Source organism: Narcine bancroftii, unplaced genomic scaffold (genome assembly GCF_036971445.1).
Source record: "Narcine bancroftii isolate sNarBan1 unplaced genomic scaffold, sNarBan1.hap1 Scaffold_117, whole genome shotgun sequence".
In the NCBI taxonomy this organism is placed as follows: Eukaryota; Metazoa; Chordata; class Chondrichthyes; order Torpediniformes; family Narcinidae; genus Narcine; species Narcine bancroftii.
In genome coordinates, this window is record NW_027211852.1 from 651908 (window position 1) to 723996 (window position 72089).

At 44.1% G+C, this 72089-nt stretch overlaps 1 protein-coding gene and 2 long non-coding RNA genes across 4 annotated transcripts in view; 1 reads left to right on the forward strand and 2 right to left on the reverse strand.

Annotated features, from left to right (window-relative positions):
- Window positions 1-8311, forward strand: part of LOC138750333 (uncharacterized) — a 22547-nt gene extending 14236 nt beyond the window's left edge. For both annotated transcript variants that reach the window (XR_011349266.1, XR_011349265.1), the window contains exon 4: window positions 6722-8311. This is a non-coding gene — a long non-coding RNA (uncharacterized lncRNA). The remainder of the gene's footprint in view (window positions 1-6721) is intronic.
- Window positions 8312-27587: 19276 nt separating this feature from the next.
- LOC138750332 (glycogen synthase kinase-3 beta-like) lies at window positions 27588-32356 on the reverse strand (the record flags this gene model as incomplete). The annotated part of the gene is made up of 3 exons (XM_069912410.1): window positions 27588-28053; window positions 31429-31509; window positions 32180-32356. Coding segments are annotated over 3 exons (276 nt in total), but the record flags the coding sequence as incomplete, so codon positions are not given.
- A 5192-nt stretch (window positions 32357-37548) lies between these two features.
- LOC138750334 (uncharacterized) lies at window positions 37549-49674 on the reverse strand. The gene is made up of 4 exons (XR_011349267.1): window positions 49594-49674; window positions 49351-49491; window positions 41170-41250; window positions 37549-37636 (listed from the first exon to the last, which is right to left on the reverse strand). It is a non-coding gene; the product is annotated as an uncharacterized lncRNA (long non-coding RNA).
- Between the last annotated feature and the right edge of the window lie 22415 nt (window positions 49675-72089).

A 72089-nucleotide genomic window follows, 5' to 3' on the forward strand; every position in this document is an offset into this window, starting at 1 on the left:
ATATTGTACCAGTTGAAGTAAAGAAAAATAGTGGAGAGGTCATGAATCATATAAGGATAACCGAGGAGGTAGTGATGGCAGTGTTAAAAAAGATAAAGGTGGACAAATCTCTGGGTCTGGACAAAGTATTCCCAAGGACACTCAGGGAGGCTAGTGTACAGATAGTGGGGCCATTAACAGAGATATTTAGGATGTCACTGGTCATGGTGGTAATGCCAGAGGATTGGAGGGTGGCTCATGTTGTTCCGCTGTTTAAGAAAGAGTCCAAATGTTAGCCTGGAAATTATAGACCTGTGAGTCTGACGTCTGTGGTGGGTAAGTTAATGGTAAGTGTTCTGAGGGATGGCATTTACAAATATTTGGAAGAACAGGGATTGATCGGTAGTAGTCAGCATGGTTTTGTCAGGGGTAGATCATGCTTAACAAACATTATAGAGTTTTTCTTGGGGGTTACAAAAAAGATTGATGAATCGAAGACTGTGGATGTTGTCTGTTTAGTCTTTAGTCAAGCTTTTGACAAAGTTCGCCATAGGAGGTTAGGCAAAAAGGTAGAGGCATTAGATATAAATAAGGAGGTAGTGAAATGGATTCAGCAATGGTTGGATGGGAGGTATCAGAGAGTAGTGGTAGAAAATTGTTTGTCAAATTGGAGGCCAGTGACTAGTGGAGTTCCTCAGGGATGAGTCCTGGGTCCACTATTGTTTGTTATATATATTAACGATCTGGAAGAAGGGGTAGTGATGTGGATAAGTAAGTTTGCAGATGATACAAAGATTGGTGGTATTATGGACAGTGAAGAAGATTACCATAGCTTAAAAAGAGATATAGGAAAGCTAGAGGAGTGGGCTGAGAAATGGCTGATGGAATTTAATACGGATAAGTGTGAAGTGTTGCATTTTGGAAAGGCAAATCTAATTAGGTCATTTACATTGAATGGTAGACAATTGAGGAGAGCAGAGCAACAAAGGGATTTAGGAGTTATGGTAAATAGTACCCTCAAAGTTGATACTCGGGTAGATAGAGTGGTGAAGAAGGCATTTGGAATGTTGGCCTTCATAAATCGGAGTATTGAATTCAAGAGTTGGGATGTTATGATGAAATTGTACAAGGCATCGGTGAGGCCAAATTTGGAGTACTTTGTGCAGTTTTGGTCACCGAATTATAGGAAAGATATAAAGAAAATAGAGAGAGTGCAGAGAAGGTTCACGAGAATGTTGACAGGATTTCAGGGTTTGAGTTACAGAGAAAAGTTGAGCAGCCTGGGGATTTTTTCTCTGGAGCGTAGAAAATTAAGGGGGGATTTGATGGAGGTGTTCAAGATGTTAAAAGGGACAGACAGAGTAAACGTTGATAGGCTTTTTCAATTAAGAGTGGGGGATATTCAAAGCAGAGGCCATGGTTTGAGTTGAAGGGGGAAAATTATAAAGGGAACATGAGGGGGAATTTCTTGACGCAAAGGGTGTTTGGGATGTGGAATAAGCTTCAAACAGAGGTGATTGAAGCAGGGACGTTATTTACATTAAATATAAGACTGGATAATTACATGGAGGGGAGAGGATTGGAGGGGTATGGACCAGGTGCTGGTCAGTGGAACTTGGAGGGTGGGGATTTGTTCAGGCATGAACCAGTGGGGCCACACTGGCCTGTTCTGTGCTGTATATGGTTATATAGCAATGAGAGGTTTAACAGTGTTGTATGATAAAATGTGTCAGATAATGTTTCACTAGGTTCAGAGTGGGGGGAAGCTTTAATGGTGATGTATAGTGCATGGAGACAGATAATATGACACCCGGTTCAAAGTGGGGAGGTTTACCAGTGATGTATAATAAACTCTGGCATATACTGTTATACCCAATTCACAGAGGGGATGGGAGACTGAGAGGGATACTGTGAAACCGGGTTCACATTAGTGAGAAGGTTTAACAGTCAGGTTCAGTTAACTGTGGCAGGTAGTGTGACACCAGGTTCACAGTGCGGAAGAGGTTTAAAGGTGACACGCTATACAATGTTGCAGATACAGAGACACAGAGTTAACAGTGGGGAGAAATTTTAATGTTGATTTTCAAAAGACTGAGGCAGATATTATTTCACTGGGTTCACAGTGGGGAGAAGGTCTATGGGCTATATAACTTATATTGAGGTGGATACTGTCACATCAGGTTCACAGTGGGGAGAAGGTTTAACGGTGATGTACGGTAAATTGAGATAGATACTGTGACACCAGGTGCACAGTGGGGAATAAGGTTTAACAGTGATGTATGGTAGCCTGAGACAGATACTGTGACACTGTATTCACAGTGGGGAGAAGATTTAATGATGATATACAGTGAATTGAGGTAGATACCATGACTCTAGGTGCACAGTGCGGAGAAGGTTTAATGGTGATGTACGATAAACTGTGGTAGGTACAGTAAAACCGGCCTCACAGTGGGGAAAAGATTTCCTGGTGATTCACGAGAAACTGAGATGCTGGGACATGGACAGGGTTGACGGTGGGGAGAATGTTTAACAGTTCTGTTTGATAAACTGTGACAGAGAAAGTGACACTGTTTTCACTGCTGGGAGAATGTTTAACGGTGATGTACGATAGATGTATGCAGATACTCTGACACCAGCTTCACAGGGGGGAGAATGTTTATCGGTGATGTACGGTGAACTGAGATAGATACTGAGATAATGGGTTCACGGGAGTGAAAATGTTTAACATTAATGTACGATAAACTGTGTCAGATACTGTGACACCAGGTTCGCAGTGGGGAGAATGTTTAACAAGATGTACAATAAACTGTGGCAGATACTGTGACACTAGATTCACAGTGGGTAGGTTTTAACGGTGATGAACAGTAGACTTAGGTAGGTATTGTAACACCAGGTTCACAGGGGGGAGAAGGTTTAACATTGATGTACATTTGAATGAGGCAGAATCTGTGAGACAGGATTCACAGTCATGAGAAAGTTTAACAGTGATGTTCTATAAACTGTGTCAGATACTGTGACAACAAGTTCACAGTGCGAAGAACGTTTAATGGTGATGTACAGTAGACTGGGACAGAAACTGTGACACCGGGCTCAGAGTAGGAAGCATGCTGAAGGTGATGTACAGTTAACTTTGACAGATACTGCTGACACCGGATTCACTGTAGTGAGAAGGTTTAACAGTGATGTACAATAAATTCTGGCCTATACTGTGACATCAGGTTCATATTGGGGAGAAGGTTTAATGGCGATGTATGGTAGAGGGAGGCAGATACTGTGACACCAGGCTCATTGTATTGTTCATTTACCTTAATTACAACATCTAATTTATATGCTCCATTTTTTTGTGGTAACTTCCAAACATTCCATAAACTTCAATTCTAATCAGATTTTGTTAATTTAAATAGGTCACCACTAAAAGCCTAAATCGTTTGGTCTCTTAAGTACACAGCACAAAATTAAATTCTTTACCTGGGTTTGGTTCAACGGCACTTCAGTCTGCTTCATTATTTTTTCAGTCCCTTGTTTTGTACTTTCTGCTTTGCCCAGTCGATTCGCCTAATGGGCATCCAACTCTATCTTCTCAGCTTGACCCAACGTCTCCTCTGTAAACTTAAGCAAACCAAGGAGACCAAAGTTAAAATTTTCACATTTGCATTTTCAAAAACAAAAATCACGCTGTGACTTGCAGTTTCACATCATAATCCCACTTGCTAAACTTGCAAGCAACTGCACCGCATCCTACAGCTCGAAAATTGCAAGAGAACTGCTTGGTTAAAGCAAAGATTCCACCCAGACACCCCATTAAAGGCCTCCAAGTTAACAACAGAGAGCAACCTGAAAGTTAAATACAAAGATCTGCATCAGGAAGATTACGGGCTTTTTAAAAAAATTATTTCCACAATTGAAAGCAAACTCCTCAGGGAACACCAGGCTCTTGTTGAACAACTCCTGTTCTATTCCTCAAAATGGATTGAATCTTGATTTCAAGAGGTGTCATTTGGTGAGATTTTTGTCCAGAACAAAGCCTGCCCACACATTCCCTTAAATACCTGCGCAATGCTGGCTCAACTCTGCTCCATGCTAAAGCTATCTGAACTTTTCTGAAGAGATAACGGACTTCAGATGCTGGTATGTTGAGTAAAAAACACCCTAATACTTCACTGAACAACACAGCTCTCTCTGAAAATCAACAAGAACATTTCTGAACAGTAATTATTTACCTTTCAAGCACCAAACCTGGTGAACTTTATATAAGTTAAATTCTGTGCACAGTATAAGAATGGCCTGCAACCAGTGAACTTGGAGGAATGAGAAGTGAGATTGGACTGTGAACCAAAGAACTTTTCTGAACTTACACACAGGTGCACTTAGAATTAGAAGGGGGGTAAGTTAGGTAAAGTAAGTAAGTTAAAGTGTAATTCCATTTTTATGTTAAAAGATAATTAAAATCAACTTTTGTTTAAGTAACCATTTGTCTTGGTGAATATCTATTGCTGTGGGTTTTGGGATCTTCTGCTCTCATAACACAGCAGAACAACCCGAATTCTTTCGGTTATGATAATGGTCCATAAATGAGCCCCGGCATCTTTTGAAATTTTTATTTGACTCTTTAATAATTTTTTGTAATTTTCAACAAGACATAATATCATTTAACTGTTGTGTTTGTGTTATTAGAGAATTCCCTTTCCATTCAAACTGAATTAGAGTTTTGGGTGCCGTATTTGAGAAAAGATGTGCTGGTGTTGGAGAAGGCCAGAGATGATTTACTGGAATGATATCAGGAATGAAAGGGTTAGTGTATGAGGAACAATTGTCGACTCTTCGACTGTACTAGTTGGAGTACAGAAGGATAAGGGGGACCTCAGAGCCATTTCAAATGCTGGAAGGCCTGTTCAGAGTCCATTTGGCAAAGGTGTTTCCCATGGTGGAGGATGCTTGGACAAGAGAGCATAATTCAGGATAAAAGGGTGTCAATTTAAAACTGATGTGGTAGAATTGATTTTGTCAGTGGGTCATGAATCTGTGGAAATGAGGTAATTGGGTGTATTTAAGACAGAGATTGACAGGTATTTGATTCATCAAAGAATCAAGGGTTAAGGGGAGAAAGTTGGGCCGTGGGCCGACTTCTGCTCCTATATCTTGTAATCTATATCCTGCTGGAGACCTAGTCAACCTTCCTCTTGTATTCCATTCTTAGAAAACAGTCTGCATCATGAGTTTATGTCATGTGAACACATTTCCGAATGAATCCCACGTTATAAGTGACCCACACTCCTCCGGGACATTTGCTCTCATGTTCTGCCATTTTAGCCAATTCAATGAGGTAGCTAAAGACAGCTGCGTTTCTCTCAATGCAAATTCTACATTGACACGACTACAGCTTCCTCATTTTAAAAATTAGTGTCCAGCTGCTCAAATGAAATTTCTTGCTTCTTTGTTTGAAAGGGAATAATTGCCATGGGTTAAAATTATATCAAATAAAATAAAAGAGAGGAAAAGCAGAAGAATTTATATCTAGGTGGGAATCGAAATTAATGGTTGGTGATAAAGATACACCATTGTTGAAACATTTGATTAATATATGGAATAAAATAAATGATGAAATTGGTTTAAGTGGATGTACATCACCCAGAATGGCTTTGATTCAAAATCTTCGCCTCTTTTTCAAAGGATCATCAATTTCTGGATAGCTGGTTTCGTAAGGGGATTATAAATGTTGAAGATTGTTATGAAAGGGGTCAATTAATGTTATTTGAGCAACTGAGAAATAAATATCATATAACTCAAAGCAATTTTTTTTGCTATTTCCACCCAAGAGCATATTTGAAGGATAAGTTAGGACCAACCATGTTGTACTGAAATAGAAATTCCTTATAAAGAGGAATTGTTAAAAAATTTACTTCGATGTGTTCATAAGTCCAGACAAAGGTGGGAAATGGATCTGAATATTGTAATTGATTGGCAGATATGGGTAAATCCATATAAGGATCTCAATGTAAGATATAAATTAGTTTAGTATAATTGTTTTTACAACAGTCATGTAGCAAATGTCAGCAAGGAATTTATCTGAAAGCTGCACCTAGAGTCAAGTAACTCGCACTTGGATTTGAAAAGCTCTACAGGAAGCTGATTTGGAAACAGAGATCATGTGATCCAGTGGAGTTGTATTAATTCACTTCAACTCAGCAGTCTGGAACTAGTGTCCAGCGTTCCACACTGCAGCAGTGAGGACGGAATTCACAACTAGTTTTTCTTCTACAGTTACTTCTTACACCAGAGAAAATGAATAGACTAAAATCAGAATTATCAGATCAATGTTTGAGGTGTGGTGAAGATGTCGCAACTTTCTTGCATTCAACTTAGCTTTGTCCTAATGCAAGATCTTTTTGGGGAAAATTACAAATTTTGTGGAACAAGTTACAGGCGTTGTTTTTCCGCAAAATTCAACTTTATTTTTATTAGGAAATATTGAAGGAATAAGGCCCAAATTAAAACTATTAATATATCAATTGAAATTTGTTAAATTAGCATTTGCGGTGATGAGGAAATGTATTGCACTTACTTGGAAATCAGATATATTTTTAGAGATGCCAAGATGACATGCAAACATTCAAAATTGTATTCCTTTAGTAAAAATTACATTTAGGTTGAGAAATATATACTCGATGCTTTTGCAAATTTAGCACCTGAATATTCAAATATTAAGCTTCAATTTGTAATAATGCCCTTTCCATCCCTCTAGATATGTAAGAATCTCCGACTAACACAGGGCACCTGAAAACAGGAAGACCACACCCCATCAACATCTGAGAAGCAGAGGATTCATTCCACGAGTCAGTGACCATGGAAGCAGACCAGTGAGGGGTTTTGCAGCTGAAGGACCCATATAGGTGGCAGGCTGTTGGTGACTTGAGGAGAGGAACCCATGCAGGCTATGGGCTTCCGGACAAAGTAGTCAAGGAACTCACACTAGGCTATGGATTGCTAGAGACTGGTTCAAAACTGGCTAAAAGTGTATCAGGTATCAGACTTGGGATACGAGTGGGTGCGAAATGGTTCCTAATCGTGTCAGAGATTCAAAAGTGGAGCTCACATTGCCATTGACTTGGATGGTCTGTGAGCATTGAAAGAGAATCCACAGACCCTCAGTGACTTGGCTCAGGGTTTGGGATGGTTGGGTGGGGGGGTGGGGGGGGAGGGAGAGCATGACTCTCTTTTGCTTCTTTCTCAGACTACAAGAGTCATTTCAGCAATTTCTGCCAATGGTGAATCTGTCTACCTGACAGCAGGAAAAAAGCAATTTTATGTGATATGACACTTTAATTACTTGACAGTAAATTGTCTCCTGAATGAGAGAGAGAGTTTCACGTTTCAACTATTACAAACTCCACTCACCAGAACTCACTGTATACCTCTTCCCACTTTTAGTTTGCAAGGACACCATTGGTTTTATCACAACTCCTCCAATGATTATACATTTTACATTGTATATAAATATGTTTTTGAAAGAGATGGATTGTAGGAGTCGTGGAGGTCACAAACAAACACAAACACTTCACAAAACAGCTCTTATTTAAATTGCAAAGGCTTTGCTGAGAGTGAGTCATGCAGGCACCGAGAACATTTGCAAAGACAAAACAAGGAGACAGTTTTGCTAAAGAATTTCAAAAGCATGTTCCAGTTTGCTGTTCTAAGAAGTTCATGTGGTTTTGCAAGCAGAGAGATGACACCAAATAGACTTTTTCTAAGAGAGAGAGAGAGAGGGAGAGAGAGAGAGAGCGAGAGAGTGAGATGGCAAGCTGGCATCTTGTTGAAACCCATTTTGAACACGGGTTGTGAGTTCTCAGTTCAGCCTGTTGAAAAACTTTGTCATCCATACAAGAGGAAATAGCTGGCTTGAGTGTTTCACCTGAAATAAGGGAAACAAAAGGAACTCTATGGTGACCTGCAGAAGAGGTTATCATTTGGAAAACCATGATGGGTTTCATTGGCAAGACCCCAAAGTGGCTGATCAGAGGGAATCAGTCTTTGTGTGTCCAATGACCAAGTAAGTCCTCTCTGAAACCAACAAGAGCCTTCCTGGAGGGTAAACATTTACTTTTAAGCACCAGAGCTTGGTGAAAATTCATAAAAGTTGAATTCTGTGCACAGTTTAAGAATTGATAGACACCGGTGAACTTGGAGTTGTGTCAAAGAACTTTATACATATTAAAAACACCAGCGCTTAGAATTAGAAGGGGTTAATATAAGGCTATTAAGTTAATAGTTTTAAATTAAAGTTTGATCCTGTTTTTTTGTTTAAAGAAAATTAAAAATGATGTTTGTTTAAGTATCCATTTGTCTTGGTGATTTTCTATTGCTGCCAGCTTTTGGGGTCCTCTGGGCCTGTAAAAATCCCAAGTTTAGGTCCTCATACCAGGATACCCAAAATGTCTTATTTCTTCAATAATTGCCGAATCCCCCATACTGTCATTGAAAAAGCCTGCACCCATATCTCCAATTCGCTTTCTGCCTTTACCCCACCTCCTCTCCAGCAGAACAATGACAGAATCCCTCAGGTTTCTCACTTACCACCATCAGCTGCCACATTGGACATGTTATCCTCGGACACTTCGAACTTCAGCACCATCCTATAACCTGCTACATCTAACCTGCTTCACTCATATCCTCTTTTAACAGGGTTATGTCTTTCTGTGACTCCCTCGACGGCACTACCCTCTCCTCCCACCACCACCTGATGCACTCTCCATTGGAACTGCAGAAATTGCCAAACATGCCCTACATCTCCTCTCACCTCCATCCAAGGCCACAATCAGACCTTCGAGGTGAGGCAGTGTTTCACATGCATCCCATCCAACCTAATCTACTATATTTGGTAGATTCAGTTGACCTCGATATCAGCAAGAACAATACAGACTGGGTGGCCATTTTGCTAAACACCTGTGCTCTGTGGTTCGAAACTTGAGCTTCCTGTGGCCTAGCATATCAATTCTCGAACCCTTCCAGCAACATGTCTGTTGGCCCCATCCTTCGCCAGGGTGAAGGCACACAAACTTATAGAAAACACATTATATTCCTCCAGGGCAGCCTTAAACTCTATAGCATGAACACGAATGTTTCTAATTTTAAGCAGCCACTCACCTCTGTCTGATTTCACTGTTTCCATCTCTTGATCTACTGCCCATTTGAATATATTTACTCCTTTAAGGTAGAAGAGTTGACAGTGGTGTTTTCCCCATATAGTTTACCTTTGAACAACTGGGAAAATTAAGTGGCAGTTGTTGCAGAATGAATGGTGTTATTGTTAAAAATCTGCCTGTGATCGAAAGTATTCTTGGACTGAATAGACATCTGGGCTAAATGGCTATTTTACGACAATCTGTACATGATTGTACATCCTAAAGTACAAAGACTACTTCTATCCACTAAAGATTGTTAAAGAGAAAGAATAGACAATACAATCACGTAAAATTCCCATCCATACAGCACACGTATTAATACACAAAACAATCACACCTCCTTATTGGTCAGAAGTACCTACACTTCCCAAGGAGGTTGAGGAGGTTAAGGCCAACGGCTCTCATCTTGAGATTTTACAGGAGTGCAGTTGAGTCTCCTGTCTGGCTGCACCATTGGATGGTCTAGTTGCTGTAAAGCATCAGACAGGAATTTTGCAAAGAGTTGTGAGGATCACTTGGGTCCCTTTCTTCTTCAGATGGCATTTACTGGGAGTGTTGTTCAAATAGGGCTCAAGGAATTATAAAATGACCATTTCAATCCAGTGAACAGCATCTTTAACCATGTCCATCATCAAAATCAGGACTGACAGGCTAGGGAATAGCTTCTTCCCACAGGCTGTGAGATGGATGAAAAGAATCCTAGAAGTGCGATAATCACCCAAAATATTTATATATGTAGCAGCTACTTTGATAGAGCTACTAAAGCAACACACATACACACACCAGGTTAGTCAACACAAGACTGCTTTATTCAGACTTTACAGGCTTTGTTTTATTTACAGCATGTCCCGGGCTCCATGGGACAAGCTGGGACATCATTATGAGTTTGCTGCCAATCCACGGGACCACAGGTTTAAATTAAGCCCTGTGAACGTTCCGCGCCTTCTGGCAGGAGAATTTACACAGAACGTGCCATTCATCAGCACGCAGCACCATGCACGGGCGGTCAATTAAATGGATGAGTTTCCAGCTGTCTGTCTCATGATTTTTCACGCCCGCCAAAGAACTTTGCCTGCCCGGCCACTCGACAGTTGCTACACCCCCACCCCAGAACAGTCACCAGAAACAGCTGTGAATGTCCCCCAATGTCCAATGTATACACAACCTCATCCTTCTTCAACACGCGGAAAAGGCCCTCATACGTTCATTGTAATGGCGATCTTGGGATCTGTCTGCACACAAAAACAAAATCAGCGTCCAGGAGTGGTGGGGGCACATTCTGTTTAGGGGATCCATGCCAGTGGAGAGGAAAAGGTTTGCTGATCACGACACCATGTCGAAGCTGATGAAGAACATTCAGATCAGAGTTTGTTGTGAAATGAATGTCCCATGAAAATGTAAGGAGCATACCATAAACCATCTCTGCGGACAATGCAGACATATCTTCCTTTGGAGCCATGTGCACACCCAATGGAATCCATGGCAATTCGTTGACCTAATTCGGACCGGTGAGTCAGGCCTTATGTTTGACTTCAGTTGCCGGTAGAAATGTTCTATAAGGCCATTGGACTGTGGGTGAATTGTGCTCCATGGTCTGAAGTAATGTGGGTCAGAAAACCAAATCTAGCCATCCAATTGATAATGAATGCTCTGGCAGTTGTCTCAATGTCACTGGATGGCAACGGGACGGCCTCTGGTCAGTGCGTGAAATGTTCTACAACTGTTCAAATATATCTCATGTTTTGAGATACTGGCAATGGTCTGAGCCGGTCCACACGAATGTGTTCCAACTGCCTGCATACCGCCGGGAAAGGTTGAAGAGGTGTCTTAGTGTGCCACTGAATTTTGGCTGTCTGGCAGGAGGTACATGTGCAGACCCATGGCGCGACACATTTTTTCAGACCATGACCTACATATTTATTTGACATAAGCTTGACAGATGTTCTGATTGATGGATGAGACAAGCTGTGTATCTGGTCAATAAGGTGTTGCCTCCAAGATGGTGGAATCACTGGTCGAGTGTAGCCCAAAGACATGTCACAAAGTAAGGTTGGCCCCCCAGTTGTGCTGCCCCATGCTGTATGTCCAGGTCAGTAATGGCCGTACTGTATGCCTGAACATCGGGGTCCATTGCCTGGACACTGGCTAATTCAGGAATATCATTGTCACCCTGAATATGATATACAGTCAGTCTGGACAGAATATTCGTGATGCCATTGTTTTTACCAGAAATATAGCGCACGTCCGTGGTAAATTCTGAAATGTATGAGAATGGCCCTGCTGTCTTGCTGACCATGGATCTGTTATTTTGCTGAAGGTAAAAACAAGTGGCTGGTGGTCTGTGAACACAGTGAAATGCCGACCCTCCAAAATAAATCGGAGTGCCGTGTGGCTCGACATAATGCACGATATTTCATCTCTGATGGCCATAGATGTTTGCTAAAGAATGCGAGGGGTTGGCAATGGCCATATTGACGTACTGCTCTAGAAACACACCCACGGCCATACTCGAGGCATCAGGACTAAATGTCAAGGATGTGTTGGGGTTAGGATAGGGGAGAATTTCTGCGTTGACTAAAGCGTCTTTGGCATCACAAACCTAACCTCTGCTCCCTTTGCTTTGTGGTGAGGATTGGAAACCGTGGTCAAAGAATGTCAGCAGCTGCTGGAATGAACCGGTGATAGAAGTTTTTCCTGCTCAAGAATTTCTGCAGGCCCTGAACCATGATAGGTGTTGGAAAAGCACGGACTGCCTCTACCTTGCTGGCTAAGGGAAAGACACCATGACCCATGATCTTGTGTCCCAGGAATCGATGGTGGACTTGCTAAATTGACATCTGCTAGGGTTAATGGGAAGACCAAATTCCTCCAGCCATTGGAACAGGCAGCTCTTGCAGTGCGAGATATCCTGTTCAGTTTGACTGGCTATGAGGATGTCATCCAAGTGTATGGAAGCGATTCTGCCCAATGCCTCTATAAGATGCTGGAAAGTTTGAACGTCGTTCTTCAATCCAAATGGTATCCTTAAAAAATTCAAAAAGCCTTAAAGGAATAATAATGTCTTCCTTATACACCGGGATCTGATGGTATCCCTTGACAAGGTCAACTTTGGAGAAAACTTGGAAAATGTGCAGATGGGCAGCGAAACCTTGCATATGAGGGAAAGGGTATCTGTCAGGTGTAGTTAATGAGCCGACGGTAATCACCGCAGGGTCTACATCCACCTGTTATTTTGGGTACCACATGTCACCGTGATGCCCAAGGACTGTTGGAGCACTGAATGATGCCTTATTTCTCCCTTGCAATAAACTCTGCCCTTGCCTGCCGCAGTGAATCAGTTGGAAGATGACGAGAACTGGCGTAAATCAGCGGGTCTGAAGTGTCTATGTAATGGGACACACCCTGGGCTGTTTTGGAGGTATTGAAATTAGGAGATAATAGCAGGAAATTCATTGAGCAGGACAGCATAGACATCTTTGTGCAGGATATGGACCCCGAGATTGGAAACTCCCCCTTTGCTGCAGACCAGTGGGTATGTTTTCAAAGTGGTGGCATGAACCCATTTCCTCCGCTTCACGTCTACTGGCAAGTCATGCGACCTTCAAAAATCTGCACACAAAATGACCTGTGCAATGGAAGACAATATGCAATTCCAAAGGAATGTCGCACCTCCTTTCCCAATTGCGACCTGTCCTATGCCAAAGCAGGGAATTGTAGTTCCATTTGCTGCTTGAAGAGCTCGGTGTGGTTATTTAAGTGTTTTTTTCAAAATAGGTTGGCAGGATATTTGTACTTACCAGCGTCGTCTTGAAGATACAATAGGCCAGTCGGTACTTGTGCCAGCTGCCGAGGCCCCAACTGACAGCCGTTTTTTTAATTTCCTGCCTTTTTTCTCTAATAGATAAATGGTGGGACACATTTATGGGCTTTTTTCCCCATTGGTGATGGTAAAAACACAATTCTCACCGCCTGTCAGTGCATTCATCCTTCTTTAACTGAACTGCAGATAGAAGAGGCTTGTAGGAAACAGGAGATGGATCTACTGATCAAAGAGGCTGTTTGTGAGCAGACACTTGCGTTGGAGTTTGATCGAGCCTGTCAGCCTCCCACGCTACATCATAGGGATGGCAGAAATCCATGTTAACGATTGGTATTGCGACACGACCTGGGAGTTTGGACAGGAATAGAGTCTCAAAAAGTAAACAATGAGAATGGCCATCTGCTAATACGAGCATCTCATTCATTAGATCAGATGGATCCCTGTCACTCAGGCCCTCCATATTTAAAAGCTCATGTCTAGTCAATTCCAGGAGAAATAGGCAGAACCTGGTTTAACTGCAGCCGTGGTGGCAGCAGCTGCAGTCGTGTCCATGATCACTGGAGATTCAAGCTTCGGCTGAATCTTGCATTCGGGGCTCACCATTTCTGGCGGCAACTTCAGTACAGCTACTAAAGTCATATACATACCCACGTTAGTCAACACAAGACTGCTTTATTCAAACTTTACAGACTTCTTTTATATACCGCATTACTTGTCAGGGAAGATATTACAGCGGTGCTCAAGCAAGAGACTGGAGGTCTCATTGAGGGAGGCAGTGTGGGTAAAACTAAAAAATAAGAAGGGTGAGGTCACTATTATAGGGGTACATTATAGTCTGGCAAATGGGAAGGGAGAACTAGAAGAGCAAATGTGCAAGGAATTAGCTGACATCTGCAGTAGGAATAGGGTGGTGTTGGTTGGGGATTTCAATTTTCCTAACATCGATTGGGAAACACAGTCAGTGAGAGGGCAGGATGGCTTAGAGTTTATACAATGTGTTCAGGACTGCTTTTTGCAGCAGTATGTGGAGATGCCCACTACAGGGGGGGGCAATGTTCGATCTGTGGTTGGGGAATGAAATGGGATGGTTAACTGGGTAAGCAAATATGCAGATGATATGAAAATAGGGGGAGTGGTGGATGTTGAGGAAGGTTTTCTTAGATTACAGGATTTGGTTTGTTTGGAAAAGTGGACTGAAAGATGGCAGAAGGAATTTAATGTTGACAAGTGTGAGGTGCTGCATTCCAGAAAAAATAACCAAAATAAGACATATGCAGTTAAGGGAAGGGCATCGAGGAATGCAGAGGAAGAGAGGGATCTTGGAGTTACGGTACAGAGTTCCTTGAAGGTGGATTGCCACGTAGACAGGGTGGTTATGGCAAACTGGCCTTCATATATCATAGCATAAAGTACAGCTGGAAAATGATGCTGCAATTGTTGAAGGTATTGGTGAGGCCAGGTTTGGAGTATTGTGTTCAGTTCTGGTCTCATTTGTCAAAGGAAGGATAGAGATAGGTGGAGAGAATGCACAGAAGATTTACAAAAATGTTTCTTGGCTTACAACATCTAGAATCCAGAGAAAGATAAAGGAGACTGGAGGGCTCATCGAGGAAGGCAGTGTGGGTAAAATGAAAAAATAAGAAGGATGAGGGTACTATTATTGGGGTATATTATAGGCTGCCAAATGAGACATGGTGAGACATTATTAAGAGTTTGCTATCGATCCATGGAACCAGCAGGTTTAAATTAAGCCCTGTGAATGTCCTGCACCTACCCGCAGAAGACACCACTAATCAACGTGCCGTTCCTCGGCATGCAGCACCGTCCACGTGTGGTCCATTAAATGGGTGAGTGCCCAGTGGTCTGTTTTATGGTATTGCGCGACATTGGAGAACCGCGTCACCGACGGTTCACAACGTGGGCTGTGTGCCCGCTTGGCCCTCTACATATATTTATTTCGATTATTCATTTGGTCATTACGTGCTGCATATTGTGTGCTTTTGTGCAGGAACCATGGTAGTTTTGTCGGGTTGTAGATGTACGACCCAGTGCATCACTCCATGGATTCACAGAACATTACAGCACCGATACAGGTCCTTCAGCTTTTCTAGTCTGTGCCAAACTCTTATTCTGCCTTGTCCCACTGACCAGCATCCAGTCCATCACCCTCCATCTCCCTCGTATCCCTGAACTTGTCCAAACTCTTCATTGCTAACACTGAGCTCACATTAACTCAAGCAGCTGGCAGCTTGTTCCACTTTCCCACCACCTTGTGTGGAGAAGCTCCCCCTCATGTTTCCACTAAACTTTTCCCCTTTCATCCTTCGCGCATGTATTAAGCATTTCTCCAAGAGGCAGACTCTCAAGAAAACAACCTCTATCCTCAAGGATCCTCACCACCCAGACCAGGCCTTCTTCACACTGTGATCACCAGGGAAACAGGTCCAGGAGCATGAAGACGAACACCCAATGGTACAAACATAGCTTCTCCCCCTCTGCCATCAGATTTTTGAATGGACAAGGAACCACAGTCACTCCCTCACTTACTCTTCATTTTGGACAAATGGATTTCTTTTTTTAAAATGTAATTTAGTACAATATTTGCACCTGTATTGTTGCCACAAAACGACAAATTTTCTGACATGTTCATCACAATAAATTTTTAATTCTGAACACTGCGCATACATCAAAAAACAATCATAGCTCAAAAAACAATTTCAAAAGATGAATTAACTATTTCCATGCACCCTCCCCTTTTATGTCTATTTTTCTAAATCCACTCCATGATCGAGACTTCTCCACTTAAACCCAACCCACATTTCTTCTCCCATTCAAAGTACTCAGTAATACACCAAGAAACTAAAATAAAATCTCAATGCTGGAAATACTCAGCAGGTCATCTACTGGAAAAATAATCGGAGTTAAAACCTTCAGGTCGATAACCTTTCACTGGGATTCAGAAAGATGATCAAACAAACCTGATTCTCTTTGCTGAGAAAAAGAAGAGGGGAAATAACAAACTGAATACGTGGTATGAAAAGCCCAAGCAGCAGAAATGGCAGTGGTGCTGGATGAGTGGAGTCGACTCATTGATCAGCACATCTGTCTGGATGGAGGGGTAAAGGATAAATAAGACAAACATGATGTCGTCACTGTGAGGTTCAATACGACAGCTGCAGAGAATCTGAAATGAAGGAATGGTGAAAATACTTGTTTTTGGATCAATGTGACAAAATTTGACCTGACAAAAGAAAACAAAATTGTTTTGCTCTGCCAGAACTCTCTAGATCAAGGGCACAACAAAATAGTCCAGAAGCCAACATTATGAAATTGAACAAAGAAGTTATACAAATCGGCAGCAAGAGATAAAACACAGTTACATAATTCCATGAAAGTGGTGTCACAGGAAGACAGGGTTCAAAAGACAGCTTTTGTCATCTTGGCCTTCATTAATTAACATATTTTAATTAGGAGTTGGGAAGTTATGGTGAGGTTGGATAAGATGTTGGTGAGGCCACATTTGGAGTATTGTGTGCAGTTCTGGTCAACTCGCTATAGGAAGGGTATTAGTAAGATTGAAAGAGTGCAGAGAACATTTACGAAGACGCTGCCAGGTCTTCAGGAGTTGAGCTACGAGAAAGGTTGAACAGGTTGGGACTTTATTCCTTGGAGTGTCGAAAAATGAGTAAGAGATTGCTTAAAGTGGAATATGAATGGGAAAAAAGGCTGAGAAAGACTGCAGTGGACCCAATTGTGAAGGAGAAAATTTCCTTGAGAAAAGTTGTCATTGGCCTATTTTCTCTGGAGTTATGAAACATGCACAGAACAAATCAATGAGGTACGATTAAAACAGTGGTTTTCAAACTTTTCAAACTTTCTTTCCACTCACCTCCCACTTTAAGTAATCCCTTACTAACAGAGCATAAGGATTAAGTAGAATATGATCCTGGGGGTGGGGGTGGGGTGGTGGAGGAGTTTGAAAATCACTGCTCTAGATGAAAAGGTTTCTCCATCTCCGTTTTAAGCAGACATCCTTTTATTCTGAGGTTGTTCCCACTGATCCTAAACTCTTGCACAACTGGCAAAATACTCTCTATCCAGCCCTTTCACTATTCAGCAGATTTCAATGAGGTCCTGCCTCATTCTTCTAAACTCGGGCGAGTACAGGCCCAGAACCATCAAATGCTCCTCAAACATTATTCCTCTCATCCCCAGGATCATTCTTGTAAACCACCTCTGGGCCATCACATCCTCTCTTAGAAATGGGGCCTACAATTGCTCACAACACTTACGAGATCAGGACAACCGGAAGGTGGTCACGGGAGGGGAAGCCAGCTGCAGGACTGCCTAGAGTCCCTGGATTGGATCGTGTTCAAGAACTCAGCTGAGGAACTGAATCACTGTACCGGGACCATAGCGAACTTTATCAAAACAGCTGTGGACGAGGGTGTCCCCACCAAATTGTTCAGGGAGTTTTCTCAACCAGAAATCCTGGAATGACAATATCCAGAAATTGCTGAGAGCCAAATCACAGTTTGGAGATACAGATACACAAGGAGCCAATACGAACCATGGAAACCCATCTCGCAGATGGTGGAGATTCACACGAGAATGGAAACAACAAAGGATACCCATCAGCTGTGACAGGGGCCTAAATGACATAAAGTGCTGCAAAAACAAATCTGGTGCAGTGGGAGGCGGCAAAGCCTCACTCCACATGAACTCAATGCCTTCTACACCTGATTTGACCACTAGTACAGGGAAGAACCATCGCAAATCCCCCCTCCCCCACGACATCTCTTGATGATCCGCTGCTATCAGTAACCAAAGATGACAATATGGGCTGCCCTCAGGATAGTGAATCAAAGGAAAGGATCAAGCCTGGATGGAGAACCCAGCAGAGGATTGATAACCTGTGTTGACCAACTGGCCATGGATATCTTCAACATCTCACTCCGACAGGGAGTGGCACCCACCTGTTTCAAATAGGCATCAAATATATCAGTTCCAAAGAGTGGGGTAACCTGCCTAAATGATGATTAATGAGTGACACTCACATCCAGTGATGAGGTGGATTGAGGGGATGGTGTTGAAGTACATCAACTCCTGTCCAAGGGGCGACATGGATCGATTCCAATTTACCAGACCTATGGCAGATGTCATCTTCACTGGCTCTGCCAAAACCCTGAAACACCCAGAAGACAAACGTGCATCCATCAGAATGCTCTTTATTGACTAGAGTCTGGCATTCCATACCATTCTCCCATCAAAGTTGATGAGCAAACTCCAAAGTCCTGGGACTCCATAACATACTGTGCAATTGGATCCAGAATTTCTTCATCTCCAGGCCCCAATTAGTGTGGATTGGCAAGAACAACTCTTCCAAAATCTCCATTAGCTCCCAAACACCAGAGGGTTGCATATTTCACCCCTGCTCGACTCGCTTTACATCTACAGCTGCATAGTTTGGTATGACAACACCATCTACAAATTCACTGCCGATAGCACAGTCATGAGCTGCATGAGGAATGGCAACGAGTCAGCATTCAGGAGGGAGATTGAAAGCAGGGTTCAATCGCGGACCAACAACAACCTCGCACTCAATGCCACCAAAACCAAGGAGCTGATTGTCGACTGTAGGAAGAAAAAAAGATGGGCATTGCCTTAATTGGAATGGTTTTGGTTTTTATATACACACACACACACACACACACACACACACACACACACACACACACACACACACACACACACACACACATATATTTGTGCAGAGTGGAGTTAGAGTGAAGTAAAAAGTGTTGTTATTAATCTTTACCAATGAAAATTATTGTTTGAAGATGCCATTGTCCTGTGAATTATCATGGACCATTTTATGCGAATATTAATCTTTAAAGTTACAATAGTTGATATATATTATCAAGTTATTTTGTGGGTTGGATTCAGGGTCACACACACAATCCTTTGAGATGCCAGAAGGCAAGCCATGAACGGAGATGAAACGTCTGCTCATTCTGCATCTGAAACCGAAAGAGGAAAACCTTCATGATGGTCCTTGAGATACTGGAGTGTTTGCTTTATTAAAAACGGAAGAATTTGTGTTGTCAGGAAAGACTGCTGATCAAATCGAGAGACCATCTGTTGATTATCTGTGTTCTTAAAATTGAAACTAAGTCAATAGAGTGCTGAGAGATGGCAGCTGTTCGAATAAGCGAGTTCTTGATTCAAGGCTGGAGTCCATTGGCTCATGATTCATACTTTTGAAGAGGCTGAATGGACTTCAAAGGCAGAAATGACGGCACGTGTCATGGGATGAGCCATTCTGGAGAAACATTACAAATGAGAGGCAGAAGTTGTTGTCCATGCTGTGGGGAAGAGAGGATTGAAGATACAGTCGTCAGAGAAGGTACAGTTACATCGTCTTCTCCTTTCACCAGGAGTAACAAGTGGATTTTGAAGGAGGAAGACCATTTCTAACCGTCTCTTTGAGATCAAGAGAGCAGCCTCGTTGAGACCGTGGAAATGGCCACTTTTGATGAATAAAGCCAAAGTCATCTTGCATTTGCAACATAACCATTTTTAAATGCAGACTTAGTTCAGCCCTTGACTGAGTTGATGAAATCTTGGTCGAAGAAAATAGCCACTCCACTGTCTCTTTGAAAAGTCAACAGATTCATCATGTGGAACAGATTCTGAAACCTCCCTGCAAGAGAGGAAAATAAACTCACGCAGGGTAAGTTTCAGAGCAATGTTTTTTCATCCAAGGAATTCAGACGAGTTTGAAAGAGGACCGATGACGAGGTTTTGAAATCCTTCAGTTGCTTTTGCCACAATTTAAAGAAATCAACATGGTGTGAAACGACTCAAATCCAGATACAACCCTTCACAAATTGAGCTCTTACAGCTCCATTGTGTTCAACCAGCGAAAGATGAGGGGGTAAAGCCACAGGGTTAGAGAGAGTCAGCAGGTCAAACAGACATAGAGCAAAGAGAAAGAGACATCAAACATGTTGTGGGTTTGTCCCTTCATCGAGGAAAGATGAGGAAGAGAAGGTCAGAAATGGGACCATTAAATTGTGGGGGTGGAGGGCAGGAGGAAGCCAACACACACAGAGAGGGGACTTGGGTACCTGGGGCAAACAGGTAGTTCCCTCCCCCTGCCCTTCTCCCCCTGCCCTTCTCCCCCTGCCCTTCTCCCCCTGCCCTCCTCCCCCTGCCCTTCTTCCCCTCCCCTCACCCTCCTTGCCCAGCCTCCCCCTCGCCCTCCAACTCCCCCTTACCCCTGCCTGGCCCCGCCCCCTCCCCTCCTTGACCTGCCCCGCCCCCTCTGGGCTCCCATCCCCTGGACCACGCGGCTGTGGATCCCGGCGCTGCCGCCAACTTCTTCCTCCCTTTCGGCCCGCAGCGATGGACCCTGAGCAGACGACGCCGCCGCCAATGTCCCGCCTCCTCACAGCAAGAGCCAATCAGCTCGCGAAACAGCCCATCAATCCAACCAGACTTCAGCGTCCAATCCAATAGCGGCCTCACCGATTCAACCCATTGGCTCGCGCAACTGAAGCAACCAATCAGCGAGCTAGCGTGCGAACACACAGGTGAACCCAATCAGCATCGCAAGACAGAAAACAAAGGCAGTGGAAGGAGCAGGAGACCTATCGGCCCTTCCACTTACAACTACCCCAACAACTCAATCAAATCCTTGAGAAAAACAGGATCACTTTGTTTTGGCTCCAGGATTCCTCTGATCTCAAGAAATACATTGTACCCCAACTGCAAGGGAGACTATTTATTAACAAACTTTCCTTTATATTTATTACCGCTTCCAATTAAATGGAGGACACAAGTGGTTGTGTCAGCCAGCTGGACCGCCTCGGGGAACCTCATGGAGCAGGCAATCATGGTGAGAAGGTAACTCGTCCCACGGGAGGCCGGTAGTGACCCCACAATCTCATTGTAGATGTGGCTGAACCTATGTGGTGCTGGCTCGAATGTCTGGCATGGTGCCTTCACGTATGTCTGCATTTTGGTCATCTGGCAGAGTGTGCAGGCCTTGGCCCACTGACAACCTGTTTCTGGAGGCTCAGCAAGACCAACCTATTGACCACCATTTTGACAGTACTGATGGCCGGGTGCGTCAGGTTGTGCACATCATCATAAAACTGCCATCTCCATGCTGTCGGCACGATGAGGTGGGATTTGCCATTGGAATGTCACAGAGGAGCGTCTACTTACCAGGGTCGATGTTAACATCCTCCAGCCTGAGCCTGGACACTGCTGTCTTGCTTGCAAGGATCTCAGGGTCGTCCTGCTGTCCCCTGCCGAGGGCTAAGTAGTCTATTCACTGGGACAGGGCCTGGATAGACTTGATTGCGGGGATGGGGCAGTGCGTCACCCACGATGTGTTGAATGTCTGTAGTGAACTCAGACTCATATGAGAGGAGTCGCTGCTGCTTGGCCGACCACAGGTCCAACACTTTATGGAAGGCAAAAGTTAATGGCTTCTGGTCCATGAAGACACTGAATTGTCTACCTTCCAAAAATACCTTAAGTGCCTGACTGCCAGGTACAGCACCAATTGCTCTCAGTCAAAGACGCTGTATTTGAGTTCAGGTGGCCAGAGGTGTCTGCTAAAGAAGGACAGGGGCTGCCATTCCCCTTTGATGAATTGCTCCAGTGCGCCCCCTACTGCTGTGCTGGAAGCATCTACTGTGAGAGTGGTGGGTGTCTCTGGCCTGGCGTGTACCACAAGGGTTGTGTTGGCCAGTGCGTCCTTGGCCTTCTGGAACGCCTCCAAATCCTCATTGTCCCAGGTAATGTCTTTACCTTTCTCCGCATGATGTGGGCCACGCGGGGCGTGGCAAGATGGTGTAAGGATCAGACGTGTCTTCCAGTCCTCTCCTGTCTCCATCTTAATATTTTGTCTAGAAATGCCCGTTAAAATTCTTTAAAAGTTTAGATAACTTCAGTGCTGTTAATTTAACTTATGATGGTACAATTGGTGGAAAAGAGCAAAAAAAAACGACAACAGATTATCAAAAAACTACATTTTCCAAAAGTTCAAGTTTTGGAGCCTACCTGCAGGAAAGACATCGAGACTCTGCCTGAAATGGATCCCAGGAGAAAGGTACAGCTTTCGGATGTAGAGTTCAATATTACATCGGTAGAGCCCTCTAAAGTGGGCGCCAAACAGCCTTTAGAACAAAGAGTTACTCAGGTTCGCACATGTGCAGTACCATCTGACGGCAATGTTATGAATGAACCACTTGTAGTAACATCAGTTGAAGTACCGGCTGGGGAAAGGCATTTGTCAACTGTAGCGGTGGCACTGCAAACTGCACCTTTTGGGATAAAAGAACCTATACAACTTGATGGACTGGGGAAAACCCCGGCCAGCGTCCTCCAGTCATTGCTGGAAAGGCTGTGGCTGGGGTTTCCACACGCAGCTATACTACAAGGAAGGCAACCAGAATGAAGGAAGCAAAAGAAGACCCTTTGGTTATGCAGAAGAAGCAGGAATCTGTTGAGCCAGAATCTCTTCCAATTGAAAAGATTCTTGTGAATCTTGAATCTAAATGATCTTATACAATGCAGGGATTATCCAAGATTATGACTGAACTTGGTACTAGGTTTAATACTCTGTGGTGAAAATACATTCTCAACAGATGGCTGAGTTTGGAGCTTTTAAGCTTGAAGTGAGAGATAAATTTAATTCGTGTGAAGAAGATATAGACGAAATACGAGATCATGTTTCAGATGTGACCAAAATGGTCAAAGACTTACAAACTCAAAATAAAAATTTGGTGAAAAAGATTGTTTATTTGGAAAACCAATCCAGACGGAACAATATAAAGATTATTGGTTTGCCGGAAGGAATGGAGGGACCAGACCCAAGAAAATTTTTTACTGAATGGATTCCGCAGGTGCTGGGTAAAGAACATTTCCCGGAAGGTATAATACTGGAACGTGCTCACAGAGCCTTGCGTAGAAGACCTATTTCAGGTCAAAGTCAAGACCTGTTTTGGTTCGTTGCTTGAATTATTACGACAGAGAAATAATTTTACGAGTGGCTATGAGAAATGCACAACAGAGAAAATCACCCTTGATGATTCAAAATAATCGAGTTTTCTTCTATGCGGATTTGAGTCAAGAAGTTATGTTCCAATGACGGGAATTCAATTCTGCTAAAGAGTTGTTGTGGAAGAAAGGTTATAAGGCAACCTTTAGATATCCAGCTGTTTTGAAGGTTTTTCAAGATGGTTGCCAACCAAAGTTCTTTGATTCTCCAAAGGAAGCTATAGCATTTGCTCAAGAGCTGCCAATTACTCGGTTTCAACAGAGACGTAGTCCGCCGCGATCTCTAAGGAGACAAGAGATGGAAGAAAAGAGCCGTGCTCCAAGAAGGAATGGTTGTAATGGTGACTCGGCAGTTGGAGCTGGTTAAAAGAAGAGTTGTTCTTTTTTTTTTAATGTTTTTTTTAAAAAAGGAATATTAAATAATGATGATGTTAGTTTAAGATGAAGTGAGAGTTGGGGGAGAGAACTGGATGGGCACTATTTCCTGAAAGTCATCTGCTACGTGTGAGTTATCTCACACCCATTTTTTTTGGGAGTTACCGCATTGCGCGGTTTAGACGGGAGGGGGTATTTTTAACCTCCTACCTGTTTTTTTTTCCCTTTTTTTGTATTATTAGATTAAAGAGTTAAGGGTTTTCTTTTGTGTTTATAAAAAAAAGCATAAGAAAGTATTTGATTGTTTAAAAAACTAAATATTCATGTGGTTTTTTTTGTAAAGTTTATTCAGTAGATAAGGAATATTTGAAATTTAAATGTGAATGGGATGGATAAGTTTTTTTTAATATTTTTTCTTTAACTTTAAGGTGAAAGGAGTGGTAATTCTGGTGTATATTATTTTGCTATTTTAGTTATAGAACGAAGGGAATAATGGTGAAAGTTATAAATTGAATTGTACAATTCTTAATGAGGCTTGAATTTTGTTTGTGGCTTATGCTCTATTTGTTGAAGATATAGATTTTGTTGTAGATGTGTTTTTATTATTTGGATATCTGAATTTTAACGTAATGGTTGGGGATATTTAAATGTGGTATTGGAGCTTTTATTGGGTAATTATTCAAGGTTAAAAGGGAAAAATGGTGGAAGAGTACCAAATTTGAATTGTACAATGTTTCATGAGGTTGGAATTTTGTTTTAAGATGGCAGTTTATGTGACTAATATGATGATAGATGTGAAGTTAGTTGATATTTGGTGAAGGTTTATCTCTATAGAGAAAGTTTTATTTTTCATCTTTTTTTTTCTCATGCTACAATTTTTTTAAAGAATTGATTATTGTTTAAGAATTTTTGATAGACAATATTACTAATTTTACTAATTTTTTATATTACGTTTGAGTTAATAATATGTTTCATCTTAACTCCATTAAATATATGCATTTAAGTTTGATTTAAATATGTTTTTTAAGTCTGATATCTTAGTATTAATTACTTTTCTTTTTGTTAGTATTTTAATCGGTTATGTTTTTGTTTTTTTTTGTAAGTGGGTTTTTTCTCACATATATTATTAACTTTATTAATTCTTCACTCTTTATTTTGGGGGGAAGGGGGGGGTTGGACTAATTTAAGTTGGGTTTTTAATGTGTAATAATTATTGGGGAGGGTATAGTTTATTTAGATCACTCATACTGTATTGTAATTTTATTATTTTGTTCTTAATTTTTAAAATGTAATTCTATATGTTATTCATGTTATAAAATCTTAAATAAAGTTTAAAAACAAAAAAATGATGTCAGCCACTACCGGTATGAATTGGTGATAAAAATTAATCGTACCAGTGAATTCTTGCAGTCCCTTCATTATGTGGGGTTTGAGGAAGCACTTAACAAACTCTACCTTTTCAAGCAGGGTTTAGTTCCGTGCCTGTTGATTTGACCCCCAAGGAAGTCGAACGTTTCCAACCTGAGCTAGCACTTAGCAAGGTTTATATAGTAAGTCCAAATTCCCGCAGCCAGGCGCACAGTCACATTAGACGGTCTCTGTTTAGCTTCATTGCCACCACTTTGACATCTTGTGGTTACTGCCACCCTCTGCTGTTGGAGAATATCCTCCTTGGTCTCAGCCCCTCAATGTAACTAAGAACCCCTAAAATGCCCCTAATGTTTTGGCCTTCATCACTACTCCTGGCAAGGTATTCTTGACACCCACAACTCTGGGTAAAAGAAAATACCCCTGATATCTCCCCTAAATCTTCCTCCCTTTGCTTCAGACAGATGTCTTCTAGTGTTTGCTACTCCCATCTGGGTTTCAGGCAAACTGAAGGACATCTTTCACCGAGTTTCTGGTTTTCCAGCAGTTCTGGATGTCTGTCTCTGGATGCTCTGCTCCGTGGACCACCCCGCAGTATCCCATCAAGTCCTGGAGTCTCTGTGTCAGCAATGCTCTGCTGACCACTGCCTGACAGACTTGTGGTCAAAAGTGTTTGTCTATGAAACCGTTCCCAGGAAGGTAAAGGGGCAAAGTCTTGCTGACTGGAACATTGTGCAGCACCAGGGCCAGGCCAATCTTTTGCAACACCTGAGCCAGGTAGAACCTCAGCACATAGCAGCATTTGATGCCCTTGAACTTTGGTTGCAAGCACAGCCACACACAATTATGGCCATGCTGGTTACACCCTTGTCCCCATTGATTGACGATGTACACGGTCCTTCTCCAGACTCTATCCATTTTGGACCCCCACATGAATAGGAAATTTGTTTTGGGAATTGACAGGGTGGTGGTGTGGGGATGGGCCAAACCTGGCCCACGTGCAGCAGGACCGAAAGTTCCTTGCACATTGCACCTGATAATCAGGTTTTACCCGAATGACAGAGATGGGTATCTGTGTGGTTCTCCCTGTCTCCTGGACCTGGGGGTCTTTGTACTGCTCCCCATCTCCTTAAGTTGGTGCTTTGTTCTCCACCACCCCCACAAGAAATCCAAGACCCCTGGATGGAGGGCAGAGGCGCAGAGAGATCAGTGAGAACACGGGTAGTTTCAACAGGGTGGGGTCCATCCAGGCGCCTGATTACAGGAGGAACCAAGTGGGAAGGAGGATGCAGGGCATTCGATAGCAGGACATTGCGAGAGAGTGGATTCCTCGAACTCTTGAGGGGAGAAGGAGCTGGTCGATCCATCGGTTTAGGTGGGGCAGGGTATAGACATGGCAGCTGACTGGATTTGTCAGCGGGTTACTGAGACCTGGGAAAGGAGGGGAAGGAGGATGCAGTAGTGTTCTGAGAGTGCTGAGGGAGAGGCAACATGGGTGCCACCTCAAGGCAACGGTCCCCTGATTGTTTGCAGGGATGGGCTCTGTAAATAGACTCATAGATATCCAGCACAGAGCATCTTTGTCGCCCTGCCATCAGGAAGGAGATATGGAGGAATAAAAGCAGAGCAGCCAGGGAGGGAAATAGCTTCTTCCCACAGGCCGTGCGATTGACAAGGCAACATGAGCTGGATGGGAGCTAAGAATGAAAAGGGTGAGAGGAATATGGACTGATTACAACAGCTCAGCTAGCAGGAGAGAGGGGCTGAAGGGCCTGTTTCTGTTTTGTTTATCTGGACCAGCCTTTTGAGTTCAAGCTTTAAAAAACCTAATCATTTTTAAATTTAATATCAACGGTACAGAATGAATCAAGAGACAAGATGTCTGTCCAGCAGCAAGCGTCGAAGGCACTTCCTGAAACGGAGGCTCTGAAACCACAGGGAGGTTCTGGATGGAAAGAGGCCCAGCTTCTTCTGGAAGGAGGAGAGGAGAGGCAGGGGAAATGTGGGGGAAGGGAAGGGGAGGGGAGGGGCGGGGCTAGGGATGCCGTCCACCGTTCACCTCCCCTTTCCTCTACCCCGTTCCCCTCCCCTTTCCACTGCCCGTTCCCCTCCCACATCCCCTCCCCCCTTCCCTTCCCCAGTTCCCGTCCCCCGCTCGCCTCCCCCATTCCCCTCCCCCTTCCCTTCCTCCTACTCCTAACCCTAACCCCTAACAAAATCCTAAACCTAACCTTAACACTACCGATACCCCCTACCACCACTCCACATCCCCTAACTCTACCCCCACCCCGTCCACTAACCCTAACTTTATCCCTACGCCTATGCCGCCCCCTAACCCCAACCCTAATGCTACCCACCATCCCCTAACCCCAAACCTCACTCCTCCTCTACCCCCTGCTCCTACTCCCTTCCCCTATACCTAACACAAGCCCACTTCCCTGAACTATAAACCTAACCATAAACCAAGATATAGCCCTACCCCATGTCTCCTAACACTAACCCTAACTCTACCCAACTTCCCCAACCCTAAAGTAAACCCTACCCCTATCCCTTACAACCTACCCCCTTCCCCTAACCATACCTCCTACCCCTTCCCCATACCCGCACCCCCTACAACTACCCCCTTCCCCTAACCCTACCTACTACCCCTTCCCCATACCCGCACCCCCTACCACTACCCCTACCCTATCCCTTACAACCTACCCACTTCCCCTAACCCTACCTCCTACCCCTTCCCCATCCCCGCACTCCCTACCACTACCCCCTACCCTACCCCTTACCACAACCCCTACCCTTACCCCCTTCCACTACCCCCTTTCTCCTACCCCCTTCCCCTCCCCCTCCTTCCCCTAGGTTAGGGGTAGGAAGGGGAAAGGGAAGGGGGAGGGGAAGGGGAGGAGGAGAAGGGGAGGGGAAGGGGGAGGGTTAGGGCAGGGGATGGGGGAGGGGAAGGGGAGGGGGAAAGGGGAAGGGAAGGGCGGAGGGGAAGGGGGAGGTGAAGAGTGGAGGGCTGGGGTTAGGGCATAGGTGTGAGGGCAGGGGAAGGGGAAGATGAGCGGGAGGGGGTTGGGATGGAGGAGGGGTAGAGGAGAAGAGGGGAAGTGGGTGAAGGGACATGGAAGAGGCAGGGAATGGGGTTGGCAGGGCCAGAGGGAGAAGGGGAGGGGTTCAGGCCATCATGATGTTGTCCGTCCTCTGTTCAGCTGGGATGCGAGGTTCTTCTGAACTCGTGTCTTGTCTCTAAGATCGCTCCTTCTCCTGGGAAGAGAAATACGAGTGATAGAGATACTATCTCTGAGGCCTGATCACAATGACTTTGGAGGGTCCCAACTCTTCCCCCATAATCCCCCCTACCCCTGAACACTGGAACCTTTCCCCTTCCTCTGCTTTACCTGAGAAAGTGTGTTTTGGCGAAAACCACGATCTCTCTCTTCAGAGCTCAGAGCAACATGTGTCCATCAGGCAACACCCTGGTTCTCCACGATATGGCAGCAAGTTGCTAGACAATCATGGATGGATCAGTCGAGACCGTTCAGCTGATCCAGCTGAACCTACCCCACAACAATGTTACCCTCCCCTCCCTCACACCAGTACCCTCCATTTTTCTTTAATTCCTGTCCATATTAAAATCCTTTTCATGCCTTTTTTGGACCAGCCTCCGCTAGTACCCCGACAATGCATTCCAGCCACCCACTACATTCTGTGTGAATAAAATGTACCCCTCACGTCTTGCATAAATTTCCCTCAGCTAACCTTATTTAGACGTCCTCTGGTATTCTCGACCCAGGAATGCACACAATATTCCATGTGTGGTCTGACGAGAATTTTATACATCTGCAACGATACCTCTCGGTTTTTGAACTCAATCCCCTGACTCCTGAAGGCCAGCACACAATACACAATCTTAAACTCCCTCTCAATTTGCACAGCAACCTTGAGTGATATATGGAGCAGGATCTAAATATTTCTCTGTCCTGCACACTGTTCATAATCCTGCCATTAACCAAGTGCTCTGCCCACACATTCTTGTAATCCGCATTCAATAAAGATATTGGTCTATATGAAGCTACTTTTAATGGGTCTCCAACCTTCTTTGGAATAACTGTTATTCGTGCCCTTGAAAATTACTCTGGAAATAAACCTGGACCAGTTGCTTATTTAAGTACATCTGATTTACAGGATTGAACTCCATCTGTCACTTCTCTGCAAAATGGATGACCTATGACAACCTTCTACACTGTCTACAACATCTCTACCTCTGTGTCATCCCCTGACATACCCACCCTTCCACTCCCATCATCATTCATAAAAATCACAAAGAGCAGGGGTCCCAGAGCAGATCCCTTTGGAGCGCCACTAGTCATTGTTCCATCTACTACTACCCTCTGTTTTCTGCAGACAAGCCAATTCTGAATCCACACAGCCAAGGCTCCATGGTTCCCATGCCTCCGGACATTCTGAATGAGGTCACCGTGGGGACCTTGTCAAGCACCTTACTAAAATCCTCGTGCAGCACAACAGACCTTGACCTTCATCTATTTCCTTTGACACCTCCTCGAAAAACTCAATTTGACTCGTGAAGCAGGACCTGCTCCTCACAAAACTATCCATGAGTTTGCCCACCATGTTTGGGCATTGCCCTCGGCCCCAGAATCTGCAGACTTCCTGGCCAGTTCCTCCCTTACCCCTTCCCAGAGCTTCCGCATCCATTAGAACATCAAGCATTGCTGCCCAGTACAGGCCCTTTGGCCCATAAAGGCTGTACTGACCTTTGTAAATGTTCTCCACAACCTTTACCTGTACCACACCCATAGGAACATAGGAAGTGGGAACAGGAGTAGGACAAAAATGGCCTATCGAGCCTGCTCTGCCATTCAATATGATCAAGGCTGATCTAATTTATGACCTAACTCGACCTACCCTGCCTTCTCGCCATATCCCCAAATTCCTCTATCATGTAAAAATTCTGTTCCCTCACATCCACATGCTCGTCTTAGAGACTTTTATATGTACCTATTCTACCAACCGCTATCACTTTCACCGGTGACGCATTCAAAGCTCTCACAACTCTCTGCATAAAAAAAAGTCTCCCCTCACCTGAAGCGGATGCTCTCTGAGATTTGCACCTGACACTTTAGGAAAGGTTTCTGGCTGTTCATTCCATCTAAGCCCCCCACAATCTTATTTAGAAAAAGTTATTAAGCTGTGGAAGGGGCAAGTTGGGAGAGGGAGGAGGGGAGAGAGCTGGTGGGGGAGGGGTGAGAGCTGGTGGGGAGGGGACAAGGCCGTGTTGGGGAGAGGGATCAGGACCGCGTTGAGGTGGTGAACGGACAGACATGGGTGGATCTACCTGCCGAAATAAAGGAGCAATAAGAAGGCCATCTCGGGATCTACCAGCATCTTCTGGGGCTTGATGTCTCAATGGAAAACCCCCTGAGGATGGAAGTAGGCCATGCTCTGCTACAGCTGGTACATGACTCATGAAGCAGGACCTGCTCCTCACAAAACTGGTAACACAACGATATAACATGACCCACTCTGCCTCCACACTTGCCGGGTCTATATCCTGAGGGTAAGGGGAGGTGGGTGAAGGGCCCCTCCCTGCCAATCAACATCCATCCTCATCATCCTCTCCACCCCTCTCCCCTCACTACCCTTTCTCTCCTCACCAATACCCATTGAGACCCTCATGCACCCTTCATCGATATCCAGTCCCCAGCGAGACTCAGCCAGTAAACTCCTTCATATCCTCCAACCCCACCATCCAAGCTTGCCCCAGTGGACAACTTGACCACCCAGATCCACAACCACCTTGATGTAGATCATGGGAATGGGCTGCTTGGCCTTGTTGAAGTGCTGGGCCATGCAGTGAACCGCCTCGGGAACATAGTCCAGACCCAGATTCAAATAAACCTCCTCTTTCTCTTGGACACAATACAAATATGTAAGCTGGATTTACCCTCCAACACCCAGTGCCTCTCCCAACTGGAGTGCCAGCCCCTCCTGCTCTCTGTAGGCCTGATGCCCCCACTGCTCAACACAACATTGCATGAATCCAAGGGCTCAGCGAGCAGAGCGTCAACAGGCCATAGTGGACCCGTCCGCTGCCCCATCATTCGGCTTCTGGTGAGGCTGCACAAAATGTGCAGCTCTGACCGCCCTCCCTCGTGAGGCAAGGATTCACCGGGAGAGAAAAACCATTGACGTTTCGAGATGAGAAATGTTTGCAGCCGGGTGTTGGCTGGGGTCGAACATGTGGAGGCTGAGTTGTTGGGACGATTCAGAGCAGGCGTTGATTTGGAAGGGCACCAAAAGGTTCTGGGGAAGTGAGTTATGTGGGAAAATACATTCGTGAAATGAATTGGGGAAACAGACTGGAGGGGCTGAGTGGCCGAATTTGGCGACCTTGTCTTGTGGTCTTGGCTGCTGCTGTCTGGAGTTGAAATGGCAAGAGGTCATGAGTTAATGGGTGAAGAGCAGGGCAGCCAGCGTCAAGGAGTCGGCCCTGGTCAGAGGGACAGGATGGAGGCAACAGAGAGACTGCAGCGAGACAGATCGATTGAAGGAATGGGGAAGGTAGCAGCAAATGATATGCATCAGAGTGAGGGTGGGGTGGTTGCAGGTGGATCTTACCTTGACTACAGAGGAGTAGAAGTTGAGAAGAGGGACGATGATGGTGTGATCCAACTTTCGCACGATCTGCAGTTTGCGGTTCTATGGCGAGAGAGGAACATCAGCAAGGCTGGGCGATGGGTCGGGGACCTGAGGGGCGACTTGTCCAAGTTGAGGGGGGAGGCGGGGAGGAGATTCGTCAAGAGGTCAGAGGTGGGGAACTCCAAGGGAGGCCGAAGTGGGGGACTTTTCGAGAGTCAGTTGGGGGGACTTTTCGTGTCGCTGGAGTGGGGACTCGTCAGGGGGTTCATTGAAGTATCATTTCAGTTTTTATGATTGTTTTCCCAGCTTCTACTAAACAATTAATTTGCAGAAAATCTCTGATATTTGCCAGGTGTGTGTGTGTGTGTGTGTGTGTGTGTGTGTGTGTGTGTGTGTGTGTGTGTGTGTGTGTGTGTGTGTGTGTGTGTGTGTGTGTGTGTGTGTGTTTGTGTGTGTGTGTGTGTGTGTGTGTGTGTGTGTGTGTGGGGTTGTGTGTGGGGAGGGGGGGTGCTGTTGTGGGTTTGTGTGACTTTCTCTGTTTCCAAACCCCATGGCCTCTGTCAGATGCTCCTCTTTCCACCCACCCTTCAAAAATGTGTTTGGGGTGTTTGTCAATTGGGTGTAATGGTGTGAAACGGGCTCATGTGTCGCAAGGGCCTGTGAACGTGCTGTAGGCCTAAAGTTAAATATCAGGGTGTTCCATTTCCACACAACTGCTCCTCCCCCTCACCTTGAATCTCTTGTCCTGCAAGATCTTCTTGATGGCAATCAGCTCTCCGGAGTCCACCAGCCTTGCCTGGTACACCACACTGAAAGATCCATTGTCGATGATTTTATCATCTGTGCAGGACACCACCTTGGGGACGTTGGGTCCATGACCCGGTGTGGCCACCTCTGTTGTGACCTTATTGCCATGTCCTCTGGGGAAGAAGCAGCAGCATTTACACACCCAGAGGGCACACAACAGGTCATTTATCCCAACCCAGCCTTGCTGTCCAAGTTAGTCTCTACCCCTCCCTCTAACTCCCTTCCAACGTTCTCCTAAATGTCAGAATTGATCTTTTGTTGGTTCGTTCCAGCCTTTCAGTAGAAATATTGCCACCCCAGGTCCCTCTTTGATCACTCTCCTCAGACTGAGGCCAGTTCTGCAGCTGTTCACTTTGTTTACAACCCTCCCTCCATGGGAGCACGTCCCGGGGAGATGAACCACTCTGAACCCCACCACGGGTTTAGCAGAAGCCCTCCACATTCCCAGAAGCTCAGCAACACCGTGATCTTCCATGATGCAAGCGAGACCTCGTCGCCTGAGGGAGCAGGTGGTGCGGAGAGAGCCCCACTCTTCACCGCTCAACTCTGTTGGGTCCGCCGCAGCAGAAACACTTTCTAGCACCTTGATCCAGGTCCACTGGGGGAAAGAATCCTATCCCGGTTGGGGGGGTGTGGGGGTGTATGCAAGGGTGGAAGGGATCTTGTAACCCGGGGGGGGCGGGGGGGGTGGGTGGAGGAGCGGTCCTGTCTCTCAGTGGACAGATCCCATTCCAGGTGGAGGGGGAGCTCTGTCCCATTTCTGTTGAAAGGTCTACTTTCCATCCCCCTCGCAACTTCTCTTCTCCATCAGACACATCACACTCTCCCCTGCCCCGATTCCTCTACCACACTCTCATCCACCACCCAACACCACCCCCATGGTTTCCCCAGTGCCTTCCGTCCCCTCGCACCCCATCCCCCCAGCTCAACCCTATGTCCCCTACCTCTGATCCAATCTCCCTTGACATTAGCCTGTGGTGCAACCCCATTCCTTGGTTCTCCCCTCCACTCCTACAGACCCCATCCCTGTATTCCCTCACATGCCATTGTTCTCCCCTCCCCAGTCCCCTCCAGCTGCCTCATAAAGTGCCCTGCACTCAGGATGGGGAGAGGGGATTAAATGCAGCCTCCATTCTCTCCGCCCACACTGGGTGAAGGATGGTGCCAGAGGAGGCTCTGTCCCAGTCGGGGAGCCTGTAACAGGCTCTTTATCTCACCCATGGGTGCAGGGTGCATTTAAACACAACCCTGTTGATCAGAGGGTCCCTGGGATGAGACTGCGTCCTACTCCGACATGGGGGCCAGAATCCCCTTCCAGGAGAGGCATCTTTCTCTTGTTGCTGTGCCATAACACGACTCAGCTATGGCTGCCCCATGCAGTGACATCATCGCCCCCTCTGTGTCATCATCTCCCCCCTCTGTGACACCTCCCCTCTCTGTGACACCACTAGTGTAATGGGCAGGGACATCAAACCATTTAAATCCTCCTCAATTTCCCCAAGCAAGGGGAGAATAATTCAGCTGGTCTAAATTACTCGTTGTTATCTATTCTAACTCCTAGACATTTGATTCCATTTTGCCGCCACATTTGTTGACTATTTTCTTGACATTGGCTCTAATCCCCCTTCCTAAGTGACATGATTTTGCACATATCCCAAAAGAACTTATACCCAGAGATCTCCCCATAGTCCTCCAGGGTGGAGCACAACTTGGGCAATGAGTGTATCCGGTCTGTCAGATATATCAGAACAACTTCTGCAAATAAATTGATTTCATGCTCTTCCTGGCCTGTTCTGAAACCTTTAATGCCTGAATCCTGGCAAATGGCCTCGGCTAATCGCTCCATGGCCAGTACAAACTCACTCACTGGGGGTGTGGGGGGGGGGGAGTCTGACCTTGATTGGCATGCCTGTTGGCTACCTCTGTCCCTCTCATCTCGACATCAGTGGCTCAGGTTGGGGGAGTCTGTACTGCCTCCTGCAGTGCACAGCAGCGCTGCTGGACCACCTTTATCTCCTTATTTTCCTGGGCCCTCTCCAAATCTTTCCTTTCTATGATCTCACATTGGTTTCTCAGGAGAAACACTGGCAGCCAAAAGGCACCCTCTGATTCCCCTTAGATTTTGGGAACCCCGACTTCTTGAAGTGGGACAACACGTGGTGACCTATTTTCTCAAGATGTGGATCCAGGAGCTTGGACCAGTCTACCAGTTTGCCGTGGTCCGCCAGCATGCTTGCCAAGCTCCCCAACCCTGCACTCTCGTCAGTACACACGCAGATCTTGTTCTCCCTGCCTGCACTAGATTTCCTGCCCCGATTCCAAAGCATCTCCACTGCAGCTGTGTTCAGTCGGAACTCGAAGGACCCTGCTCACTGCACCAATTATTATGTGTGTGAAACTGATTCGAGGGGTCCCAAGGGTGGCGAATTTGAACACAGTTGTCTTTTATTGACACATGTAGTGAAGTCGCACGAGGAGTAAAACACACACACAGACACAAACTCGCCGGATTAATCGATACACTTGCAACCACTCATGGATAGAAAACTTGACAATCAACTTGTCACGTACGATACCTTGAACAGGTCATTCATTCACTCATTGATCTTGGATGCCTGTGGGTGGTAGGGGATATGCAGGTGGCCCCAAATACTTGGCATCACCACCCATTGCTGGTCGGACGTTATCCGATAGGGTATTCCACATATGGAGCACGCTTAAATGGTGCTTGGTCGGCCCGCTGGCAGGACATCCGAGTATGTGCTGACCATCGTGAGAACATATCACTTTTTATTTTGGCAGGGGAGAGGCCTGATATGGTCAATTTATCAGACTTGGTCAGCTCCCGAACCCCAGCGAATGTGGCCCTTGGTTTTAATTGCTGACAAATAGGGCATTTGGCCATCACAGTTCTTGCAACATCATGAGACCCCCAGATCCTCTGTCCATCATAGTGCCCCCATATGCCCACATTTATGATGCACCAATGCTGCCAAGGCTCCAGGGTCTCTCTGCTTGGGGAAAAAAGTGGCAGAGCATATTTGAGCAGCTCAGTCCACAGTGGCATCGCGTCAGCTTCAGCGGTTTTCCTGGAGGTGTGTCCATCCACGTGGTGGACCCTGACTATTCTTTTGTTGTTCCACCTCTCAGAAGATCTGCCAGTGCTGTTGTCCTCAGAGCAGGCAGCCATGGATCTGCCTCCCTGTCTCCTGACGCCGACCCATCCACACTGACGTGCTGTTTGGCACAGCCCAGAAATCCTGTTGCACTGATCGGAAAAGAGGCTCCTGGGCCCACCTGGTTGTCCCTTTTCGGATCAGTGCCACAGCTGCCAGCTTGGACAGTTGGCTCTCCCCTCCACTTCACCCTCTTGTGTCAGTACTTTATCTGTGGTGAGCTGGAGTGCTCCCACTTTACACCGTTGTTTTTCGCACCTTCACCAGCCGGAGCCGTCAGTAAACCAAGCTTTTTCCTGCTGTCCTGCATCGAGGGTGTTGAACGGTTTGCCCCAGGCCATGGTGCCAAGCTCTTCTCGGGGTCATTCAAGTGGGAGGCTGTCACTTTCGGACAGGACATGATCTGTTCTTGCAAGTGGCTCAGCCCTTCGGGCCCGGCCTCTGTGCGGTCTGCCATGTACCACTTCTTCGGTCCGCTGTGAGTGGCATCCGCAGATTGAACCCATCACATGTTGGGAGGTGTGGCTGGAGTGTGACTGTCTCTGCTGCCATCTGGTTCTCTGTGGTAAGCAGGCGACCATCTGACACTCAGATGGGGAGTCGCGGGAGGCAGCTACCAGGAGGGAATTGAACCAGAATCTGTGTGGGACTCGGCGACCTTGCCTCTTTTGCTCGAGGCTCCACTAGACCATTGTCTTCATTGCAGAGACAAGTCATTCAAAGGGTCTTCCAGTTTTGAGGGGTTGTGGGGTGCTTGTGGTCAGTGGCAGTGGTGTTCAACAGCGTGTTTTACCATTTAAGAAGCCATTTGTTGTTCAGGTCATCAATGAAGCGGAGAGTTTTTTTTTTCTGGGCAACATTGTGCAGTAGATGGAGGGACAGGGTGAGATGGGGAATATGTTGGCACCAGTAACCCAAAACACACACAAAACTTTGTGCCTCAACTTGTTGGTGGGCACCGCAATGAGGATTTTGCTTTGAGCAACCATTGATATTTTTCTGCTGCCTGGATGCTCAGGAAAAAGACTGTTGGACTAGGACCCTGGACCTTTTCCAGGTGGTGCCTCCCTGGTGCCAGTGTCTGGGGTGTTGCTGCTGGTGTCCAAGACATCCTAAAATGGGACAGAGGTTGTGGCACATGGAGATACCAATGACATAGGGAGGAAGAGGGAAGAGTTCCTGAAAAGTGGGTCCAGGGCATTTGGTGAGAGCTGAAAAGAAATAGCTTGAAGGGACTCATGTTGGGATGACTGTCTGGGCCATGCGACAGTGAGAGCAGGAACAGAATGAGGTGGAGGATGAAGGCGTGTCCTGAAGGTGCGGGTGAAGAGCTCCTTGAGGGCATCCTATTTGCCTTGCTCGGGAGGCTGATGTCAGAAGTCGATGAGCCTTGCTGCCATGTCCTGATGAGCAAGAACATCATGGAGGAGTAATGGATGTCATCAGCGGTGATCTCTTGGAGGTGGAACTGGTCCTTGGCCTGTTTGAACCCCACGTGTGGCTGCGACATCCAGAACATTGACAGCTTCAACCAAACCATCTGAAGAGCCGCCTGGACCGTGATCTTCACGTCCAACTGAAGGGCTGGGTCCTGCTGAGGTCACCACTGTAGCAGACACTTCTGTTGAAGAGAGAAGTGGGAGGGGGTAGCATATTGTGGATGGGGGTGGGGGGTGGTTTCTTTATTCTTTCTTTTATAGATGCCACACATTAGATGAGCATTATTATTAATTGTGTGAATTTGTTGTGGTTTTAAGTTTATAAATATTTTTTTAAAATGATTGGCAGGACCACGAGTGGCAGATAGGATCATGGGGACTCTCTCCCCCCAACCCACCCACCCCAAATATCAATGGGATAAACCGGGTTCATTGTCAACGTCGTCGAGGATCCCTTCCACCTGCCCACAGCATTTGGCAGCTCTTCTCATCAGGAAAGAGGTCGAGGAATATCGGAGCCAGTAGCACCAGGCCCCGAAACAGATTCTTCCTGCGAGCAGTGAGAATGGAGAATGATGGATGACCGGCTCAGACAAAGACTCCAAGACTCTGCTATTGATTCAACAGAATTTATTTCTTTTTTGGGAGGGACTGCACGTGTATCATTTGTCTCTCTGTGCGTAGGTCCGGTTGTGTGTTTGCAGAGGTTTCCACCATGAACACAGTTTCCTCGGGTTCAATTTGAACGGGTACAGAGGAGCTTTCCTGGATTGGAGAATGTATCTCATGAAACAAAGTTGACTGAGTTCGGGCTTTTCTCTTTTTCACCCCAAAATTAACTTTATTCTAAAATTATTGACCAAGAGGACAACTGTTCCATGTCTTTTCTCATCCTCGTGTTGCATGCCTGTATTCCCTTCACTGCACATGTTCTCTGTTTAACATCATTCCACCCCTTTGACACCTTGTGGTTACTCCCTGCACTCTGTGGTTGAAGGGGTTCCCTTTAGTCTCCGCCCCTCAAGACCCGGAGGATTAGAGTCCTTCCCCACAGCGCCCTCGTGTTGGCTGCGCCAAGCCTCAGTGCATCTCTCAGCAACCTGGAATAGGCCGGTGGGCAGCGTTCCCTCACCCACATCTCCATGTGCTAAAAGACCAGCAGGTTAACGTCGAACAGTTATGCCCTTCGGACCTCGATGTTGCGCTGACCTATCAATTCCAAGCAAAATAAAAACTAGACCCTTCCTCCTTTATAACCCTCCATTCTTGCAATGGAGGGGGTGCAGAGACAATTCACCAGGCTGATACCTGGAATGGCAGGAATGACTTATGAGGAAAGATTGCGCAAATTGGGATTGTACTCCCTGGAGTTTAGAAGATTGAGAGGGGATCTCATAGAGACATATAAAATTCTGGCAGTACTGGACAGAATGGATGCAGATGGGATGTTTCCAAGGATGGGAAAATCCAGAACCCGGGGCCATGGTTTGAGGATAATAGGCAAACCATTTAGGATGGAGATGAGGAGGAATTTCTTTACCCAGAGAGTGGTGAATCTGTAGAATTCATTGCCACAGAGGGCAGTAGAGGCAGGTTCATTAAATATGTTTAAGAGGGAATTAGATATATTTCTTCAGTATAAGGGTATTAAAGGTTACGGAGAGAAGGTGGGGATGGGGTACTGAAATTTAAGATCAGCCATGATCTCGTTGAATGGCGGAGCAGGCTCGAAGGGTCGAATGACCTACTCCAGCTCCTATCTTCTATGTTTCCTTCATTCATGTGTCCAAGAAGCCCTTAAATGCCCTAATATTTCAGCCTTCATCACCACTCCTGGCAAGTCATTCCTGGCACCCACAACTCTGTGTAAAAACAAGTACCCCTGATATTGCCCCTAAACCTTCCTCCCTTTGCTTTGGGCTTCTAGTGTTTGCTTCTCTTATCTGGGTTTCAGGCAGACCAAAGGGCATCTTTCACTGAGATTCTGGTCTTCCAGCAGTTCTGCATGTCTGTCTCTGGATCCTCCGCTCAGGGGACCACCCCGCAGTATCTCATCAAGTCCTAGTCTCTGTGTCAGCAGGAATTCCTTGCTGATCACTGCCTGATGGCCCTGTGGTCAATAGTGTTTGTCTATGCAACCATTCCCATGAAGGTGATGGGGCAAAGTTCTGCTGACTAGGACATTGTGTGGCATCAGGGCCAGACCAATCTTTCACAACACCTGAGCCAGGTAGAACCTCAGCACATAGCAGCTTTTGGTGCCCTTGCACTTTGTTTCCAAGCACAGCCATACACAATAGCCATGCTGGTTAGGGTTATTCCCCCATTGATTGACGATGTACATGGTCCTCCAGACTCTATCCATTTTGGACCCCTACATGAATAGGAAATGTGTTTTGGGAATTGACAGGGTGGAGGTGTGGGGCTGGGCCACACCTGCCTCACGTGCAGCAGTACCAAGAGCTCCTTGCACCTGATGACCGAGTTCTACCAGTTTGACAGAGTTGGGCATCTCTGTGGTTCTCCCTGTCTCCTGGAACTGGGGGTCTCCTTACAGCTCCCTATCTCCTTGAGTTGGTACTTTGTTCTCCACCATCACCACAAGACAACCAAGACCCCTGGATGGAGGGCAGAGGCGCAGAGAGATCAGTGAGAATACGCGTAGTTTCAACAGGGTGGGGTCCATCCTGATGCCTGATAACAGGAGGAAACCAATGGGGAAGGAGGATGCAGGGCATTCGATAGCAGGTGGGGCAGGGTGTAGACATTGCAGCTGACTGGAATTGTCAGGGGGATATTGAGACCTGGGAGAGGAGGGGAAGGAGGGTGCAATTGTGTTCTGACGAGAGAGTGCTGAGGGAGAGGCAACATGGGTGGAACCTCAAGGCAAGGGACCCCTGAATTTTTTGCAGGGATGGGCTCTGTAAATAGACTCCCAGATATCCAGCAAAGAGCATCTTTGTCCCCCTGCCATCAGGAAGGAGATATGGAGGAATAAAAGTAGAGAAGCCAGGGAGGGAAATAGCTTCTTCCCACAGGCCGTGAGATTGACAAGGCAACATGAGCTTGATGGGAGCTAAGAATGAAAAGGTGGAGAGGAATATGGACTGATTACAACAGCACAGCCAGCAGGAGAGTGGGGCCGAAGGGCCTGTTTCTGTGTTGTCATTCTGGACCAGCCTTTTGAGTTCAAGCTCTAAAAGACCAAACCATTTTTAAATTTAATATCAACGGTATAGAATGAATCAAGGGACAAGATGTCTGTCCAGCGGCAAGCGTCGAAGGCACTTCCTGAAACAGAGGCTCTGAAACTACAGGGAGGTTCTGGCCGGAATGAGGTCCCGCTTCCTCTGGAAGGAGGAGAGGAGGCAGGGATAATATGGGGTAAGGGGTGCCTTCCTATATTCACCTCCCATTTCCTCTACACCGTACACCTCTTCATTTCCCTGCCCATTCCCCTCCCTCATCACCTCTCCATTTCCTGTGCCCCGCTCGCCGCCCACGCTCCCCTCCCCAACTTAACCCTAACCCCTAACAAACCCTAACCTTAACGTTAACACTACCGATACCCTTAAACACTACACCACATCCCCAACCCTAACTCTTATTTCCACCCTCTCCTCTAACCCTATCCCTATGCTGTCCCCTAAACCCAACCTAATCTTACCCACCTTCCCCTAACCCCAACTCACACCTCACCTCTACCTCCTACTCCTACCCCCTTCCCCTAAACTTATCACAAGCCCACTTCCCCGAACTCTAAACCTAACCCTAAACCTCGACCTAACCCGATCCCACATCTCCTAACCCTAAACCTAACTTTACCTCTACCCGTCCCTGACCCTTATCTTAAATCTACCCACCTTCCCCAACCCTAAGCTAAACCCTACCCCTATCCTCTACACCTACCCCCTTCCCCTAACCCTACCCCATACCCGCACCCCCTACCACTACCCCATTACCTACCCCTACCCTCTCACTACCCCCCTTTCTCCTACCCCCTTCCCCTATCCCTCCTTCCCCTGTTAGGGGTAGGAAGGGAAGGGGAGGGGAAGGGGAGGAGGGGAAGGGTAGGAGGCGAAGGGGAGGGGGAAAGGAGAGGGGAAGGGGAGGTGAAGGGAGGAGGGCTAAGTTTCGGGCATAGGTGTGAGGGTAGGTGAAGGGGAAGGTGAGTGGGAGGGGATTGGAATGGAGGAGAGGTAGGGGAGAAATGGGAGGGGAAGTGGGTGAAGGGATATGGAAGAGGTGGGGAATGGAGTTGGCAGGGCCAGAGGGAGAAGGGGAGGGGTTCAGGCTACCATGATGTTGTCCATCCTCTGTTCAGCTGGGATGCAATGTTCTTCTGCACTCGTGTCTTGTCTCTGAGATTGCTCCTTCTCCTGGGAAGAGAAATATGAGTGATAGAGATACCGTCTCCGAGGCCTGATCACGATGACTTTGGAGGGCCCCAACTCTTCCCCCATCACCCCCCTCCCTACCCCTGCACACTAGGATCTTTCCCATTCCTCTGCTTTACCTGAGGAAGTGTGTTTTGGAGAAAAGCACGATCTATCTCTGCAGAGCTCAGAGCCACGTGTCTCCATCAGGCAACACCCTGGTTCACCATGACGTGGCAGCAAGATGTTGGACAAATCGTGGATGGATCAGTCGAGTCCCTTCAGCTGACCCATCTGAACCTACCCCACAACAATATTACTCTTCCCTCCCTCTCACCAGTACCTTCTGTTTTTCTTTTATTCCTGTCCCTATATTAAAATCTTTTTTGTGTCTTTTTTGGATGAGCCTCCAGTACCACCCCTGGCAATGTATTCCAGCCACCCACTACATTCTGTGTGAATAAAATATCCCCCTCACATCTTGTCTAAAGTTTCCTCATCTCACCTTATTTAGATGTCCACTGGTATTTTTGCCCCAGGAATGCACACAATATTCCAAGTGTGGTCTGACGAGAATTTTGTACATCTGCAGCGTTACCTCTCAGTTCTTGAACTCAATCCCCTGACTCCTGAAGGCCAGCACACAATACACCATCTTAAACTCCCTCTCAATTTGCACAGCAACTTTGAGCGATTTATGGCGCAGGATCTAAATATATCTCAGTCCTGCACACTGTTCATAATCCTGCCATTAACCAAGTGCTCTGCCCTCACGTTCTTGTAATCCGTATTCAATAAAGATATTGGTCTATATGAAGCTAATTTTAATGCGTCTCCAACCTACTTTGGAATAACTTTTATTCATGCCCTTGAAAATGACTCTGGAAATTAACCTGTACCAGTTGCTTGTTTAAGTACATCTGTATTTACAGGATTCAACTCCATCTGTCACTTCTCTGCAAACTGGATGACATATGACAACCTTCTACACTGTCTACAACATCTCTACCTCTGTGTCATCCCCTGACATACCCACCCTTCCACTCCCATCATCATTCATAAAAATCACAAAGAGCAGGGGTCCCAGAGCAGATCCATTTGGAGAGCCACTAGTCATTGTTCCATCTACTACTACCCTCTGTTTACTGCAGACAAGCCAATTCTGAATCCACACAGCCAAGGCTCCATGGATCCCATGCCTCCCGACATTCTGAATGAGGCCACCATGACGACCTCGTCAAGCACCTTACTAAAATCCACGTGCAGCACATACAGACCTTGACCTTCATCTATTTCCTTTGACACCTCCTCGAAATACTCAATTTGACTCGTGATGCAGGACCTGCTCCTCACAAAACTATCCATGAGTTTCCCCAGCATGTTTGTGCATTGCCGTCAGACCCAGAATCTGCAGACTTCCTGGCCAGTCCCTCCCTTACCCCTTCCCAGAGCTTCCGCATCCATTACAACATTAAGCATTGCTGCCCAGTACTGCCCAGTACAGACCTTTGTAAACGTTCTCCACAACCAACTAACCCTTACCCGTACCACACCCATAACTATGGGTGGATTAAATATCCAATTAACTTCTTTCTGAAGTAACGCATCAGGAATTTGATGTTGATTCCAATTTTGAATAACTTTTCATAATTCTCGTTCAGCTCCTTTAAAGTTAGATCCATTATCAGAACATAATTCTTTTACTTGACCAGGTCTAGGAATAAAACGCCAAAGAACATTAATAAAAGAGTCTGTATCAAGCAATGACGCTACTTCAATATGAATTGCTCTCATAGTCAAACAAGTGAAAATAACTCCATATCATTTTTCAACACTTCGTCCGCACTTTACTTGCAAAGGACCAAAATAATCAACTTCCACGGATGTAAATGGGAATTCATCAGGTGAAACTCTGTCATGTGGTAAATCTGCCATTTGTTGTTGTCCAGGTTTTCATTCTCTCTGTTAGTCACAAAGAGATGAAACCTCATGATTTCATTATTAATATATTTAAGCACTGATGTTCTATCAGTCCAAAACACAGGATCTGCGGACTCCATCTGTAATTCTCTTCTTAACATAGCGTCCATTTTGCTCGCCATAATAGCAGCAGTTAATTCCATTCAAGGTCTGGTGACTGACTTTAATGGAGCCACTCTGGCTTTTCCCATTACAAATCCACCATCTACTCGCACTTGGGTTATTTCACATGACTCAGTAACTGACAGGATCAAAACCACCTTCACTTACATCAGAAAAATGGTGTAACTGAGCAAATGTGGCCACTCCAAAGTCTGTTGACGTCAAAACTTCCAAGTATTTGAAGACGCTCAATCTAATTTTTCCAATCTTGTGCAATGGATTCTGGATTAGTTTCATCCCATCCAAATTTTCTTCTGCACAAAACTGGTATTTGGCCGGGCTGATCATTAGGTTGAATTCGGCCAGTCGGGAGAAGAGGGTGTGCAGGTGAGACTTGTGTTGTGCCCAGTCTCTGCTAGCGACAAGAATGTCATCCAGATAAATGAACACGAAATTCAAATCCCTGCGCACCGTATCCATGAGGTGCATTATGTCTGGGCGGTGTTCTTGAGCCTGAAAGGCATGCATAAAAATTCGAACATGCCGAAGGGGGAGATGATGGACGTTTTGGGGATGTCATCTGGGTGCAATGGGATTTGATGGTACACGCACACCTGATCGACCTTGGAGAATACTCTCACACCATGCAGATTGGCCATAAAGTCCTGAATGTGAGGGATGGGGTAACGGTCAGGTACTGTCGTGTCATTAAACCGTCGATAATCTCCGCAGGGGCGCCAGCCATCGGAGGCTTTTGGGACCAGGTGAAGCGGCGAGTCCCAAGGACTGTCGGAGGGACGAATGATCCCCAGTTCCTGCAGATGCGAGAACTTCTCTTTCGCTATCTGGAGCTTATCTGGTGGGTTTAACAGTAATGTACGATAAACTGTATCAGACACTGTGACACCAGGTTCACAGTTGGGAGAATATTTAACGGTGATATACAGTAGACGTTGGCAGATACTGTGACACCAAGTTTTCAGTAGTGAGAAGGTTTAACAGTAATGCATGATAAGCTGTGGTAGATACTGTGATACCAGGTTCACAGTTGGAAGAAGTTTTTACGGTGATGTAATATTAACTGTGGCAGATAAAGTGACACCAGGTTCACATTGGTGCAAAGTTTATGGTGATGTACGGAAGACTGATGCAGATATGGTGACACCACATTCACAACGAGGAGAAAGAATATCAGTGATGTGCAATAAACTGTGGAATATACTGTGACTCCAAGTTTACAGTGGGGAGGTTGAACTGTGATGTACGATAAATGGTGGAAAAAACAGTGATGAATGGGTCAACTTGGGGAGAATGTTTAACGGTGATGTACTGTCGACGACTTTGGCAGATACTGTGACACTGTGTTCACAGTACTGAGAAGGTTTAACAGATATGTATGGTAGAATAAGGCAGATTCTGTGACTCCAGGTTTACAGTGGTGAGAAGGTTTAAAAATGATGTACAATAAACTGGCAGATACTGATACTTGCTTCACAGTGGGGAGGAGGTTAATGGTGATGTACAGGAGACTATGTAGATACGTTTATACTGGGCTCAGAGTGGGAAAAAAAGCTTTATGGGAAACTGAGGCAGTTACTGTGACACCAGGTTCATAGTGGGGAAAATGTTTGACAGAGCTGTACGATAACCTTTGGCGAATAAAGGGACACCAGCTTCATATTGGGGAGAATTTTTAATGATGATGTACACTAAACTGTGGCAGATACAGTAACACCAGGCTCACATTGACGAGAAGGTTTACTGGTGATGTACGTTAGACTGCCAGGCTCTATAACACCAAGTTCACAGTAGTGAGAACGTATAATAGTGATGTACGATAAACTGTGGCAGATACAGTAAAACCGGTTTCACAATGGGGAGAATGTTTAATGGTGATGTGTGGTAAACTTAGGCTGATACTTTAACACCAATTTAACAGGGTGAGAAGGTTTAACGTTGATTAACGGTAGACTGAGACAGAAACTGAGAGACAGCATTCACAGTAATGTGAAGGTTTAACAGTGATTTACTATAAACTGTGTCAGATACTGTGACAAGATGGCGCAGAGGGTAGACGTGTGGTTCCACCCTTCCGCAGTTAGACTATTAAATGCTCGATTTTAAAAGTTGTAAAAGTGATTAAAAATACTGTTTATAGACTTTGGAATAGTGGAGGATCGAAATGGCTGCAAATGTGAAAAAATCGAAAACTCAGTTACAGAAGAAATTACCTTACAAAAGTGTTGAAGAACTGAGGCCAAGTTCAAGTTGAAGTAACAGAGTTGTCGACTGGAGTCCCCAAGCCTCAGAGGACTCCTGCCCGGCTAAGTATTTCGTCGGCGCTAGCTTAGCGATGAGTTCAGCGGTTTTGACTCGTGCACTCGTGAACACAGGCGTGAGGGCGAGCCAGCTGAACGAGGACAGGCACGTGAGCCTGCAGCATTGCCTGGTGGTCAGGAGAGGTACAGTGTAGCATCAGATGACGCACCTGCGCAGTCGGTGGCCCTACCGGGCATGTGCAGTGCGTCAAGGGTCCACAAACCTTTGGAGAAGGTGTGGGCTGCGGGGGAGCCTGAGCGACGGTGAACTGACGAGGTCGCTCACTGTTGAGTTAGGCATGCTGTTGTTGGGTATCCAGACCTGCAGCCGCACTGGAAGAGGACCTACTGCTTTGGAACAAGAAGAGACCTCAACTTCATTAGAATTTGAAGAACTGGGGACTGCGGCAAAAGAAGGTCAGCCTCAAAGGCAGGTGATGGATCCTGGACTGGATTCTGTGTTTCCAATTCTGGAAGGGATTGCTCAACTCATGGAAGATATGGCAAATATGTCAATGCAGATGACTCATCAGATGACTCAAGGATTTTCGAAATGAAAACTAAAATGAACACTGTGTGTGAAGAAATAACTTTTATGAAGCAAGATATTAATGTAGTTAAGAGTGATGTTACGAGATGGACACGATCAGTGGATACTGTGCAAGATCATTTTAAAAAGATTGAGGAGGCTTTCTTGAATGCAAGAGTCAAGTGGAGCGTAATAGAGAAAAAATGGAAATAGTGGAAGATCCTTTTGTAGATTGGGGGATTCAGAAGAAGGAATTATTGAAGAAGTTTGACTCATTAGAAAACCAATGTCGTAGAAATAATGTTAAGATAGTAGGTCTTCCGGAAGATATGGAAGGTTCGGATCCGGTGAAGGTTTTGAAGAAATGGATCCCAGAAGTGAAGGGCAGCTAATTTGTTCCAGATGGACTGGAATTAGATCGAGTGAACAGAGCGTTTCCAGGCCAATTACCACGAGCAGTTTTGATTCGCTGTTTTAAATAACAAGACAGAGAGGTGATACTCCGATTGGTGGTGCAGAAAACATGGCAAAATCAGACTCCACTGATGGTTCAAAATAATAGGGGTTTTTTAATGCAGATCTGAGTCAAGAAATTATCAGAAGAGACCGAGAATTTAATTCAGCCTAAGAAGTATTGTGGCGAAAGGGATATAAATTTGCTTTTCGTTATGCAGCAGTATTGAAAGATTTTTATGGGAATTTTCAATCTCAGTTTTTTGAGAATGACCATGATGCTTTAATATTTGCTAATTCATTGCCAGATGTACGAGGAAATGGGTGATCGTCACCATTGTCACCAAAGGGAAGGGTCAATGGGAATGGAAATGGGAAGATTGGAAAATATGGAAAGAATGGGAAAAAAGTTGAATGGATGCAAAGTCTTCTCGATATTGACGATCCGGAACAATCATTGGGACTGGAATCACTGGGTTGAATGTTTTTGTTTCAGGACTTTGTGAAAGTCTGACTGGGGGTGGGTGACACTGAGTCCTTTAGTCTCCTGCTACTTGTGGACTTTACCACACCCAGATTTTTAGGGGGCTACTACTTTTGAGTATCTTGTTTTGGGATTGATGTTTCTCTTTTTTTTGGAATTTTTAAAATAGGTGGGATTCGAATACAGTGAGACTTAGAAGGGGAGTATTATTTTATAGTAGGATTCACATTTGTGAGAAGGTTTTACAGTGATATAATATGAACTGTGTCAGATACTGTGACACTAGGTTCACAGAGCGAGAAGGTTTAACAGTGATGTATGGTATGTTGAGGTAGATAATTTGACACCAGGGGTAAAGTGGGGATCAGGTTTAACGGTGATGTACTGTAGACTGAGGCAGATACTGTGACACCAGATTCACATGAGAATAACGTTTAATGATGATGTGCGGTATGTTGAGGTAGATAAAGTGATACCAGGTGCACAATGGGGATAATGTTTAATGGTGATGTATGGTAGACTGAGGCAGATACAGTGACACCAGGTTCACAGTGGGGAGGAGGTTTAATGGTGATATACGGGAGACTGAAGCAGAACTGTGCCACCAGGTTCACAGTTGGAGAAGGTTCAACAATGAGGTAGGGTAGACTGAGACAGTTATTGTGACACTGGGTTCACAGAAGTGAGGAAGTTGAAAAGTAATGTCCGATAAACTGTATCAGATACAGTGACACCCATTCACAGATGTGTAAAGGTTTAACGATGATGTATGGTAGACTGATAAGAGATACTGAGACAATGGGTTCACAACATTAACACAGTTTAACAGTCATGTACAATTAACTGTGTGAGATACTGCGACACCAGGTTCAGAGTGGGGAGATGTTTTAACGGTAAAGTACAGTTGATGTTGGCATATACTGTGACGCTGAGTTCAGGGCAGTAAGAAGGCTTAATGGTGATGTGCGTTAAACTGAGGCAGATACTTTAACACCAGGTTCACAGGAGGAAAAGGTTTAATGTTTATGAACGGTAGACTGAGGCAGAAAATGTGAGATGGATTCCACAGTAGTAAGAAGGTTTAACAGTGATTTACTTTAAACTGTGTCAGATACTGTGACATCATGTTCACATTGGGGAGAATGTTTAACAGTGATGTACGGTAAATTGAGATGGATATCGTGACACCGGGTGAACAGTGGGGAAGAGGTTTATCAGTGATGTACGATAGACTGAGATCAATCCCGTGACACCAAGTTCACAGTAGTGAGAAGGTTTAACGGTGATGTACGGTAGACTGAGGCAGATACTGTGACACCAGGTTCACTTTGGGGAGAAGGTTTAACGGTGATATACTGTAAATTGAGATATATACCGTGACACCAGGTTCACAGTGGGGAGAAGGTTTAACGGTGATGGACGGTAGACTAAGGCAGATTCTATTACACCAGGTTCACGGGGGGGGAGAAGGTTTAACGGTGATATACTGTAAATTGGGATATACACCGTGACACCAGGTTCACAGTGGGGAGAAGGTTTAATGGTTATGGACTGTACACTGAGGCAGATTCTATTACACCAGGGTCACAGAGGGGAGAAAGTTTAACATTGATGTACGATTAACAGTGTCAGATACTTTGACATCAGGTTCATATTGGGGTGGCAGGCAAAGTGACACCAGATTCACAGTGGAGAGAGGTTTAATGCTGATGTATGGACGACTGAGATCATTACTGTGACATTGGCTTCACAGCAGTGAGAAGGTTTAACAGTAATGTACAATACACTGTGTCAGGTACTGTGACACCAGGTTCACAGTGGGGAGAATGTTTAATGAGATGTATGATAAACTGTGGCAGATTCTGTGACAAGTTCACAGTGCGGAGAATGTTTAATGGTGATGTACAGTAGACTGGGACAGATATACTGATGCTGGATTCACTGTAGTCAGAAGGTTTAACAGTGATGTACAATAAACTCTGACCTATACTGTGACATCAGGTTCATATTGGGGAGAAGGTTCAACAGTGATGTACGGTAGAGGGAGGCAGATACTGTGACACCAGGCTCATTGTATTGTTCATTTATCTAATTTATATGCTCCATTTTTTTGTGGCAACTTCCAAACATTCCATAAACTTCTATTCTAATCAGATTTTGTTCATTTAAATAGGTCACCACTAAAATCCCAAATTGTTTGGTCTCTTAAGTACGCTGCACAAAATTAAATTCTTTACCTGGGTTTGGTTCAACGGCATTTCAGTCTGCTTCATTATTTTTTCAGCCCCTCGTTTTGTGCTTTCTGCTTTGCCCAGCCGATTCGCCAAATGGGCATCCAACTCTGTCTTCTCAGCTTGACGCAACGTCTCCTCTGTAAACTTAAGCAAACCAAGAAGACTGAAGTTAAAATTTTCACATTGGCATTTTCAAACACAAAAATGATGCTGTGAGTTGCAATTTCACATCAAAATCCCACTTACTAAACTTGCAAACAACTGAATCGCATCCAACAGCTGGAAAATTGCAAGAGAGCTGCTTGGTTAAAGCAAAAATTCCACCCAGTCACCCCATTAAAGGCCTCCAAGTTAAAAACAGATAGCAACCTGAAAGTTAAGTACAAAGATCTGTATCAGGAATATTAACGGGCTTTTTTAAAAAAATAATTTCCACTATTGAAAGAAAACTCCTCAGGGAACACCAAGCTCTTGTTGAACAATTCCTGTTGTATTCCTCAAAATGGTTTGAATCTTGATTTCAAGCAGAGTCACTTGGTGAAATTGTTGGTCCAGAACAAACCCTGCCCACACACTCCCTTAAATACCTGCAAAGTCGTGGCTCAGCTCTGCTCCATGCTAAAGCTATAAAGCTTTTCGGAAGAGATAACGGACTTTAGATGCTTGGACGTTGAGTCACAAAAACATTAATGATTCCCTGAACAACACACCTCTATCTGAAAACCAAAAGGAACCTTCCCGAGTGGTAAATATCAACAAGACATAATATCATGTAACCATTGTGTTTGTGTCGTTTGAGAATTGCATTTCCATTCAATCAGAATTAGAGTTTTGGGTGCCGTATTTGAGAAAAGATGTGCTGTTGTTGGAGAAGGTCAGAGATGATTTACTGGAATGATATCAGGAATGAAAGGGTTAGTGTATGAGGAACAATTGTCGACTCTTCGACTGTACTAGTTGGAGTACAGAAGGATAAGGGTGTCCTCAGAGGCATTTCAAATGCTAGAAGGCCTGGACAGAGTATATATGGCAAAGATGTTTCCCATGGTAGGGGTTTCTAGGACAGGAGAGCATAATTTCAGGATAAAAGGGTGTCAATTTAAAACAAATGTGGAAAAATTGATTTTGTCAGTGGGTCATGAAACCCACGTGAGGTCATTGGCTGTATTTAAGGCAGAGATTAACAGGTATTTGATACATCAAGGAATTAAGGGTAATGGGGAGAGAGCTGGGCAGTGGGGCTGAGTGGGTGAATGGTGGAACAGACTTGACGGGCCTACTTCTGCTCCTATATCTTGTGATCTATATCCTGCTGAAGAACTAGACAACCCTCCTCTTGTATTCCATTCTTAGAAAACATTCTGCATCGTGGTTTTATGTCACATGAACCCATTTCAGATTGAATCCCATATTACAAATAACCCATTGCAAATTTTGCATTGAGAGGACTGAAGCTTCCTCATTTTAAAAATTGTTATGGAGCAGCTCAAATGAGATTTCTTGCTTCTTTATTTGAAAGGGTTAAAATAGAATCAAATAAAATAGGAAAGGGAAAAGCAGAAGAATTTATGTACAACTGGGAATCAAAATTAATGGTTGGTGATAAAGATACACAATTGTTGAAACATTTGATTAATATATGGAATAAAATAAATGATGTAATTGGTGTAAGTGGATGTACATCACCTAGAATGGCTTGGATTCAAAATCCTCGTATCTTTTTCAAAGGATCATCAATTTCTGGACAGCGGGTTTCGTAAGGGGATAATAAATGTTGAAGATTGTGATGAAAGGGGTCAATTAATGTCATTTGACCAACTGAGAAATAAATATTATATAACTCATAGCAATCTTTTTTTGCTATTTCCAACTTAGAGCATATTTGAAGGATAAGTTAGGACCAACCATGTTGTACTGAAATAGAAATTCCTTATAATAGGAATTGTTAAAAAAAAATTTGATAATGTCCTCTTTATTACAAGTAGGAACCTTTAAATGAGGAGTTCATAAGTTGAGACAAAGGTGGGAAATGGATCTGAATATTGTAATTGATTGGCAAATATGGGTAGATCCATATAAGGATCTCAATATAAGATATAAATTAGTTCAGTATAATTGTTTTTACATCAGTCATGTAGTAGATGTCAGCAAGGATTTTATTTGAATGCTGCACCTGGAGTCAGGTGACTCAGGCTGTTGGATTTGAAAAGCTCCTCAGGAAGCTGATTTGGCAACAGAGATCACGTGATCCAGGGGAGATGTATTAATTCACTTCAACTCAGCAGTCTGGAACTATTGACCAGAGTTCCACACTGCAGCAGTGAGGAAGGAATTCACAACTAGATTTTCTTCTACAGTTACTTCTTGCACCAGTGAAATTGAATAGAATAAAATCAGAATTATCAGATCAATGTTTGAGGTGTGGTGAAGATGTCGCAACTTTCTTGCATTCAACTTATCTTTGTCCTAATGCAAGATCTTTTTGGGGAGAATTACAATATTAATGGAACAAGTTATAGGAGATGTTTTTCCACAGAATCTGACCTTATTTTTATTAGGAAACATTGAATGAACAAGGCCCAAATTAAATCTATTAATATATCAATTGAAATTTGTTAAATTAATGTTAGCGGTGATGAGGACATGTATTGCACTTACTTGGAAATCAGATATACATATATTTTTAGGGATGCCAAGATGACATGCAAATATTCAAGGTTGTATTCCTTTGGAAAAAATTACAAATAGCTTGAGAAATATATACTCCATGCTTTTTCAAATTTGGCACATGAATATTCAAATATCAGGCTTCAATTTGTAATAATGCCCTTTCCATCCCTCTAGACATGTGAGATTCTCCTCTTAGTTAATTTTTTTAATTTAGATTTTTTAGATTTCCTTGCCACCGTGAACTCTGGGGAAGCGGACAACTAGTGCAGGGCACCAGAAAACAGAAAGACCACATCCCACCAACATCTCAGAAGCAGAGGATTCAATCCACAGGTCAGTGACCAAGGAAGCAGACCAGTGAGGGGTTCTGCAACTGAAAGACCCACATAGGTGGCAGGGTGTTGGTGACTTGAGGAGAGGAACCCACGCAGGCTGCGGGCTTCTGGACATAGCAGTCAAGGAACTCACACCAGGCTGTGAAATGTTAGAGACTGGGTCTAAACTGGCTAAAAGGGTGTCAGGTATCAGACCTGGGATACGAGCGAGTGCTAAATGGTTCCTAATTATGTCAGAGGTTCAAAAGTGGAGCTCACATTGCCAATGACTTGGATGGTCTGTGAGCATTGAAAGAGAATTCACACACACTCAGTGACTTCGCCCAGGGTTTTGGGTGGTTGGGGGGAGGTGGGGGAAAGCACTCAGTCTTTCTCTGACTGCAAGAGGCATTTCAGGCAATTTCTGCCAGAGGGTGCGTCTGTCAGCCTTATAGCAGGAAAAAAGCAATTTTCACTTTTATGACACTTTTTAATTACATGACAGTAAATTGTCTCCTGAAATAGAGAGAGGTTCAAGTTTCAATCTATTACAAACTTCACTCACCAGATTATACCTCTTCCCACTTTTTTTTTGCAAGGACACCATTGATTTTATCACAACTCCTCTGCTGCATCTGTCCTGTGACAGATTATATATTTTACATTTTATATAGAGATGTTTTTGAAAGAGATGGATTGTAGGAGTCGTTAAGGTCACAAACAAACACATACACTTCACAAAACAGCTCTTATTTAAAATGCAAGAGCTTTGCTGAGAGTGAGTCATTCAGGCACCGAGAGCCTTTGCAAAGACAAAACAAGGAGACTGTTTTGCTAAAGAATTTCAAAAGCAGGTGTAAATGGATTATTGATTTTAAAGCAACAGATGAATGGACTCAGAAGTATGGGTCCAGTGCAGTCATCTGGCTGGTACCAGTTTGCTGTTCTAAGGTTTTGCAAGCAGAGAGGAGAGACCAAATAGGCTTTTTCTAAAAAAAAATGAGAGAGAGAGAGAGAGAGAGAGAGAGAGAGAGAGAGATGGCAAGATGGCATCTTGTTTTGAAGACAGGTTGTGAGTTCTTAGTTCAGCCTGTTGAAAAACTTTGTTGTCCATACAAGAGGAAATGGCGGGCTAGAAATTATGTTTTACCTGAAATAAGGGAAACAAAAGGTGATCAATGGTGACTTGCAGAAGAGGTTATCATCTGGAATATCCTGATTGGTCAAGTTTCTTTGGCAAGACACCAAAGTGGCTGATCAGAGGGAATCAGTTTATGTGTGTCCAATGTGCATGAAATCCCTCTCTGAAACCAACAAGAACCTTCCTGGAGGGTAAACATTTACTTTTAAGCACCAGAGCTTGGTGAAAATTCATAAATGTTGAATTCTATGCACAGTATAAGAACTGATAGACACTGGTGAACTTGGAGTTGTGTCAAAGAACTTTATACACATTAAATACACCTGCACTTAAAATTAGAAGGCGGTAATGGAAGGCTGTTAATAGTGATAAGTTAAAGTTTGATCCTGTTTTTTTTTGTTTAAAGAAAATTAAAAACAATGTTTGTTTAAGAATGAATGGTGTTATTGTTCAAAATCTTCCTGAGATCGAAAGTATTCTTGGACTGAATAGACATCTGGGCCAAATGGCTATTTAAGGACAATCTGTACATAATTGTACATCCTAAAGTACAATGACTACTTCTATCCACTAAAGATTGTTATAGAGCAAGAATAGACAATACAATAACATAAAATTCCCATCCATACAGCACAAAACAATCACACCTCCTTATCGGTCAGAAAGTGCCTACACTTCCCAAGGTGGCTGAGGAGGTCAAGGCCAATGGCTCTCATCCTGAGATTTTACAGGAGCGCTGTTGAGTCTCCTGTCTGGCTGCACCATTGGATGATCTAGTTGCTGTAAAGCATCAGACAGGAATGATGCAGAGTAGTGAGGATCACTGGGGTCTCCCTTTTTCTGTAGATGACATTCACTAGGAGTGTTGTTCAAATTAGGCTCAAGGAATAGTGCAAAGACCATTTTGATCTAGTGAACAGCATCTTTCACCACGTCCATCATCAAAATCTGGACTTACAGGCTGGGGAATAGCTTCTTCCCACAGGCTGTGAGATGGATGAAAAGTATCCTCTAAGTGCAATAATCCTCCAAATATTTATATATGTAGCGGCTACTTCAATAGAGCTACTAAAGCAACACACACATACCAGGGTAGTCAACACAAGACTGCTTTATTCATTCTTTACAGGCTTCTTCTATTTACAGCGTGTCCCGGGCTCCATGGGTCAAGGTGCGACATCATTTATGAGTTTGCTGCAGATCCACAGGACCACAGGTTTAAATTAAGCCCTGTGAGTGTCCCGCACCTTCCGGCAGGGGAAATCACAGATCAACGTGCCGTTCCTCGGCACGCAGCACCACGTGCATGCGGTCAATTAAATGGATGAGTTCCCAGCTGTCTGCCTTATGATTTCATGTGCCTGCCAAAGAACCTTGCCCTCTCGGCCCGCTACACAGCTGCTACACCTCCCCCAGAACCGTCGCCAGAAAGTAAAACAGCAGCTGCATGCACCTTAGGTGGACACCCTCATTGTCTGGGCTGGGGGCATTGAATGGGTGAAGCGGGATCCACATGGGCAGCGTTGTGTCTGTCCAAACTAAACAGCTGTGAATATCCCACAATGTCCAAAGTATACTCAAACCCATCCTTCTTCACCACGCAGAAAAAGCCCTCATACGGTCATTGTAACAGCACTCCTGGGTCCTGTCTGCGCACAAAACAAAATCAGCGTCCAGTAGTCGTGGGGCACGTTCTGTTAAGGGGATCCAAGCCAATGGGTAGGAAAGCTTTTCTGATCACGATACCATGTCGAAGCTGCTGAAGGATGTTCAGATCAGAGTTGGTTGAAAAATGAATGTCCCATGAAATTTTAAAGACCAGACCATAAACCATCTCTGCGGACAATGCAGATATATCTTGCTTTGAAGCTGTGCGCACTCCCAAAAGAGTGCATGGCAACTCATCAACCTAATTGGGACAAGTGAGTCGGGCCTTAAAAGTAGACTTCAGTTGCCGGTGGGAACGTGACTGAATTAATGTGGGAAAACCAAATCTGGCCATCCAGTTGACGATGAATGCTCTGGCCCTTGTCTCAGTGTCACTGAATGGCAACGGGATGACCTCTGGCCTCGCGTGAAATGTTCTACAACTGTTAGAATGTATCTCATGTTTTGAGATTCTGGCAATGGTCCAAGCAGGTCTACATGCACATGTTCCAGCTGCCTGCATACTGTCAGTAAATGTTGAAGAGGTGCCTTAGTGTGGCACTGAATTTTGGCAGTCAGGCAGGAGATAGTCAGCCAAACCCATTGCATGACGCCTTTTCTCAGTCCATGCTATACATATTTATTTGACATGAGCATGACAGATGTTCTGATGGACAGATGAGATAAGCTGTGTATCTGGTCAATAAGGTGTTTCCTCCAAGATGCAGGTAACATTGGTCTAATGTAGCCCAAAAACATGTCACAAAGTAAGGTTGATCACCCAGTTGTGCTGCCCCCTGCGGTATGTCCAGGTTAGTAATGGCCATACTGTATGCCTGAACATCGGGGTCCATTGCCTGGACACTGGCTAATTCAGGAATATCAATGTCACACTGAGTATGATATACACTCGGTCTGGACAGAATATTCATGACGAGATTGTTTTTACCAGATGTTATCCAAGTAGATGTAAGGGAACTCTAAATCTCTGTCCAAAGTGTCTATAACCCGCTGGCAGGTTTGAACACCATTCTGCAACTCAAGTGGCATCCTAAAACATTCAAAAAGCCCAGAAGGGATAATAATCACCATTTTAGGAATATCTTCCTTATGGATGGGATCTGATGGTATCTCATGACAAGATCAACCATGGAGAAAGCACAGAAATTGTGCAGATGGGAGGCAAAATCTTGCATATGAGGGATGTTAAGACAGTGGGTCTTATCTTGAGATATGGTCTGCTGGCCTTCATAAATCATAGCATAGACTAGAGTATAGCTGGAAAGTGATGCTGCAACTGTTTAAGGCATTGGTGAGGCCAGGTTTGGAGAATTGTTTTCCGTTCCGGTCTCCATATATAGGAATGAAATAGATAAGGTGGAGAGGGTGCAGAAAAGATTTACAAAAATGTTATGTGGCTTACAACATCTCGAGTATAGAGAAAGATTAAGGAGACAGCGACTTTATTCATTGGAACGTAGACGGATGAAGGGGGTTATGATAGAGGTATTCAAAATTATGAAAGGAATAGATAGACTGCACGTGAGTAGACTCTTTCCCCTGAGGGCAGGAGAGGTTGGAACAAGAGGGCATGAGTTCAAGGTAAGGGGCAAATTTTAGGAGGAATGTGAGAGGATGCTTCTTCACTCAGAGAATGGTGGCAGAATGGAATGATCTTCTAGAAGAGATAATTCCGGCAGGGTCCTTTCTGTCATTTAAGAGAAGGTTGGATGTGTACATGGATATGAGGGGGTTGGAGGGATATGGCCAGAGTATTGGAGGGGAAAACTAGTGGAGTTGTTCATGTGAACTGGCACAGACTCAAAGGGCCGATATGGCCTGTTTCCATGCTGTAAACTGTCATATGGTTATATGTGCTGGGCTCCACGGGACAAGGTGGGACATCATTAAGAGTTTGCTGCCAGCGGGTTTGAATGAAGCCCCGTGAGTATCCCGCGCTTTCCGGCAGGAGACTCCAAAAATCGAAAAGATGAATTAACTATTTCCATGAGCCCTCCCCTTTTACGTCTATTTTTCTAAAAGCACTCAGTAATACACCAAGGCAGTAAAATAAAAACTCGATGCTGAGAATACTCAGCAGATCATCTACTGGAAAAAATAATCGGAGTTAAAACCTTCAGGTCGATAATCTTTCACTGGGATTCAGAAAGATGATCAAATAAACCTGATTCTCTTTGCTGAGAAAAAGAAGAGGGGAAATAACAAATTGAATACGTGGGATGAAAAGCCCGAGCAGCAGAAATGGCAGTGGTGCTGGATGAGTGGAGTCCACTATTTGATCAACACATCTGTCTGCATGGAGGGGGAAAGGATAAACAAGACAAACACAATGCCGTCACTGTGAGGTTCAATACGACAGCTGCAGAGGATCTGAAATGAAGGAATGGTGAAAATACTTGTTTTTGGATCAATGTGACAAAATTTGACCTGACAAAACAAAACAAAATTGTTTTGCTCTGCCAGAACTCTCTAGATCAAGGGGCACAATAAAATAGTCCAGAAGCCAACATTATGAAATTGAACAGCCAAGTTACGCAAATCGGCAGCAAGAGATAAAACACTGTTACATAATTCCATGAAAGTGGTGTCACAGGACGACCGGGTTCTAAAGACAGCTTTTGTCATCTTGGCCTTCATTAATTAACATATTGAAAATAAGAGTTGGGAAGTTATGATGAGGTTGGATAAGATGATGGTGAGGCCCACTTTGGAGTATTGTGTGCAGTTCTGGTCACCTAGCTACAGGAAGGGTATTAGTAAGATTGAAAGAGTGCAGAGAAGATTGACTAGGAAGCTGCCAGATCTTCAGGAGTTGAGCTACAGGGAAAGGTTGAACAGGTTGGGACTTTATTCCTTGGAGTGTTGAAAAATGAGTAAGAGATTGCTTAAAGTGGAATATGAATGGGAAAAAAGGCTGAGAAAGACTGCAGTGGACCCAATTGTGAAGGAAATATTTTGCTTGAGATAAATTGTCATTGGCCCATTTCCTCTGGAGTTATGAAACCACGCACAGAACAAGTCAATGTCATACGATTAAAACAGTGGTTTTCAAAATTTTTTCCCCAATCACAGAGCTCATTAAGTAATTACTTACAGAGCACTTCTGGCAAAGGGATTAAGTGGAATATGATACAGGGGGTAGGGGTGTGGAGGAGGAGTTTGAAAATCACTGCTCTAGATGAAACGGTTTCTCCATCTCCGTTTTAAGCAGACATCCTTTTATTCTGAGGTTGTGCCCACTGATCCTAAACTCTCCCACTACTGGCAAAATCCTCACTATCCAGCCCTTTCACTATTCATCAGATTTCAATGAGGTCCTGCCTCATCTTAATAAACTCGGGCGAGTCCAGGCCCAGAACCATGAAATGCTCCTCAAACATTATTCCTCTCATCCCCAGGATCATTCTTGTAAACCACCTCTGGGCCATCACATCCTCTCTTAGAAATGGGGCGTAAAATTGCTCACACCCCTTACGAGATCAGGACAACCAGAAGGTGGTCACGGGAGGGAAGACAGCTGCAGGTCTGCCTAGATTCCATGGATTGGATGGTGTTCAAGGAGTCAGCTGAGGGGGGGGGGAGAGTGGTGTGGCAAGATGGCGTAGGAAAAAGAAGTTCAAAGACACCTCTCGCTGACTGAACTGTTCAATACTCGAACTGTAATGTCTTGTTTTTCTTTATCAATGTTTTGAACAATAATTTTCTACTGTAGAATTCTGGAAATGAAGAAAGGAAAAAAAACAGTGTTGGGCACGATCAGTTGCCCCAATTATCACAGAGACAAAGACTGAAGGGAACGATAGGCTTTATTACACACAAGACTTCAGGCCCGGGTCCAAGTGAGGGAAGTGAAGGCCTGGATCACAGGGGAGGAGTCCAGGGAGGAGTTCAGGGAGGAGTCCAGGAGAGGATGTCATCAGGAGGCGGGGTGGGGGGGTGCCAGCCCGTGCCTGTACTGGTCAGTACATACAATACCATTTCATTACAAGCAACTTAGAAAAAACCTAGGTTGTCAACCTGTGAAAAGTGCAGAAGAAGCAAGGACGACCTTCCAGAAGGAACCTCGGGACAAGTTAGACATGAATCCTCAACGTGGAAGTCGGGAGCATCTGGAAGAAATGTCTGCAACCTCTGCACATCTGGAGATGAAAGATGGGGCCAAGATTTTTGGCCAGGCCAGGAGGAGCGCAAGTAAGGAATTCGACATGAGCCGGGCTTGACTAAGGAGAGTGGGGGGTGAATGCCCGAATGTGTGCTCTAGATACTGGGAAGGGGACTGCCTGTATGCAGCGGAGCATCTGGAGATGTCCTCACTTGCAGGAAATTCTGGATCCGATCTACAGTCCGGCTGCCAGGTATGATGTGGAAGAGAAGAGGTGGAGGAGGACAACTTAGAGGTTCAAGAAGAAGAAGAACAAGAATTACTACTTGCTGCAGTTGGACTCAATGAAGGGAGGCCTAAGGCTTGAAGAACATCTCCTTCTCCAATGAAAGCTGTTGTTTCACCAGATACCTTCCCCAGACGTCAAGGCCCCTCTACAGAACTGATCCATCAAAATGAAAATATGATGTCTTCTGTGAACTAAGGTTTTGAAACTTTAAATGATCAATTTGCTAGTATGAAGGAAATAAATGGCTGGTATGTGTGAAGAAATTACATCTATTGAAGTTGATATTAATAAGAGTTTAACAGCAGTGGACACTGGACAAGATCAATTTAAGAGGATAGAAGAAGTTTTTATTGACTGTAAGGGCCGTGTGGACCATTATGCAGAGAGAATGGATCATATTGAGGATTTATTTACAGGCTGGGATGTCCAGAAGAGAGATTTGTTACAAAACATTGATTAGTTGGAAAATCAAAGTTCTCGTAATAATATTAAGATAGTTGGTCTGCTGGAAGATATTGAAGATTCAGATCCTGTAAAATTATTTTTGGAAATGGATTCCAGAGATGTTGGGAGTTGAGTTTTTTTAGATCGGGCTCAGAGGGCGTTAAGGAGAAAATCTTTTCCGGGTCAAATGCCAAGAGCGGTTCTTTTAAGATGTTTGCGATATCAGGATAGAGAAATGATTTTGCGGCTTGCGGTTCAGAAAGCTCACCTTGATCAAAGCCCTACGATGGTTCAAGGCAATAGGGTTTTATTTTATGCTGATTTAAGTCAGGAGATTATTAAGTGACGGAAAGAGATTAATCTGGCCAAAGCAGTTCTGTGGAAGAAAGGGTATAAGTTTACTTTACTTTATGGGCCTGATCAGTCTCCATGTTTTGAAAGTCCTTATGGTGCATTAACTTTTGTGAATTCCTTCCCAGATTTGAAGGAATTAATGGGGAAAATGTCCGAGGGTAAGATTGGTATGGGTATGGGGAAAAGAAGTTGGAATCAGAATTGGTGAGTGTTGTTGAAGATGAAGCTCAAGCTCAATGTGGGTGTTATCACTGGGATGACTGATGGGTTTTAATGTTCAGTTGGGGGGTGGTGGTTGACTCGACTACTTCTAAAGTCATCTGCCACTTGTGGTATTAGCTGCACCTGGTCCACAGAGGGGGATCCGACTCTTATACTCGTAGGTTTTTTTACAGGATTTTCTTCTTTGAAAAGAGGGGTTTGTGAAGAGCATTTACTTGTGTGAAGTGTCAATCTCAGGAGGAAATTAAGTTATGGCTCATTTCAATTTTGTGATCTTTAATGTTAAAGGACAATAATCCGATTGAAAGAAAGTGAATATTGGCATATATAAAGAAAATGAAGGTTGATCTTGCTTTTTTGCAAGAAACTCATATGTTTGAGAAAGAACATATGAAATTGAAAAGAGATTGGGTCGGACATGTTTTTGCATCTCCATTTAATTCGAAAGCTCGAGGTGTTGTACTTTGGTTCATAAGAAGTTACCGTTTCAGTTGGAATCATTCTCTGCCACATCATTTTCTCGAAGACAATCAAGATAACTGACCTGTTCATGGAGCACTGTGTCTGGACTCAGATTCACAAACTCACCTGGCAAGGTCAGCATACAGCCATAGACTAGCTCTACCACTAAACATCCATGATCTGCCCTAACAGCAGTAGGCATGCGAAGGAGAACCATGGGCAAATGTTTGCTCCATGTAGATGCATCGCCAACTGCTTTCAATCGTCAATGAAAATGCTCAAAGAAGCTGTTGGCCCTGAAATGCTCAGCGATAATTCAGGTCGTGCCCAGAGGATCAGTGAGAGCTCGGACCAATGCTGACTCGAACTGAGACCCTCGATCTGTTGTAATAGTTTGCCCAGAACATCTAAAGATGGAATCCAATGATCCACAAAAGTCCAAGCAATTGTCTCTACAGAGATGCCGATGTTAGGAATTTCATCCTTCCACCTGGTCGTCCAGTCCTAACCTGTGAGCAGATAAGTACATTGTCGAGATGGCGGAAGTGGACCTTTCAAGCCACAAGGTGCATATGCTGGAAATGGGAATCCAAAACAACAAAATCCCCCAGCTTGAATTTCATGTGCCTGGAGACTTTATGGTGTTGACCCAGCAAGCGAGTCCTTGCCCATAATCCAACATTCTGTTTAACATGAAACCAGGTCAAATCTTCCTTAACCAGTTTGATTGATGCTCTTCTACCAGGAAGAGATAGATTGTGAAGAGAAAATCTCCTGCCTCATAACTGCCACACAAACGGCAGAATCCTTCCTGTTGGGGGAAAAAAAATCACAAGCCAACTTTTCACCCAATTCATCCAGGGTCACATCTTGAAGATCGAGACCAGAGTTGATCTGGTTTCACCTGATGAAATTGGCATCAGTGTGCCGTGCATGAGCCATGGCAGTGAAATCGATGGCAATTGTTGGATGTAATGTCGCGCCTGGATAGGGCACCAGCCACAGCATTCGCTTTTCCTCAGATATGCTGTGTGTCCGATGAAAATTGTAGGATGAACTCCAAGTGCCAAATCTCTCTGCGCAAATAGAGATGTGTGCTTCTACTTTCAGTATGCAGAAGAGGCTGGTGGTCTGTACAAATTGTGTAAGAATTACCTTCCAATAAAAAGCTGAAATATTGAATTGGACATTTGGATTCAAATAAATTTATTTCAAAATTGTATCTACTATTTCAAGAGGAATCTCCAAACCCAGACTTGAATAAATCAAAAGAAAGATGGGAATTGCATTTGGGAACTGAAATTGACCCTTTTTGCTGGTCTGACATTTGTTGAGACAGTAATTAATGTTTTTGATAGATTAGTTAATTACAAATTTATTCATCAATTATATTTAATGCTATATCAATTAATTTATTGCAATTTTTTTCAAATTTATGTCTTAGATGTGGCACAGAAATTCGTACGTTGATACATTCTCTCTGGTCATGTCTCAAGGTGACATCATTTTGGAAAGATGTGGGCAAGTTTTTGGAACAAATTATAATAATGTTTACCATCAACACCTGAGCTTTTACTTTTGGGAAATGTATATGATTTGGAAGCCTTATTCAACTTCTCAAAAAAATTTTATAAGTTGCATTAGCAGTGGCCAGGAGATGTATAGCAATTCCATGGAAATCTGAATCCCATCTTAAAATTGATCGTGGGGAAATGCAAAATTGTATTCCCTTAGCAAAGGTGACGTATAATATTAACTGGGTATGATACATTATTCAAAATATGGAAACCATATTTAGATATGGGTTTGGATATCTAATGTATTCACTTCTCCACCCCACCACCACTTTTCATTAATCTTAATGGTTGAACCTTCTCATGTTGGTTTAATTCTAATATTTTTTTAATATCCTGCCTTTCATTTTGGGAGGGAATAGTTATCACAGGAGCTTTGAACCTAGATCTGTTTTTTTTTTCATTATACTTTTCTTCTCTTCTCACTTTTACGGACAGTACAACCATTTATTTGTTATTCTATTTTGATCAATGTATCATTTGGATACGATTCTTGTATTATATTGTACTGTACACAAAACTATAAATTAAAAAAAAAAAACTGATATGTTTCACTGCGCGATAGATAGCTAAGAGTTCTTGCCCAAATGTACTATACTTTGCCTGAGCCGGTGACCGCTTGGCTGAAAAAAAACACCGGAGGTTCCAATTGCCCACAGACTCGTTGTTAGAACACTGCTCCCACAGCACATGCATCTGTGGTAAGAGAGCAAGATTTTGAGCATTTGATGTACAACCTTAGTGACATTTGTCAGAACAGTGTTCACATCATGGAAAGCATAAACAGGATGGTCTCCCAAAGATAATGTCTTTTTGAAGCAGACATCAGATCCTTTGAGTCATTCAGCAAGTGGTAATAGAGATGCTGTGGCATTCACCAGGAAACAGCAATAAAAATTCCTCATACCTAAAAACCATCACAACTGGCCAAACATAACGGAGGGAGGAAATTCTCAAATTTTATGCACTTTCCATTCATCAGGCAAAATACCATGTTGTATAAATCTAGGTCCCAAAAATACAAGAGCAGCAGAACCAGAAACACTTTCCTGGGATTGATCACGAGGCCACATTCCTCAAGCCTCCGTAACAATGAGATAAGGTGGCTCTTGTGCTCCTCTTCATTCACACTTACAACCAGAATCTCCTCGATGAACACAAGCACCAAACAAACCCAAGGCCAGTGAGTTCGTGGTCCATGAACCACTGGAATGTCTGAGCTGCATTCCATAGACCGAATGGTTTTCTCAAAAACACAAACATGTCAAACGAGAGCATCACTGCTGTATTTGTGACATCCAAAAACTCAAATGGAATCTAATAGTAAGCACATTCTAGATTTATTTTGGCAAATGCAGATTTGCCGTGGAGGTTTGCTGAGAAGTCTTGTAAATTTGGAATATTGTATCAGTCAGGCATGGTGGAATTGTTCAGGGGACGATCATCTCTGCAAGGCTGCCAATCTCTAGTTTTTTCAGAACCACATACAATCGTGAAGCCCAGCAGCTGTCAGATCTGTGGGCTAGGCACAATTCTTGCCATTCCAATATTGAGATTTTAAGATAATCCGGGGTATTACAAGCCTGCGTCTCATAGACCCTGCCTTTATATGGTGGCTTATTGCATGTATGCATACCATTATGATGGGGACACGAGGCGAGGAAAAGACTTGAGGAAGGCTTGGAAAGGGCAGGAGCCAGGTTGAAGGCTTGTCAGGCAGCAGATGGCATTGGAAGGACAATAAATGTAGCTCACTTGCATTCAAGAGCTGCAGTCCACACAACGGCATTTTGTCAAATACATCACTGAAAAATGTGAAAAGAAATCCTCTCCCAAAGTGGAATTGGCCACATTTACAACTGAAAACCCACCCAAAACGATGTGAAGTTAAAATGAAATGCGAGTGACCTCTGGGCATATTTGAATAAGAGAATCATTTGTAGCTGAAAGAACACATGACATATTAGCAAATCTATGTTCCTCAGGACTTGGAGGGACAGGCACCGCACCAAAGTGACAGATAGTTTTGGAGTTTTACATAGAGATGCCAAACTAATAACCTATTCTAACAACTGCCTAGAATTGTTCCATTTTTCTCAGTTGCCTTCGATAATCTCTCCCAAATGAGAACAAGATCACAGACAAAGGAACAGAACCAGGCCACCAGGCCCATCGAATCTGCTCCGTAAACTGACACAAAACTATTTCTTGATTTAATACTCAGTGATCTGGCTTCCACTACTGTATGTGGCAGCGGTTCCACAGATCCACGACCCTCTGGCGAAACAAGTTCTTCCTAATCTCTGTTTTATAGGATAACCTCTAATTTTCATGTCCTCAATTCACCCACCAAGGGAACCATCTTACCCGCATCCACCCTATCTAAACCTTTCAATATACGAAATGCCTTCATGAGATAACTTCTTTAATTTCCTGTACTCCAATGAATACAACCCAAGAGCTGTCAAACATTCCTTGTACGTTATCCTTTGCATTTTGGGAATCATCCTAGTCATTCTCCTCTGCACCCTCTTCAACAACATCACATCCTTTCTCAGATAGGGGGCCCAAAACTGCACACAGTACTCGAAATGAGGTCTCACCAGTGCCCCATACAGCCTCATCAACACCTCTTTACTCTTGTACACCATTCCTCTTGAAATGAATGCCAACATCGCATTTGCTTTTTCATTATCAATTTCACCTGGTCATTAACTTTTAGGTTTCCTTGCACAAGGACACCCAGGTCCCAATGCACATCCAAGGTCTGAATTTTCTTCCCATCCAAATAGTATGCTTCCTGTTTATTTCCACTGCCAAAATGTACAACTGTACATTTCTCGATGTTAAATCTCATCTGCCATCATTTTGCCCAGTTTCCTAATCAGTTTATATCCTTCTGCAACTTTACGGTTTCTACATTTCCTACTCTGTCCCCTATCTTGGTGACCTCCGCAAATTTGGCCACAAAATCATTTAAACCACAATCCAAATCATTAATTTCTTTTTCCTTGGAATATATCTATCCTGCATTCCTTTTATTACTGCCACATACCATTCTAGAATCAATCATTACTGAACCTGAACATGTTCTTTGTGATAAACATCTTCAAATAAATGTTCTGGATTTAATTTTTTAAATTAATGTGTGATTCCTCTTCATCAACTCTTTGGAAGCTGAATTCACAAAATTTTCCAAATATTTTTTCAGCAATAATTCTGTGGTACAGAGGATTACTCATCTTTCCTAGAGGTTAAAAGTTGCATTTTGATTTTCTTGTTTCAACTGAACATTGTACAAGGTGAAGGCTGATTAAAATGGATTCAGTAATGATGGCCTTCAAATGTTGCATTATTGCTGTGGCTACACAGCTTGAATGATAAACTGCTGTTTCTACAGGGAATTAACTCATGGAAATGTTCTAAATACATTCATTGGAGATAGACCTCTGTGAAAAGTTTACTGCCCATCGGCAACGATCCTTGAAAAGAGATGAATCGTCACCCAACAGAGCAGCCCAGGAATAGGCCATTTGGTGAACAATGTCTGTGGTGACCATGATGTTTATTTAAATTAATCCCATGTGTCAGCACATCGTCCATACACATCACCCATTCCCTCTTGTTCATGTGCCCAACCAAATGCCTCTTAAATCGCGGTGATTTCACCACTATCCTGGCCATGTGGGCCACACCCCTACCGCACTGTGTAAAAACCTGCCTCACTTGTCTCCTTTTCCCCTCTCATGTTCAATATAGGCATCGTAGTATTTTTACATCTCCCACGGGGGCGGGGCAAAGAAGAAATCTATCTTCTCCAGGACTACAATAATTGGATAAATTTCAACCAGGTAATCTCTCAGCCTCCAATGTTCCAGAGAAAACTATCCAAATTTGTTCAATCTCTCCTCAGACCCAATGCGCTATCCCAAGCAACCCCCAGATAAATTCCTTTTGTCATGCAGTAACTAGAATTGCAGGAAACACTCACAATGTGGCCTAATCACATTTATACTTCATGCCCTGCTCAATGAAGAGTACTTTCTTTAACACCCTACACTTGTGTTGCCACTTTCAAGGAGCTCACACATGCACCCCGATATCCCTCTTTGCAACACTACTACAAGTCCTCTCAAAGAGCAAGACACTTGTCCAGATTAAACTTCATCTGCCATTTCTCTGCCCACATTTATCAGTCATCTGGTTTGGAAGGGAGAATACGAGGGGGACTGGGTGAATCAGCAGGAGAGAGAGTGAAACCTGGGGAGGGGGGAGGTGGTGGGCAGGTTACATGATTTTGGATAATTCCATATTCATACCATTGAGTCACAAATGCAATAAGAGATGGTTCCTCTGGATTTGACCTCACCCTGACAATGGTGGAGGCAGAAGACAAAGGTCATTGTGGGAATGGAATGGAACTTAAAATAGCTTGTGACCATGAGCCAAGATGGCCATTGTGATCAAAGTGGAGGTGCTCAGTCAATCTGCCATTTACTCTGCATTGTGTTTCCTGCCACAGAGGGCACGGACATGGTTGGAGGAGGTGATTGTGAAACTTTACCCTGCATGAGAATCCCTCGATGGTGGTAACTGATGTAGATTGCAGGAGAAAATGCCCAAGGACGGGGTGGAATTAGGAGTTGTTATTAGTTGAAAGATCATCACCAACGAGTAGGAAAGTAGCTTCAGTCTATTCTCCCTCTCAGAAAGATTTAGTTGATAAACAAAACAATCTTTCAGCACAGCCAGGGGCAAAAGGGCTCTTAATTTAGTCTTACAATCAACAGACTTTGAAGTTACCCACCGTAAATGACTCAAAATTCAATTCTAGATTCACTTCTGGTGGAAGTATAAGAGCCAGTGTCTTGCCTAATCAGATTAGCCTTATTCTGAGTTTCCATTTTGACTTTCACACCATCAAATGCAAGCCCCAGTTGTTGATCCCCAACTATTTTCTATTTTTACCCACTTTGCAACCTCATCTACCTGAAATTGGAACAAACAACAGCTAATTTTTCCATGTATAAATCATATACAAAATAATTTACCCACATTTTCACATCACTGTAGCCACTGAGTGATAACTTGTGCCCATCAGAAAATTGCACCAGCCACTACAGGGTGCTATTTACCTTGGTGTTAATGACTCTTTTCCAGTGTTACTTGCAGATATAATGACATATTCAACATGCACAATATTCCTTTCCTTACTGACCAGAACTATAAAGCATTGTGTAAAAAAGAGAAAAGCTCAAGTCAACCAGGAGATACAAACTCCTGACTGCAATGTTGCTGTGCAAATTTGCTACATTATTGAAGTCTCACAGAGCTTACAACAGATATTCAAAGTCAAGCAATAACAGAAATAACAGAATATTACAGCACGGTACAAGCCCTTTGGCCCACGATGTTGTGTTGATCTTGATATTTCTAACAAAAAAAATAATACCCTGTAGGAGCTACTGTGGTTGATGCTACTAAATAAAGGCAAACACATACAAAGGTACACTGTTAGCCCACGACGTGTCAGGTAAGTCTGTGAACTGATGGTGGAGGTGCGTCCGCTACAACCCTGTTTTTCTTTCACCCATGTATGCCTGTCTTAGAGTCTCTTAAATGCACCTTACATGATATTGTAATGGATAAATATATTTGGAGAATTTGGTATTATTTGGGATTTTGGTAAGATTTAGAGTAGGTTACATACATATACACACATAAATTATGAAACATTTTATTTGAAAGACTGAAGAAATATTGAAGATCTCTGGAGGATGTTATTCACATTCACAAGTAGGTGTTAATCAAACTGATGTCATAAAATGAATGACCATTGTTTGGAAATGGAGCCAGGATGGCTACTAGTACTTTTCTGCAGGGTACTTAGAGGAAAGTCACACTGGGTTTTGTTTATCTAACAAAAGCTTGAGCAGAAGACAGAACTCCTGTTGTTTGGAATAAGAGGAATGGAACTCTGTAGTAGCTTGCAGAAAGAAGTTACCATCTAGAAAATCCTGACGGGGCAAGTTTCATCAGCCAGACATTGAGGTGACTAATGAAGGTACCTCAGTTGTGGAAATCCTGGAATAACAAATAACTCTCTCCAAACCCTACAAGAACCTTCCTGAGTGGGAAGCATTTATCTTTTGAGAACCAAAACCTGGTGAAATTTAGAAACGTTCAATTCTGTGAACAGCAGAAGAATTGCCTGCATCCAGAGAACTTGGAAGAAGGAGAAGTGAGATTGAACTGTGAACCAAAGAACTTTTCTTAAATTTAAACACATTACAAACATGTGTGCTTAGAATTAGAAGGGGGTTCATTTGGATTAGTTAAGTATAGAGTTAATTTAAAGTTTCATTCTAATTTCATGTTTAAATTTGATTAAAAATAACTTCTGTTTTAAAAACCACTTGTCTTGGTGAATGTCTCTTGCTGCTGGGTTTTGGGATCCTATGGGCTCTTAACAATATGTGCTTGGATATAGACATTGGGCCTGTTCAAAGTAGGAAATGGCTTCTACCAGCAGCAGTTTCTATTTGACAAAAAATATTGATAGGTGGCTGGCCACATACGTTTCCTAAAAATTAATACCTTCTCCCTCCCTAAACCACATTCTGCCCCATGACATCTTTCTGCATTGCATTACTGGGACCACCAAGGACCTGACCCATTTCCCATCTCTCCTTGCAATGCCAATATGGCAGCTGCCATTAAGAACTGACAAATCACATTTTAATTCAGCAAGCAAGATGAAAATCATCCTGACATCCTGCTTAAAAAGAAGGGTCAACAAACCTTCCTACTTTTGTCACTTCATTTTTATTTCAATTCCCATGGGGCATGAGCAAAAAATGTCCCATCCATTTGCTCACCAAATTATGAGTAAAATCATGATCCCTGTTCATGAAAACCCATAACATTCAATGTTACACAGATAATCTAGGAAGAATTCTGTAATAAAAATGAATGAAACATTGAAAGAATTTCCCCTTTATAAACATTGAGATTATGGTGCGCCAAGAGGCCAAATCGCTGCAACACTTGGATAGTCCAAGATGGCACGAACTCCCCTTCACTGCCGAGAAGGAGCCCACTCCTAGCACCATGTATAGGCTGAGGAGCCCTACACTTCTGTGTAGCGGCAGCCAGCTGGAGAGTGACTCCACGACACAATGACGTAAAGCTGGAAGTCGGGGAGTACGTCACCAGAAGTGGGTGGGCCAGCGAGCACACATGGGGAATTTAAAACAGTATGTGGTAGCGCTGCCACAGTGGATGCTACAAGGCGATAACTTCTTACTTGCTGCAACCAAACAGGTCTGCAAGATACACCAACCTAAATAGAAAACATGACTGGAAATACCAGAGATCATAAATTCAAAAGATTGGTGAAATGTTTACTCTGTATTGTTAACACCAAAGTCCCTATATTTTTAAGGCATTCGGACAAGTAACTGAGAAACATTGCATTTTAAACACATGGTACGTCAGGATCAGAAGGATTGGAGCATTATTGTTCAGGTGACACAATTTTAAAAAATAACATCTAACTTGATGAAGAATGTGATACAACAACAGGAAAAACTGATAGAATCAGACACATTCTATTAGCATTGGGAAGCAAAGAAAAATGGATTTGTGAGAAGTGGCTTCACGTTCACAAAATCTGCTCGAGACAAAAGTTGAGAACAAAGAACATTTAGTTACATTTACAACATTGCAAGGTGGGGTACTCTCCCCCTACCTCGGGAAAGTACCCCGAGGGCGGGAAGCTTCTTTGTTTTTATACATTTTTCAGTTCACCTCCCCTTACATTTTTCTTACATTTATCCTTCTTGGATTGGTTTGGCACTTTTCCCTATTCGCCTGACTCTTGACTGAGTCCGACTTTCTCCTATCCCGTACTCACACCTCCTTTCCCCACCCCCTATTAAACAAGCTCTTTGTGTGTGTACGTGCATATTTCTTAAATTCCTTTGTTATCTTGTTTACTCTGTTCTGCTGTTTTTCATGCGCCATTTTACACAAAGAACATTTTAGCTTTTTTCTTGCTTTTTCTTTCTACCTTCTATAACTGTTTCAGAACTCCTAACATTAAAATAATAACTGTTTCTAAACTCCTGCAATTAAAATAATAACTATCTCTAAACTCCTTCAGATTTGTTTTCCATCCCTTCCTAAGCGACCCAATGACCCCTGACAGGTCCTTCCCGACTTGCGACCGTAATGAAACCCGAAAGGTCCCACAATGGACACAAGTCGGAGATTTGCCCCTGTGCGAGGAGCCCTGAAGTCTTGGAGACTATTTTTAAAATCAAACGAGAACAGAGAACAGAGACAAAATGTACGACCCAAAATATGCAGATTGATTTTGTGACTCAGTTTCTCAGGGTCCATCGGCTGGGGGCAGCCATCTTAATTTCAGTGCGCATGCGCGACTTGTTAGTTGGCGCTTCCACAAAGACTTTGCTGAGTGGCCCTCAGTCGGCACGTGCGTATTAGCCGCACATGCGCGAACCCAACTTCAAGTCGCAAATCCACAGCGCATGCGCCAACCAGACTTCCAAAACTTCACCAGTATGGAGGAACATAATCAGGTTGCCAGGCAGGGAAATAACTTATTCCCACAGGCCCACAGGTTGACAATGTAATGTCAGTTGAATGGGTCCGTTGAATGAAAAGGTTGAGAGGGATATGGTTTGTTTGCAAGCAGCTTGGCCAGCAGAAAAGAAGGAGCGAAAGGACTGTTTCAGAGTTGTCTATTTGGACCAGTCATTTGAGTTGAATCTTTAAAAAATTCATGACAGGCTGGACTATCATTTTAGATGGAGATTTTAGATTGACACATGCAGCCCGGGAACAGGCCCTTTCAGCCTATGAGCCACAACCACTCAATTACACCAATGACCTACAAACCCCACTGACAGTGTCAAATTTGAACCCAGCTCACTGGCCCCTTAACAGCGTTGTTCTAACCGCGACGCTAACCTCGCCACTCTCAATGGTTCCCAGGGTTCTTCCTCCTACTTTCCATTAGCTGTGATTGCTTCAAATTCCAGTGCCCTTGTTTCCCTGAGGCTCTGACCCCTGCCCAGTGACACTGTCCCCAATGCTTCTCCCTGGCCAGATGATCATCGCTCTCTTTCCCGGCTCTCACCCAAACTTTCATACCCCATTTCCACCACCTACGTCCCCCCTGTCATGTCCCACCCACTCACCCACAGGGCCAAGGGTAATGAGGTGGGGGCAGGTCCAGGCTGTAGTCACACAGCTTGTCGAAGGACAAGTGAGAGCAGGAGTCCTGGGGCAAATGGTGAAGGGTAGTGTGTACTGTAGCAGTCAGCTACAGGGGCACAGCCTCCAGTGTTGGGGGGGGGGGAGAGAGAGGACTGGCTCAGATGGGATAGATGTCCCGGTGCCAGGGGTCAGGGAATTCCCCAGCTCAGTGAAGGTCTGGGATGCTGCCACCGGCAAGGAGACTGGACCACACTGCTCT